Consider the following 72,089-nt stretch of genomic DNA (forward strand, 5'->3'; position numbering starts at 1 on the left):
CTTCATTAATGGGTGCAAAGTATATGATGCAAGAGCTTAAACATGAGCACAACAATTGCCAAGTATCAAATTATTCAAGACATTTTAGAATTACTACATGTAGCATTTCCCGATTCCAACCATATAACAATTTAACGAAGCAGTTCAACCTTCGCCATGAACATTAAAAGCTAAGAACACATGTGTTCATATGAACCAGCGGAGCGTGTCTCTCTCCCACACAAGCATTTATTCAAACAAAAGCAAAAACAAAAACAAACAGACGCTCCAAGTAAAGTACATAAGATGTGACCGAATAAAAATATAGTTTCAAGAGAAGAAACCTGATAAGTTGTCGATGAAGAAGGGGATGCCTTGGGCATCCCCAAGCTTAGATGCTTGAGTCTTCTTGAAATATGCAGGGATGAACCACCGGGGCATCCCCAAGCTTAGACTCTTCACTCTTCTTGATCATAGTATATCATCCTCCTCTCTTGACCCTTGAAAACTTCCTCCACACCAAACTTTAAGCAAACTCATTAGAGGGTTAGTGCACAATCAAAAATTCACATGTTCAGAGGTGACACAATCATTCTTAACACTTCTGGACATTGCACAAAGCTACTGGACATTAATGGATCAAAGAAATTCATCCAACATAGCAAAAGAAGCAATGGGAAATAAAAGGCAGAATCTGTCAAAAACAGAACAGTCCGTAAAGACGAACCTGGAAGGGGCACTTAACTTGCTCAAACGGAAAAACTCAAAACTAATGAAAGTTGCGTACATATCTGAGGATCACACACGTTAATTTGCAGATTTTTTTGATTTTTTTACAGAGACTTCTGCACGAATTCGTGACAGACAGCAATGCTGTTTCTGCGCAGCAATCCAAATCTAGTATTGACTTTACTATCAAAGACTTTACTTGGCACAACAATGCAATAAAATAAAGATAAGGAGAGGTTGCTACAGTAGTAACAACTTCCAAGACTCAAATATAAAACAAAAGTGTTGTAGTAAAATAAACACATGGGTTATCTCCCAAGAAGTTCTTTCTTTATAGCCATTAAGATGGGCTCAGCAATTTTAATGATGCACTCGCAAGAAATAAGAGTTGAAGCAAAAGAGAGCATCAAGAAGCAAATTCAAAACACATTTAAGCCTAACATGCTTCCTATGCATAGGAATCTTGTAAATAAACAAGTTTATGAAGAGCAAAGTAACAAGCATAGGAAGATAAAACCAGTGTAGCTTCAAAAATTTCAGCATATAGAGAGGTGTTTTAGTAACATGAAAATTTCTACAACCATATTTTCCTCTCTCATAATAACTTTCAGAGGCATCATGAACAAACTCAACAATATAAGTATCACATAAAGCATTCTTGTCATGAGCCACATGCATAAAATTATTACTCTCCACATAAGCATAATCAATTTTATTAGTTGTAGTGGGAGCAAATTCAACAAAGTAGCTATCATTATTATTCTCATCATCAAATATAGGAGGCATATTGTAATCATAATTAAACTTATCCTCCATAGTAGGCGGCACCAAAAGACCAATATCATTATAATCATCATAAATAGGAGGCAAAGTATCATCAAAGTAAATTTTCTCCTCAATGCTTGGGGGACTAAAAATATCATGCTCATCAAAGCCAGCTTCCCCAAGCTTAGAATTTTCCATATCATTAGCAACAATGGTGTTCAAAGCGTTCATACTAATATGTTCCATGGGTTTTTTAATTTTTGCATCAAACCATCCATGTCTTAAATCAGGAAATAGAATAAGAAGCTCACTGTTGTCCATTATGCCTAACTAGTGTAAACAAGAAACAAAAAGATGCAATTGCAGGATCTAAAGGAAATAGCTTCGAGCACACACACAACGGCAAATGTAAAAGTACTTATTACCTGGGACCGGAGTATGAGAGCCTTTTACCTTTCCTCCCCGGCAACGGCGCCATAAAATAGCTTGATGTCTACGGGTGCTTCTATTCTTGTAGACAGTGTTGGGCCTCCAAGAGCAGAGGTTTGTAGAACAGCAGCAAGTTTCCCTTAAGTGGATCACCCAAGGTTTATCGAACTCAGGGAGGAAGAGGTCAAAGATATCCCTCTCAAGCAACCCTGCAACCACAAAGCAAGAAGTCTCTTGTGTCCCCAACACACCTAATAGGTGCACTAGTTCGGCGAAGAGATAGTGAGATGCAAGTAATATGGATGAGTATGAGTGGTAATAGCAATCTGAATAAAATATGGCAGTGAGTAAACATGCAACAAAACAAGTAAACAAACGGAGATTCGATGCTTGGAAGCATGGCCCAGGGATCCTGCTTTCACTAGTGGACACTCTCAACAATGATCACATAATAGAACCACTCTACACCCTCTTGTTGGATGATGAACACCACTAATCGTGTAGGATTACACGAACCCTCAATGCCGGAGTTAACAAGCTCCACAATATTCGATATTCATGTTTAAATAACCTTAGAGTGCAAGATAGATCAACACAATTACACCGAGAACTAACATAGCATGCACACTCGTCACCATCACACTATGAAGGAGGCATAGATCACATCAATACTATCATAGTAATAATTAACTCCATAACCTACAAGAGATTATGATCATAGACTACGCCAAGTACTACACGACGCACACACTGTCACCATTACACCGTGGAGGAGGAATAGAGTACTTTAATAACATCACTAGAGTCGCACATAGATGATATTCAACTAGATCACATAAAGAGAGAGATGAACCACATAGCTACAGCAGAGCCCTCAGCCCCGGGGGTGAATTACTCCCTCCTCATCATGGAGACAGCGATGGCGGTGAAGATGGCGGTGGAGACGGCAGTGGAGATGACTCCGGGGGCAATTCCCCGTCCCGGCAGGGCGCCGGAACAGAGACTTCTGTCCCCCGAATTGGAGTTTCGCGATGGCGGCGGCTCTGGATGGTTTTCTCTGGTTTCATCGAACGTGGTAGGGTTTTTGCGACGGAGACTTTAAGTAGGCGGAAGGGCAAGGTCGGTGGAGTCCTGGTGGGGCCACACACTAGGCCGGCACGGCCAGGGCTTGGGCCGCGCCGCCCTACTATGTCCCCACCTCGTGGCCCCACTTCGTTTCCCCTTCGGACTTCTGGAAGTTTCGTGGAAAAATAGGACCCTGGGCGTTGATTTCGTCCAATTCCGAGAATATTTCCTTACTAGGATTTCTGAAACCAAAAACAGCAGAAAACGAGAACCGGCACTTCGGCATCTCGTCAATAGGTTAGTTCCAGAAAACGCATAATAATGACATAAAGTATGCATAAAACATGTAGATATCATCAATAATGTGGCATGGAACATAAGAAATTATCGATATGTCGGAGACGTATCAAGGGAACGCATCCAACACCGGAGAAGGCGGCCCCCACCGGACCAACTGCTTCGACCGTGCCGCCTCCGGCTTCAGAGCCGTCGAGGGAGGAGCCGGCCGGGAAGGAGCCGGCAAGGGAGGAGCCAGCGCGCCCGAAGGACGCCGACTCCCGGGCGCTGGTGAGAAAGGAGGGCCCGTCGGACCCATCTGAAGGCCTCCATGTGGCCAAGGGGGCCCGGCTGCTGCACGTGTCGTCCGCCTCCGACTCCAGCCTTGGCTCGGCTGGCACCATGGAGAAGGCGTGGCATCAGGCGGATGCCTGCGAGGTGACCAGCCGGGAGGGGCGTCCGGGCGTGGCGCCCATGAAGATGTTCTTCTCCGGCTACCATGCTAGCCTTAAAGCCAAAGCCGCCGAGACCCTTGCCCAGCTGGCAACGCTGGAGGATGCTGACAAGGTATGTATCTCATCTTATTTTTTGCAATTTTGTTGTTATCCTGGTAGCCCTCCAAGGCATGGGCCGGCTGCTTGGAGCCGGTCCGGGTTTCGTCTAGATATCTGATTGTTTCTTTCAGGTGGTTGCGGAGCGACGCACCGTCTTGTACAACCAAGTGGTGACCAGCTACCACAAGGCCAAGATTGAGCGAGCCGGCTTGGCTCGCGAGCTGGAGGTTGCCAAGGGTAAGGTTTTTCTTCTTTTTGACTTAGCTTCTTTTTCTTTGGTTTCACTCGGCTAATGACTTTTCTTGTTGACTTGCAGCTGAGGATGCCCGGGTCCCGCAGCTGGAGTCGGACCTTCGGGCCACCCGCGCCCAATGCGCCGTGAGCGAGGAGGCGGGCCGTGCTGCTGCCGCCAAGCTGAAGGTGGCTGATGGGGAGCTGACACGGCTGCGCAAGCTTGAGGCTAATCACCTCAAGGAATTGGCCGCCCTCAAGAAGGACGGGGAGGAGAAGCTGGAGAGCCTGAGCAAGCGGCTGGAGGAGGTGGACCGGCAGCGGCTTGCACTTCGCCAAGAGGGGACTGCTAAGTCTGATGAGCTGTCGGCCACCGCCAAGCGGTGGGTGGAGGAGATTAGCGCGCTCGACCGCGGCTTGGCGGGTGAGTCTTGTATTTTTCTTTCCCTCCCCTTTGCCGGCTTTCGGCCGTCGGCTGCCGGCTTAGGTTGGCAGCCGGCGGCAGAAACTGATTTTTTCGATATCTCCATCTTCAGGCTGGGGGCAGTCGGCTCTTGCCGGCTGCCGCCAGTCTTTTCTTTTACTTCGACAATCTCCATCTTCAGGCTGGGGGCAGTCGGTTCTTGCCGGCTGCCGCCAGTCTTTTAGACTTCGACAATCTCCATCTTCAGGCTGGGGGCAGTCGGTTCTTGCCGGCTGCCGCCAGTCTTACTTTGAAAATTTGCGTTTTTTCTGCCTTTGATAGGCTTCTGACGTGCTTCTTCCTTGCAGCGGCCTTCCCTGAGGCGCAGGAGGCGGCACTAGCGGCCGTTGGCAAGGCGCGGGAGGAGCGCCGGCAGGCTACTGGGGAGCAGAGCTCCGCCTGCTTCACCATGGAGGACTATCTGGCGTCCATGGCCGCCCGCGTGGAGCCAATCACCAAGCTTGGCTGGGAGCTCCGGAAGGCGGCGGAGGTGTAGGATAACGTTGCATAGAAAACAAAAATTTTCCTATCGCGAACACGCAATCCAAGCCAAGATGCAATCTAGAAGACGGTAGCAACGAGGGGATGATCAAGACTAACCCTTGAAGAGATTCCAAAGCCTATAAGAGTAGGCTCTTATTGCTGCGGTAGACGATCACTTGCCGCTTGCAAAAGCGCGTAGAAGATCTTGATCACGATCGGTTCCGGCGCCACGAACGGGCAGCACCTCCGTACTCGATCACACGTTCGGTTGTTGATGAAGACGACGTCCTTCTCCCCGTTCCAGCGGGCAGCGGAAGTAGTAGCTCCTCTTGAATCCGACAGCACGACGGCGTGGTGTCGGTGGTGGTGGAGAAATCCGGCGGAGCTTCGCTTAAGCGTGCGGGATGTGGTGGAGGAGAGAGACCGCTAGGGTTTGGGGAGAGAGGGGGTTGGGCGCCGGCCCTCTAAGGGGTGCGGCCAAGGCTGAGCCAAAGAGTGGCTGCCCCCTTCCTCTCCTCCTCATTATATAGGTGGAAGCCCCAAGAGTTCTAGTCCAAGTCTTCGAATAAGACCCCAACACTAAAACCTCCCATATGTGGGAAACCTACTCAAGGAGGGAGTCCCACTCAAGGTGGGACTCCCACCTTTCCTTGAGGTGGGGTGGCCGGCCACCTCTAGGTGGAGCCCACCCGGGACTCCTCCTTTAGGGTTTGGCTGGTCAAGCTTGTGGAGTCCTTCCGGGACTCCACCTTCCATAGTGCGTTTCTTCCGGACTTTTCTAGAACCTTCTAGAACCTGCCATAAATGCACCGGATCATTTCCAAACTTGGAATATGACTTCCTATATATGAATCTTATTCTCCGGACCATTCCGGAACTCCTCGTGATGTCCGGGATCTCATCCGGGACTCCGAACAAATATTCGAACTCCATTCCATATTCAAGTTCTACCATTTCAACATCCAACTTTAAGTGTGTCACCCTACGGTTCGTGAACTATGTGGACATGGTTGAGTACTCACTCCGACCAATAACCAATAGCGGGATCTGGAGATCCATAATGGCTCCCACATATTCAACGATGACTTTAGTGATCGAATGAACCATTCACATACAATACCAATTCCCTTTGTCACGCGATATTTTACTTGTCCGAGGTTTGATCTTCGGTATCACTCTATACCTTGTTCAACCTCGTCTCCAGACAAGTACTCTTTACTCGTACCGTGGTATGTGGTCTCTTATGAACTCATTCATATGCTTGCAAGACATTAGACGACATTCCACCGAGAGGGCCCGGAGTATATCTATCCGTCATCGGGATGGACAAATCCCACTCGTTGATCCATGTGCCTCAAACCATACTTTCCGGATACTTAATCCCACCTTTATAGCCACCCATTTACGCAGGTGGTGTTTGGTGTAATCAAAGTACCTTTCCGGTACAAGTGATTTACATGATCTCATGGTCATAAGGACTAGGTAACTATGTATCGAAAGCTTATAGCAAATAACTTAATGACGAGATCTTATGCTACGCTTAATTGGGTGTGTCCATTACATCATTCATACAATGACATAACCTTGTTATTAATAACATCCAATGTTCATGATTATGAAACTAATCATCCATTAATCAACAAGCTAGTTAAGAGGCATACTAGGGACTTCTTTGTTTGTCTACATATCACACATGTACTAATGTTTCGGTTAATACAATTATAGCATGATATATAAACATTTATTATAAACATAAAGATATAAATAATAACCATTTTATTATTGCCTCTAGGGCATATCTCCTTCGAGTCTCCCACTTGCACTAGAGTCAATAATCTAGTTTACATTTGTAAAGATATAACACCTTGGCCTTATGGTGCTTTATCATGTATTGCTCACGGGAGAGGTTTTTAGTCAACGGATCTGACACGCTCAGAAACGTATGTATTTTGTAATTCATTTGCGTCTCAACGCATCACTCATTTCCAAATGAGTCGGCATTAAATATGTTTGATCTTATGGTGGAACCTTAATTCCGCGGTCTGAAATAAGTCACTAATATTGTCACATACAATATAGCTTCAAAGTTCTGACACTATCGAAACTACACCAAGTTCTCAAAGAACTTCTTGACTCAACATCCTCAGTCATTTGTCAAAACAAATGACATACTCTGCCTTCGTTTTGTAGAATCCATCACAATATTTAGAACTCTTCTAAATCTAACATAGACAACTTCTAGTTCATTGTGCTACCTTTAAAACAACACTTAGTCTAATTTGAGATTGAAATTCTATTTTGATATGTGACAAAATAAATATCGGTGTAACACCTTACAGCGATTTGTTTGTCATTTCTTCATACAAAAATATATATATGTATATCCTTAGTTCTTCTAAAGTACTCAAGGATATTCTTACTGTCGTCCTATGATCATCTTATGAATCATTCCGGTATATGCTCATAACATTTTAGAGCACAAGATATCTGATTTTGTACATTTTATTTGTGATCTAAAATCACTCATGTATTTTTACTCATCGAGTGTCAGATACACTCAAGTCTTGTAAAACCTTCACATGACAAGAACATTTTCTTAATATTTCTATATTGAACTATTTCAATATCCATTCTATGTACTTCGACTTAAACTTATTATGTGTTTCAATCTATCTTCATAGATCTTGACACTAAATATGTTTTAGTCCATATCCTTTCATTGAAGTTAATTTTCAATGAAACCTTTTAATCAAGTATGTAATTACATTATTTATAACCAACTATATGTCTTCTACATAAGTATTATAAATATGTCTCAGCGCTCCCACTTAATTTCTTGCAAATGCAAGCCTCTTCATCGTCTCTGATGAAATCAAAAACTCTTTGACTATTTCATCCAGTGAAGATTCGAACTCCGCGATACTTACTTCATCCAATTGAAGTTCGTATACCTATCTAGTATTTCACGGACCAGCAAAACTCTTGGTTTGTATCTAGTATACACCTTTAATATACACTTCTGTTAAGTAGTGTATTTTGCCATCCTACTAACATATCTCATAAAAGAAATATGTAGTGATTACTAGAATAATCCACATAGACTATAAGCATTGCTACGGAAGATCTAATCTTATCGTAGTCAACTCTTTGAACTTTGTCGTAAACAACTTTTCAATAAGTTGAGCTTCTTCAAGGATATTTCATCCAAGTCCATCAATTTCATAGATCCATTTACTTTCAAAAAGTATTCATCTATCTTGGATTTTATGGCGTATAGCCATTTTAACGAAGTCAGGGCCCATCATAACTTCTTTGTTTGTAGTTGGTTTATCATTGTTCAAAATCAATCCTTTGTCCACAAATCATTTATTTGATCACAAAGTAAACCATACCTACAAGGTTCAATATGTACTTCGATCTCTATGGCTAAAACACTTTGTAGTCATGAGAGCCATGATCGTCGTGGCCGCTTCCGAAACCAATTCCGATGCTGCGCTACTCTGATCATTATGCTTAGGTTCATAAACCTTATCAAATTATATTGTCCTCCCACTCAAATACTTCACTCGAAACAATTTCTCGGAAATAAGAAACATTGACAAACACTTTTGTCTTTGTCTCGTGGGAAGAATTCCCAATTAAATCTCTGGGATAACCAACAAAGACATTCATCCGATTTTGGTTGATTATTAGGGTTTATACCCATGCCATAACTTGTATGGTGTCATTTCAACGGATCATGATGATGCTCTATTCAGTGTAAAAGCGGTAGTCACTAAAGCATAATCCACAAAAATATAATGGCATCAATATTTTATCTCATCATTGATCCAACAAAATTTGGATATATCTCTTGGATACTTCATCATCACTATGATACTCCAAGAAACGTAAGTTGTAGAACAATTTCATAACTCTCTTAGATGTTCGCTAAAACTCGTAATTCAAATATTTCCACCATGATCCAATCATAGATATTTGATTTCTATTACGATGATTTCCACTTCATACTGAAATTTATTTGAATCCATTCAAATGTTTCAAACTTCTTCCTTATTGAATATATCCACATATATATACTCAATTCATTGTTGAAAGTTTTCATGAAGTAGAAGAATCTCCCGCACACAACTATGCCCAGTGAACCACATACATCATCATGTATTTTTCCACTAAGTTAGTTGTCCGTTCTACTTTTGGCCTATGAACGGTATTTTAATCATTCTCTTTAGAAAAGATTTGCAAGCGCCAAATGATTCAAAAATCAAATGACTCCAAAAATCCATTTGCATGGAGTTCCTTCATGCGTTCCTTTCTAACATGACCTAAATGGCGGTTCCACAAATAAGTGGAATTCAAATCATTTGCCTTATGGCATTTTAGCGTCAGTGTTATGTATGTGTGTTTCACCATTAAGATTTATAATAATTTATCCATCGTATATGGAGTAATGTCATAATTTGAACAACTCATTGTTTTCATTTGACCAGAGCAAAATAACAATTATTAAGTTCTTTATTATAAATTCTAAGGGCTAGATAGAATGCTAACGACGAACATAATAACACTTTATTTTGTTCCGAGCGAACATTCTTATCATATTCCTTGTCAATCACTTAGGCCATTGTATTCTTGTATTGCGTTGTTTTGTATGACACTTCATACCAACCAATATAGTACTAATACCCAAGAATTTCATAGTGTGACTTAACTAGAAATACAACCATAACATGTATATCATTTATATACACCTGAGCTAGACTTTCTAGTCTTTTCTTTTTCTTTTTGCCAAAATATCTTTTGCAGTTTCTCTTTTAGCTTTCCTCATTATTCAGAGAAACATATCAACTTCAATAACTTCTCGGTTTGTTGGTCAAATACCAATAACCTTGAGGTTCTTACTTTGAAGTTGATCATCATATGACAAGTGTTCCAGATTTCACTATTAGTAACTTTGTAATATGATGAACAATTTCACTCATAATTTTATCCATCATATCATGACGACTTTCCGAGACCATGTCTGTACATGCTAGGCTCGTAAAGTTTTAACCTTGGTATTTGCATGAGCAAATCTAGCTTGCACCCATTGTATGCACTCGTAGAATCTATCACACCCGATCATCACGTGATGCTTCGAAACGACGAGTCTTAATAACGGTGCATATTAAGGATGGTCACTTCATGGATATGCGAATATTGTTAGTGCCCCAATAGTTGGAGGATTGTGACGCCTGACGTCTTCAACCTTCATACATTCCCATAAAACTTATGAGTTTATGTAGTCTCACCAAATTATATTCTATTATCTTGTAATAAGGTCTTAGATATCACATATATCTCATACCTTGATTATTTACGAAAACTAAATTTTCAGCTCCTTACTTTTCAAACAAATTTGAACTTCAAGTTTGACGGAGACAAGATAACTTTAGGTACTAATTGAAAACATAGCTCTTTGAATCAACAATGTGAGGTTTACTAAAAGTTTGCAATAGGACTTAATCAATTCTTGATTCTTTAACAATACGGTACCAATCCGTAAAGTTTCTGTCAGATTTTAACAGTATTTCTATCTCAATAACAAGACTAGCGCATGGTAGAAAACGGATGCCAATGCTACAAAATTAATTCAAAATACTACTCAGACTATGTTTATGATAATTAGTTCATGTTTTAATCTAATTACTAATGAACTCCCACTTAATACAACATCCCTCATAGTTGTTAAGTGGTACACGATCCAAATCCACTACACCAAAACCGATCATCACGTGAGATGATGTAGCTTCAATGGTGAACATCAACATGTTGATCATATCATCCATATGACTCGTGTTCAACCTTTCGGTTTCCGTTGTCCCGAGGCCATGTCTGTACATGCTAGGCTCGTCAAGCAAACCCAAGTATTCCGCGTGTGCAACATGGCTTACACCCGTTGTATGTGAATCGTTGAATCTATCACATCCGATCATCACGAGATGCTTTGAAACGACGAACTATTACAACGGTGCATACGAGGGGAGAACACTTTATTATCTTGATATTAATGTGAGGGATCATCTTATAATGCTACCGTCGCGATCTAAGCAAAATAAGATGCATAAAGGATTAACATCACATGCAGTTCATATGTGATATGATATGGCCCTTTTGTCTTTGCGCCTTTGATCTTCATCTCCAAAGCACGGACATGATCTCCATCATCAACGGGCATGATCTCCATCATTGTCGGCGTAGCGTCAAGGTTCATGGCGCCGTCTTCATGGTTGTTCACCTCATGTAGCAACTATTACAACTACTTTGAAATACTACTCAACATGAAAATAAAAGACAACCATAAGGCTCCTGCCGGTTGCCACAATACAATAATGATCATCTCATACATATTCATCATCATATCATGGCCATATCACATCACCAAACCCTGCAAAAACAAGTTAGACGTCTCTAATTTGGTTTGCATATTTTACGTGGTTTAGGGTTTTCGTGTAAGATCTAATCTACCTACGAACATGAACCACAACGGTGATACTAGTGTTGTCAATAGAAGAGTAAGTTGAATCTTCACTATAGTAGGAGAGACAGACACCCGCAAAGCCTCTTATGCAATACAAGTTGCATGTCGAACGAGGAACAAGTCTCATGAACGCGGTCATGTAAAGTTAGTCCGAGCCGCTTCATCCCACTATGCCACAAAGATGCAAAGTACTCAAACTAAAGACAACAAGAGCATCAACGCCCACAAAACCATTGTGTTCTACTCGTGCAACCATCTATGCATAGACACGGCTCGATACCACTCGTAGGATAACGTTGCATAGAAAACAAAAATTTTCCTATCGCGAACACGCAATCCAAGCCAAGATGCAATCTAGAAGACGGTAGCAACGAGGGGATGATCAAGACTAACCCTTGAAGAGATTCCAAAGCCTATAAGAGTAGGCTCTTATTGCTGCGGTAGACGATCACTTGCCGCTTGCAAAAGCGCGTAGAAGATCTTGATCACGATCGGTTCCGGCGCCACGAACGGGCAGCACCTCCGTACTCGGTCACACGTTCGGTTGTTGATGAAGACGACGTCCTTCTCCCCGTTCCAGCGGGCAGCGGAAGTAGTAGCTCCTCTTGAATCCGACAGCACGACGGCGTGGTGTCGGTGGTGGTGGAGAAATCCGGCGGAGCTTCGCTTAAGCGTGCGGGATGTGGTGGAGGAGAGAGACCGCTAGGGTTTGGGGAGAGAGGGGGTTGGGCGCCGGCCCTCTAAGGGGTGCGGCCAAGGCTGAGCCAAAGAGTGGCTGCCCCTTCCTCTCCTCCTCATTATATAGGTGGAAGCCCCAAGAGTTCTAGTCCAAGTCTTCGAATAAGACCCCAACACTAAAACCTCCCATATGTGGGAAACCTACTCAAGGAGGGAGTCCCACTCAAGGTGGGACTCCCACCTTTCCTTGAGGTGGGGTGGCCGGCCACCTCTAGGTGGAGCCCACCCGGGACTCCTCCTTTAGGGTTTGGCTGGTCAAGCTTGTGGAGTCCTTCCGGGACTCCACCTTCCATAGTGCGTTTCTTCCGGACTTTTCTAGAACCTTCTAGAACCTGCCATAAATGCACCGGATCATTTCCAAACTTGGAATATGACTTCCTATATATGAATCTTATTCTCCGGACCATTCCGGAACTCCTCGTGATGTCCGGGATCTCATCCGGGACTCCGAACAAATATTCGAACTCCATTCCATATTCAAGTTCTACCATTTCAACATCCAACTTTAAGTGTGTCACCCTACGGTTCGTGAACTATGTGGACATGGTTGAGTACTCACTCCGACCAATAACCAATAGCGGGATCCGGAGATCCATAATGGCTCCCACATATTCAACGATGACTTTAGTGATCGAATGAACCATTCACATACAATACCAATTCCCTTTGTCACGCGATATTTTACTTGTCCGAGGTTTGATCTTCGGTATCACTCTATACCTTGTTCAACCTCGTCTCTGACAAGTACTCTTTACTCCGTACCGTGGTATGTGGTCTCTTATGAACTCATTCATATGCTTGCAAGACATTAGACGACATTCCACCGAGAGGGCCCAGAGTATATCTATCCGTCATCGGGATGGACAAATCCCACTGTTGATCCATGTGCCTCAAACCATACTTTCCGGATACTTAATCCCACCTTTATAGCCACCCATTTACGCAGTGGTGTTTGGTGTAATCAAAGTACCTTTCCGGTACAAGTGATTTACATGATCTCATGGTCATAAGGACTAGGTAACTATGTATCGAAAGCTTATAGCAAATAACTTAATGACGAGATCTTATGCTACGCTTAATTGGGTGTGTCCATTACATCATTCATACAATGACATAACCTTGTTATTAATAACATCCAATGTTCATGATTATGAAACTAATCATCCATTAATCAACAAGCTAGTTAAGAGGCATACTAGGGACTTCTTTGTTTGTCTACATATCACACATGTACTAATGTTTCGGTTAATACAATTATAGCATGATATATAAACATTTATTATAAACATAAAGATATAAATAATAACCATTTTATTATTGCCTCTAGGGCATATCTCCTTCAGGAGGAACTGATCCGGCTGCTGTGGCCGACAGAGACGCTGCCGCAGGACCTCACCAACCTCATTAAGTGGCTGGAGACGGCGCCTGACCGCTTCCTCGACTGGAAGGAGTCGGCTGCGCGTGCTGGAGCCGATATGGCCCTCTCCTTCGTGCTCTCCTGGTATGACGAGGTCAATCTTGACCAGCTGGAGTGCTGGAGGGCTGATGTGGAGGAAGGCCTTTCGGCGGAGAACAAGACCGCCCGGCTTGCCTGCGCCTGCGCCATCGCCGACTTCGTCGACAAGCGCATCTTCATCGAGGATCCGAACCCGCCTTCTGACGACGAGGAGGAGGAGGAGGCGGAGGACGATGCGGACGCGCCTGAGGCGGACCCGGCAGCCGGCAATGCTGATGCTCCCCCGGCTGGTCCTGATCCAGCCGGTGCTTAAATGTATCTGTTTAATCGTGTTGCTTTTGACAAGACAAATTCGTTAAATCCCCGGGATGCCGGGTGCATATGTAAGACAATGTTATTATCCTTTCATTATGGCACACTTTAATGTGTTTGTTAATCATTTGTGTGCCGGCTTGCTTTCTTTCAACTTGTTCGCTTTTTCCCATCCGCCCCACTCTTTGGCTTTGCCCTTGCCGATCGTACGTCCGACTTGCGGTCCGTCATCGGATCAAGAGCGGGCCGCTGGGTGAAGCCGACAGTATTTCAGTCGAACGAGCCGAATTCGGCAATCCGGCACTTTTATGAAGAGTTGTGCAAGAATCAATTCGCTTTCACTCTTTCCCTTAGCCATCTTTCGCGTGCCGGCTCCCTAGGCACTTACTCCCGCCAGCCGGACAGCCGGGTTGCGGTCTGTAGCTGGTCGGAAGACGGCTGTCGGAAACCGGATCATGTTACTGAGCCGGCCGCGTGAGAGGGTGTTAGCCAATTGGCGAAAACAATAGAGTACGCGAAAAACTTGTCGAAATCGGCGCTCTTAGCGCTTGCTTTTTCATAGCTTACAAAAGGGAGTACAAGGGATACATACATTCCTGCTCTCAAGTGTAAAATGGTCAAAGCAACCTGACATTCCAGGGACGTTTAGTCTCCTCGTCAGTTTTGTTCGCCTTGTTTTTCTTAGCCTCTTGGGCATCTATGAGATAGTAAGAATCATTGCCTACTGCCTTGCTCACGATGAAGGGACCCTCCCATGGGGATGACAGTTTATGCTGTCCGGCTGTCCGTTGGATCAGCCGGAGCACTAGGTCTCCTTCTCGAAATGCTAAGGACCGGACCTTCCGGCTGTGATAGCGACGGAGGCTTTGCTGGTATACAGTGGACCTGGATTCGGCCATCAGCCGGACCTCTTCAACTAGGTCGACTCCATCTTCACGAGCTTCTTTGGCTTCAGCTTCTGTGTACAGCTTGATCCTTGGCGCGTCGTGCTCGATGTCAGTCGGCAGGACGGCTTCGGCCCCGTATACGAGGAAGAAGGGCGTGAAGCCGACTGAACGGTTCGGCGTCGTGCGCAGGCTCCATAGTACGCTGGGCAGCTCTTCAATCCAGCAGCCGGCTGAGCGCTCAAGCGGCTCCACCAGCCGGGGCCGGATGCCGGCTAGGATCAGGCCGTTTGCCTTCTCCACTTGGCCATTTGACTCCGGATGCGCCACGGACGATAGGTCCATTCGGATCCCCATCTCCCCGCAATAGCGTTTGAAAATGCCTTCGGCGAAGTTGCTGCCGTTGTCGGTGATGATGCTATGGGGGTAGCCGTATCTCACGATTATCTCCTTGAGGAATGTGACGGCTGTGGAGCCGTCCAGCTTCTTGATCAGCTTGGCCTCGATCCACTTAGTGAATTTAGCAATCATCACCAAGAGATGTGTCATGCCGCCTCGGGCTGTCTTGAATGGGCCTACCATATCCAAGCCCCATACGGCAAACGGCCAGGTAATGGGGATGGTCTTCAAGGCGGAAGCCGGCGTGTGCTTTTGCTTGGCAAAGCGTTGGCAGTCCTTGCACTTCTTCACCAGTTCTTCTGCGTCTCTGAGCGCAGTCGGCTAGTAAAAACCGTGCCGGAAGGCTTTGGCCACTATGGCTCTGGAGGAGGCGTGATGGCCGCACTCTCCCTGGTGGATTTCCCGTAGGAGTTCAATCCCTTCAGCCGGCTCGACGCACCGCTGGAGCACCCCACTTACGCTGCGTTTGTACAGCTCGTGGTTGATGATTGTATAGGCATTGGCCCTTCTCTCAATCTGCCTGGCTTGAACCCTGTCATTGGGCAGCACACCATCGGTGAGGTAGGAGAGGAATTCTTGTGCCCATGATGGTACGCATTTTGTTTGAAACACGCTAACCACCAAGGCCTCCATCTTCGGAGCTTCCGGATTCGACTGCATGGTCGCCGGGTTCGACTGTGGAGCCGGCGGGTTCGGCTGAGAAGCCCCCGAGTTTGGCTGAGAAGCCCCCGGGTTGGACTGAGAAGCCCCCGTGTTCGGCTGTGGAGCCGGCGGATTTGGCCGATGAGCCCCCGACTTGGGCGATGAAGCCCCCGGGTTCGGCTGAGAAGCCCCCGGGTCAGCCGGCACGAATATGGAATCCGAGTCCGGTGACGGTATGATGGACGGCTTCCGCAGATGCGCCAAGGCAACCCCCGGCGGGATTGCTTGCCGGGTTGAGCCTATCTTGGACAGTGCGTCAGCCGCCTCGTTGTTTGCCCGCGGCACATGATGGAACTCGCAGCCATCGAAGAAGCCGGACAGTTGCTGGACGTGGAAGCGGTACGAGGCCATGTTGGCGTCCTTCGCGTCCCAGTCGCCAGATGCTTGTTGTATGACCAAGTCTGAGTCGCCGAAGCAGAGAATGCGACGCACGCCTATCTCCTTGGCCAGCTTCAGCCCATGGATGAGCGCCTCGTACTCCGCTACATTGTTGGATGCAGCGAAGTGGATCTGCAGGACGTAGTCCAGCCGATCTCCCTTGGGAGAGGTGACGACGATGCCGGCTCCCAAGCCGTTTCGCATCTTTGAGCCGTCGAAGTGCAGCTTCCAGTGTGTGGAATCAGGCACCGGCGGCAGGTATTGCATCTCGGCCCAGTCGACGAAGAAGTCCGCGAGGATCTGCGACTTGATGGCCGTGCGTGGCTCGTAGATGATGGTGTGGGCGGCTAGCTCCAGGGCCCACTTGGCAACCCGGCCATTGGCGTCCTTGCTGCCGATGATTTCCGCCAGGGGCGCTGTGGCCACCACCTTGATGGGGTGTTCCTGGAAGTAGTGCTTGAGCTTCTTGGCCGCCATGTATACGCCGTAGGTGACCTTCTGGTAGTGGGGGTAGTTTTGCTTCGACTGGGACAGCACTTCGCTGAGATAGTAGACTGGGCGCTGGACCGACTGCTCCTTGCCGGCTTCCTTGCCGGCCTCCTTGCGCTCCACCACCAGGACGACGCTAACCACACGATTGGTGGCAGCGATGTATAACAGCATCGGCTCCATTGAAGCCGGCGATGCGAGGATGGGCGCGGTCGAGAGCACGCGCTTCAAGTCACGGAAAGCTTCATCCGCATGTGGTGACCAGACGAATTTGTCCGATTTCTTCAGCAGCTGGTACAGGGGCAGTGCCTTCTCCCCCAGCCGGCTGACGAAGCGGCTCAAGGAGGCCAGGCATCCGGTGAACTTCTGGACGTCCTTGAGGCACTACGGCAGCTCCATCTTCTCAATGGCACTGATCTTCTCCGGGTTGGCTTCAATTCCTCGCTGAGAGACGAGGTAGCCCAGGAGTTGGCCGGCTGGCACGCCGAACGTGCACTTGGCCGGGTTGAGCTTCATCCGGAATCTTCGCAGATTGGTGAAGGTTTCTCTCAGGTCATCAAGGAGGGTAGGCATCTCCTTGGTTTTTACAACGACATCATCCACATATGCGTGAACATTTCTGCCGATTTGATCCTGCAAACACTTTTGCATGCACCTTTGGTAGGTGGCGCCTGCGTTTTTCAAGCCGAATGGCATAGTCGTGTAGCAATAAGCCCCGTACGGGGTAATGAACAAAGTCTTTATTTGATCAGCCGGATTCAAAGGAATCTGGTGGTAGCCTGAATAGGCATCTAGAAAAGACAACAGTTCACAGCCGGCAGTTGAGTCTATGACTTGATCTATGCGTGGCAAGGGGAAGGGGTCCTTCGGGCACGCCTTGTTGAGGCTGGTGTAGTCAATACACATGCGCCAGGAGCCGTTCTTCTTCAAAACCAGGACCGGGTTCGCCAACCAGTCCGGGTGCAGCACTTCCATGATGAAGCCGGCAGCTAGGAGCCGGGCGATTTCTTCACCGATGGCCTTCCTTCGTTCCTCGGCGAAGCGCCTGAGAGGCTGCTTCACCGGCTTGGCTTCAGGCCTAACGTGGAGGTGGTGCTCAGCCAACTCCCTCGGCACACCCGGCATGTCCCTTGGAGACCATGCGAAGATGTCCCGATTCTCACGGAGGAAGCTGGTGAGCTCGCCTTCCTATTTGCTGCTCAAGCCGGCACCGATGGTGACGTACTTGTCGGCTGCGCCGGGTCGAGCCAGGATCTTCTTGGTGTTGTCGGCCGGCTGGAAGTGAGTCGTCCCAGCCGGGTTGCCTACGGCCGGCATGTCCGCCTGCGCGGCCTTAGCCAGGGCGACGGCGTCGTGGATGAGCTGCTTCTCGGTGGCGATGACCAGCGTCTGGGCCATCTTGGAGCTCTGTGTGGCGCAGTCCATGGAGCGGCGGTAGTCGCCGGCTACGGTGATGACCCCCTTTGGGCCGGGTAGCTTCATCTTCAGGTACCCATAGTGGGGCACCGCCATGAACTTGGTCAGGGCCGGCCTGCCCAGGAGCGCGTGGTAGGGACTCACGAGGTCCACCACCTCGAACTCGATCCTTTCGGTGCGGAAGTGATCCGGCTTCCCAAATATCACCTCCAGCGTGATCCGGCCGATCGGCTGGCAGCAGTGGCCTGGCACGATGCCATGGAAGACGGTGGGGGTGGGGCGCAACTCGGCCTCCTGGATACCCAGCTTGCGGGCGGTGTCGCGGTAGAGGATGTTGATGCTGCTGCCCCCGTCGATGAGGACGCGCGAGAAGCGCACGCTGCGCCAGGTTGTGCCGATGGTGGGGTCGAGGACCATGGTGTAGCTGCCCGGCTTCGGCAGGACAGCCGGTGTGTCGCGGCGATCAAATGTGATGGCCTGCTCTGACCAGTTTAGGTACTGGGAGACCGGCGGTATGACCGCGTTGACCTCGAGGGAACGGCTCTGCTGGCTCGTCTTGTCCTCGGGCTCGGAGGTGAAGATGATGTAGGTAGCATCCTCGGCCAAGTAGCGGCCATGGTCCATGTGGTTAGCCTCGTGGTGCTCGAGGTTGGCGTTCTCTGCGCCGGCTTGGCCACCCGGCCCGCCGGCTGGTGGAGGCGGGGGTGGAGGCGGGAGAGGTTCACCGCTTGTCAGCCGCTTCATGAAGTGGCAGTCGCGGGTGGTGTGGTTGGAGGGGTTCTTGCCGCTGTGGTACTTGCACGGCGAGTCGAGCATTTGCTCGAAGGTGTACTTCGACTTCCGGGGCCGGTCTTGCTTATGGCGCCGGCTTCCGCCAGCCGCCGCATGGTCCGACACGGCTGCCACTTGGGTGGAACCGTACCGGCGGTCCGGCTGGTCGCTGTGCCGCTTGCCGCGGTAGTTGTCCCGCCGGCTGCCATGCGAGCCGCCCTCGGCCGGCTTGCTGTTGTTGTCCCGCCTGGCGGGGGCCGGCGAAATTTCAGCCGGAGGCTTGCCGGCTTCCTCAGCCAGCGCGTATTTATCGGCGATGGCCATCAAGGCGGCCATCGACTGGGGGTCGCTGCGGCGTAGCTTGTGCCACAGCATGGTGTTGGGCCGACAGCCTCCCATGAAGAAGCTGATGGCTTGGATCTCGTGCACGCCCTCGCAGGAGTTGCGCATCTCGCACCAGCGCGTTAGGTACGCGCGATCCGTCTCGTCCGGGCCCTGCTTGCACATCTCCAGCTGTTGGGGCCGACCCGGCCGGCGGTAAGTGCTGGTGAAGTTGCTGATGAAGGCATCTTCAAAGTCCAGCCAGCCGTTTATGCTGCCGGCTGGCAGGTTGTTGAGCCATGTGCGGGCGGAGCCGAGCAGCATGAGGGGGGAGTAGCGCACAGCCCAGCGCTTGTTGCCTTTGGCGATGCCGACTGCGGTGGAGTAGTCCAGCAGCCAGTCCTCCGGCTTGGCAGTGTCGTCGTACTTGGGGGTGTCGCGCGGGAGTTGGAAGCCGTCAATCATGGGCTCGTTGATGATGCGCGGCCCGAAGCACTTTGGGCCGGCTGGCGCTTCTTCTTCCGCGATGCGGGATTCGACCAGCCGATCGAGGCGTTCTCGGGCGTCAGTTGGCTCGATGCGCGGGCCCAGCCGGGATCGTGCCGGCTGGCGTGCGCCGCTTGCTTCTGGAGCCGGCCGGTGCTTGCGGCGGGGCTCGGAGTCTTGCTCCTGGTTCCGGCTTGGAGGAGGCCGGCTACGGCTGCTGCCGCTCGGCTGGTGGCTCGGCCGGCTCGAGCTTGCGTGCGTGGCTCGGGAGTCACGGTGCCGACTTGGTGGTGGGGAGGAGGACTCGGCCGTGTCCCTGGCGCCTTCCCTGTCGTTGCCTGCAGCGCCACGAGCGTGAGAAGCTCTGGGGGCATTGACATACCTGGGGTCGGCCGCCTGCTTGGTGGCTGCGTTGAGCAGCTCAGTCACCCGCTTGGTCTGGCGGCGTAACTCTTCGCCCTCAAGGCGGTTCAGCTCTTCTGCGGCGGCTTGTGCCGCGCGCATGTTCTTGTCGGGGGTGTTGTAGACGGGTTGCTCCTCTGACGGAGCCGGCAAGGGGGCGCCGTCGCGGGCGATCTCGGCGCCTAGGTCACGGCCCCTGCGGCGGATCTGACCGGCTCGGCTGGGACCATCGCCGCCTGGAGTGAGGCCGTGGGCGCGGTTGTACTCGCGCTGGGTGATCTCCATCTGGCGCTTAGCAGCGGCCAGTTCTTCGGTTTGCTTGAGGAGGAGCTGGCGGTGCGCCTCCAACTCCGCCTCGATGGTGGTGGGGTCGCCGCCAGGCGTGAGCGGGGTGCTCAGCTTCGTCCGGACTTCCTCTAGCCGGGACGGTGGTGGCGGTGCCTTTGCGCCCGAGCCGGACGCGCCGGCCGTGAGGTGACGCTCCAGCTCCGGGCCACGGATGCGCGCGGACTTGGTGGGCAGCTCGTCGCCGGTTGCCATGACCTCGTGCATGATGCAGGGGCTGGCGGTGGTGAAGCTGGCGCCGGCTCCGGGAGCAGGGCTTGCGCAGCGCAGGATCTGGCGCGGGTAGCGCGGTGGTGCGACGGTGGCGACGTAGACGTCGAAGCCGCCGAAGCTGATGATGTTGCCGCCGGCAGGGAATGGCCGGTCGGCGAAGCAGCCTGCGTTGTCGCTGATGCAGTCGAGGGAGCCGAATCTCCAGATCCAGCCTGAAGCGACCCGCTCGCCGGTGGTGATGGTGAGGCCCGTCCGGATGAAGACACCGGCCGCGGACGCTGAAGGCCCCATGGTGGGCGCCAAATGTCGTGGTATCGTCACGGCATATGCCATAGGGTGGCTAATCGAAGTGGTTCCTAGTGGACTCACGGCGGTATCCGGATGCGGGTATGGGCACGAGCGACACGGCGACGTACCCAGGTTCGAGGCCCTCCGATGAAGGTAACACCTCTACTCCTGCTATGTGTGTATATGATGATATCACAGTACAATGGTGCTCCTAGAGCTGTGTCCGGCTGCTCCTGGGAGGCTAAGATAGACGAAGGTCTCTCTCACAGGGCAGCGCTAAGACTAGAATGAATGAGAAGTGATCGATCCCCCCCCCCCGCACGAGGGGGTAGCCCAGCTTATATAGGCGCTGGCATTTTACATAGAAGTCCCTATGGTCTAGTGGCCGGCTTGGCCGGCTCCGGCTCCGCTCCTTCCCGAGGCGTTGACGTCATGGAGCCGTTGAGGCCTCATGGCCTGTCCCATCCGCCTGCCGGAGTCAGCGGTATGGCGAGGAGGTGTCCCTGTCGCCATCATGCCCTGTAGCTGGTACGGACCGACGTACGCCATGATGGCCTGTCCGCCGCGTGACACTGTTGCTCCACAGTGCCATGCGCTTTACGGGAGATGAGGTCAGCGTGGACCTTTGAACCCGGACCACCTACCTAGTTCCTTCTCGTGCAAGACTCGCCAGCCTCGAGTCGGTCTAGGGTGTAAACCCCAGTCGGATATGGCTTGTAGAAGCCGGCCTAGCCACAACGTTGAAGGCCGTAGCCAGGCCGACTAGGACTTAGAGCCAGCCGGCTCCTGGGTCAGCCGGCCACGGCTCCAGCCGGCTGCTCCTCAGCCGGCCTTTGCCGCGAGCCGGCCGACCTCAAGCCGGCTGCTCCGCGTCCATTGCCCTACCCGGGGTCTTCCCCCGACAATGGACGAGATTGTCGGCGCGCCCGTTCGGCAGCTCCCGCGAAGGGGCCGACACGGGGTTGTCGGCGATTGTATTGGGCTCCAAAACTGACGGCTACTTTTGATGCATGCCGCTGTGGCCTAAAAAGCGTCAGATCTCAAAATCGCTATTGTGGTCTCTATGGGGCGTGCCGGTGGAGATGATCTTACATCCTTTAACTAGGGGTGGGTAAAAAACGGTTTTACAGTTTAACAGGTTTTAGCTTAGTTTATTTCCATGGTTCCAAAACTGTCCTAAAACAGAAAGAACGCTCCACTAGCTAATTACCGCGGCCGTGAGTCACCCTATCATGAAAACAAGGGCTCACACCCAGTCTAGTAGATCCTTGGCGAGCAATTCATGTCCTTGCTTCAGAAGTCGTCGCCACCATCAAGGTCCATATTCAAGGCAGAGATCCACATAGTCCGTGCCAGGCCTATTGTCGTTGCCACAATGGAAGATATGGCGTGCGTGGCACATACCAACATGCATGACTCAGCTTACCACCGGTCGGCTAGACATGACTTGACATCTCCTCCTCCTCCCTTTAACATCCAGCGTTGCTCCACAAGCAATGCTCCCAAGAGAGAAACAACACCACAGTGTCGCCATTGTTCGATCGGTAAGACCAGATCATAGGGTTTCCCCGGAAACAGCATGAGTGGTCGCTCATCGTTGCACGATGACGCCTTCATCAACGTAGCAGCGTAGAACGCCGCCATCGCCCACTAAAAATGACTCTTTTTTTAGAATTTCTTGCTCATAAGCTCAAGAGTGGAGGAATGGATGTCCTAGGAATTTCAACCAACTATACGGGATAGTGACAAAAACAACCTCAATGTTAATAATACTATATTAGAGAGATACATGGCGGTGCTTCTAAAAGAGACCCATCTTCAGAATTGATGGTTCACATGGGGGATATCATATGGGAGAATCCAAATCTGAGAAAATCGAGGGTTTATTTGTTTTGCAACGGAGGTAGAAGTTTTATCTTATCCTTTAATTTAGAAGAAGGTGTCGAGTTAATTGGCGAAAAACCGATCAAAACCATACAATAACACCAATTTTACGGGACCACGCCCACTCTCGCCGAAGGACCAAACCCACTCAAGGTCCAAAAAACAACCATGACCAAGCTCAAGACATCACTCCATGACCAACTCCTGGTCGGCAAACGCTCGGAACTAGCAAGTGTGCCTCGCGGGTCAAGATTTAGTCACTTTAGCTTACTTTGAGAAATGTGTTGTGCAGAGAATGTTTTTTAAGGATAATCATATATGTAAGAAAATTAGGGTTACGGGAGCTATTCGGCCTACCCTCTATTCCTCTGCCTTATCGGTGGTGCCGCTCACAATGCATATTGAGGCTAGAGGGTGGGACTTTTATATAGACTCCAAATTCCAGATATTACAATCTGTTTCCAGTTAGGACTTGTGACATGTTAAACCAACCACTATCATTAACAGCCAGTTACCGAGCCTAATACTGTTAATTAATTAGGTCCCAAACACGCACGTGTGAGTCGTGCGCCGAGTTTGAATTCAGATTCAAACTCGCAGGCTTTAACAATCTATAGAGCCAATCCTATAGACAACCTGGCATTCCACTCTATAATGTTCCCGGGTATAATTCCAGCATATTCGTATACACTGTGTTCCATTATAGATGTACCGGCTTCCTTAAGTATATTTCCTTAAGTACAATTCCACATCAATTGTTCCCTGTTGTTTCCATGAATATACTTCCACATTGAGGTTTTGATTCCGGGAGTATAACAATGTAGTTAACATGTAAAATATTAAAGCCACAAATTCCTACATCTCCCACTTGGCTGAAAATATTTATCCAACAAGATGAATTCCCATGCTATTAACATGGTAAACAAATTCCCTCAATGCATTCATGTTGCATACAAACTCTGTGACGTTTGGAGTCATATTATCACAAAGTAACAGGTAATGATGCACATTCCACAACCATAGTTATATAAAATAATTCCTTAGCTACACGCCTTCCTCTGATGCTTTAAGCATATCAAAGTTTTCATCATTTATAATGAAAGAACATTCAAATCTTATTTTCTTTCTTCACCATAAATACCTACAACAATAAATATTAAAACATAACATAAAAATAATATTACCTTGTATGGAGATTGTCTTGCCAAATAATAACATCAATATATCCATGTAATGCAGATTGTGACAATCAGCCACTGATAAATAATCCTTGATTCCTTGAAATTACGCCATAAGAATTTCCTTTTATTCCAGGATCCTTTCAGGATTCACCTTCCACTTGCTAACAATTCCAACAAGTGTGAGTTAACATGCTAATCAAAATAGCAATAATTCCAGCAGCATGGCTAAGATTAGGTCGCACGAATAATGTCCCAAAATAACTATGGGATACCAATTATATGTCCCTTTTCTTCGAGAGTTCAAACTTAATTCCTCACAGAGTATCATTCCCTTTATCAAAGGTACTTGACAGGTTTGCAATTTTCCATAGAAAAATATCTCAAAACATTCTCTATGTATTTCCACTCCCACAATAATGGAAGATTCGACATACCTTTCATACGAAAGTTAGAACCAAACCAAGCTTTCACTTCCATCAATGTGATATTTATAAAAAATGAAAACATTGTTAGCACATATAGTAATAACTAAAATAATTCACACTAACCTTTGCATATGATCATCTACCATCATTCAGAAAACCATATGATATGAAATACCATTGACGTGAAGCTTGTTCCAAGAACATGTAATAATAATAGCTAGCAAACCCTGTCTTTATTCCCACTTTCTCTAAATTCCAGAGAAGCAAAAATATTCCATAGGAGAAAAGAGTTTCCACAAAGTATAAATATTTCCTTTGTGTGAAGCATTAAGCAACAAGTCTAGAATTGTGATTTCCACTAAGCATGTTGCATTAAACATTCTTGTAAATAAATTCATTTAGAACCTATAGGCATGCGGATGTTTGGTTAGATAAAAAATTACCAAACTTCTATTCTTCCTCATAGAGTTTATTCCTTCCTGCAATGCTTCCACCCATAGTTGACATTAGTAACAACTTTAAGTCGTTTATATGAGTCTACTTGTTCCTCTAAAACGTAGAGTGCGCCTCCCTCAAAGAACATACACCAATAGCCAAGATATGATAGACCATGTTAATTCCTCCCACTTTTCTAACCATGTTAGTGTTGGGAGTTTAACATGTGTTTTCCTTTGGGTATAAACTATAATCCTCACAAGATTCCATGCGGTATGATTGCTAGTAATTTCAACCTTGATAAAAGGTAGTGTATTCCTACTTTCCACCATGTTTTATAGACCAAAAGTGGTACCATTGCATCACTAGATTCACCAAAAATAACAAGAATAATAGGCGTGATTTTTTGTAGTAATATAGCATATCATATCGATAATGTCAAAACATAAAGAAAAATACTTTCCAGCCACTAAACATTACCCGTGACCATGAGAGATAATGAAATGTTGAACAAATAGTTGTATTTAATTCCTTTTCCAAATAATCAAGGGAAGAGCAAGGTGTTATATTCCTCCATTCAACCATGGAGTATACGCATCATACAATGGTGAATAATTCCATGCTCACATATTTCCATTAATTCCTGAAGTTTACTTCCCCTCCAATCAGTTCACAAACCTTTGAATCCTTTGATGAACTGATTTTCCACTTCAGTATGAGATATTCGTAATAACACAATAAAGGCCTTCCGACTTGTATGTAAAGCATATAAATAACCATATCAAGTGCAAATATAAATGAATGAAATAAAATAAAGTGTTTGACCTTTAGTGGGAGTATCAGAAATAGCATAAAACCATGATGAAAAGTATTATAATCCTCCCACTAAAGTTTAGAATTCCAGAATTAACATGTTATTTAATTATGTTCCTTGATATGCTACCAAGTCGTATGATACAATAATTGAACTTCTAGTGGGAGTGTGAAAACAAAATACCTCAGATGTCGCAATTGAAAGAATAGAATCCATAACTGATAGTCCTCCCACTTAAGTATATAATTCCACAATGAATTAGTCACTTATTGTTTTCCTTGGTTTGCAACCAAGTCATAAATATCTTCAATAATAAATTTCCAAGCATGTGTCTTAGTATTCCTCCATATGGAGTTATCTTCACCAAGAAATTAACTTGTCCAAGTTGCAAACGTTGAGTAAAGAGTTGAATTTCCTTTCCTTCAGAGTAATATGATCTTCCTCTAGAAGTAAATGATGCCCGGTAATAAATATCCTCAAAACCTTTCCAGGTTAAGCATAAATTATACACAATCTGTTTATTCTCATATTCAATCTTTGTGAGCATGTTTATTCCCCCTTTCTTCAAGAGTGGGAACTTCGTGGAAAAATAATAATTCGACTGCGACGTGTGTCTGGACATATATATGTCGGCTCGACAAATAGAAAACCGGGAGGATCAAATCACAATCCATGTCTTCAAGTATGCAAATTAATTGCCTGTTTCCCGGTGATGTCCGTGATGGCACGAAAACCAAGCAGATGGCAGTCCTTTCCGTACTTGTGCTAGCAAGAAAGTACCAGTAAAGCAATGTTCTCAGCAGAAAATAAATAAATGTGACTGATCTGTTGAACGGCCCAAGCGGAGAGGTGATCCTCAGACGTGAACGGATTAAGTAATTCCTTGCAGTTCCATGACCATGTGCGTAAGAATTACAGCCCGTGATTCCTCCGTCACGCGAGTTTCTTTCCAGATCGTCTATGGTAGATATTCTGACCCATGAACCAAATAACTAGTACTAGCAGCATTTCCTCCATCCGTGCGTGCAAAAGAGTCAAACAGCAATCACCAGCTTTTCCTAGTATGAACCAGAGATAACATGAACGTGGCTGGCTTGCTGCTTGAGTTCCTTCCTCAGCCCACGCGCGTAAACAAAAAATTCTCCGGCGGCTGGCGAGATTGAATCCACGTAGCCAGTAGCAAAATCAGAATTCACATGCACGCACAGCACCGTACCCTTGCGTGCTTGAAGAGGCGGAGCGAAGGTCGACTTGTCCGAGCGGGAGTTGCGGCCGGGACGGCGAGCCCCTCCGTACTACTGCGTCAGGTACCCAGATTGCCGGCACAAAAAAGTGCCGGTAAAGACACCAAAAGTGCCGGCAAAGATTTTTTAAGGCACAAAAAAAAGTGCTGCGTTTATTCCAGTCGAGGTAGGTCTTTGCCGGCATTTTTAAAAAGTGCCGCTAATTGTATATTAAGGCACTTCCAAAAATGCCGCTAGTTAGTATTGCCGGCACTTTTGAAAGATGCCATGGAATCTTTTTGATGGCACTTTCCGAAAATGTCATAGAATCTTTTTGCCGGCATTTTTCCAAAAATGTCACGAAATCTTTTTACTGGCATTTTTAAAAATGCCATTGAATCTTTTTGGTGGCACTTTTCAAGATGCCATAAAAAAAATTGACTACACTTTTCAATGATGCCTTATATTACATTTGAAGGCTGTTTTCAACAATGCCTTTGATTATGTTTACATGCACTATTCAAAACAAAGCAATAATCATAGTGCTTGCACAAATATATGCAGTTATCATATTGCACTGGTATTTTAATCAAACACAGTAACCTGATCATGCATTAAAATTGTAGCCAGACATCTAAATTATAGGATATGGAACCAACATTTGCAAGTAGCGTCTAAATTACAAAATCATTACATGATCTTTAACCAGCAGCTCGTCCCCAACCTCGCCGGCAAGGTCTCCTCTCCCAGCAGAGCATCTCGCCGTGATCTCCGGCAAGCACCACCACGGCAACCTCTGGTCTCTCCAACGGCATTCTTCGACCTCAACTGCATTCCCTCCTCACTAGAGATGTGCGATCTAATCCCAGTCCAATGAAAAATAATTCAACGCCCAATACGGGTTCCCTTGGCTTGCCTCCTCCGTGGTCTTGCATCCGCATCGGAACTCATTCGGCATTTTTAATCACTACAATTCAGTTTACAGTTTCTACGCAAGCAGACAACACAACATCCCATGGAATAAGTCCAAGGTATAAGAACTTTAGGCCACTTCCAAAATTATGAATAAACCAAAGTTGCAATATTGTGTATAGTAACACATAGGAAAACTCCACATTTTTAGCCAAACACAAATACAACTCAGTCTGCTGGTATCACACTAAATCGCGACCAAGAGTAAATTGATGTCCCAGCGGGAGTAAACAATACCACATGTAGAGCCCGTACACCTTTTTAGCATGAACTTCTCACTGGCTATATTGAATTCAACATCTGCCACCTATATAAAAGAAACACAAAGGAAATCCAGGGCCACGAGGACAGATTTTGATAGCAAAATCCACAGAAAAAGATGTGCGAGAAGTAGAACTCTGGTATCAAGTATTCAAGGACTAACCTTCCCTCCGGCCCATCTTAGACAGAAGCCTGTGCCCAATATTGTCAGCCTGAATCTTAGCCTTCTCGCAGTTTCTTTGGTAGCCTTTTGTGCTGCAGGATCAGTACAACGTGCCATGAACTTCTCAAGTTCTTCCTGAGGAACAAAGTCACCCATGTGGTGTCCCCTCTAGGAGGACCTAGAAACACACAAAAGATTGTACTACAATAAACATCGAAGTCTCTACAGCCTACCAATAGAGCACTGGATAATAATAAATGTAAAACGGTACTCTGAACAAGGCAAGAAGGTGGTGACATTTCCAACCCTTTCAATCAACACCCTTTCCGGCAATATCGATATAGTTAATCTACAAGTGGCAGCCATAAGAAAAACCAAAACCCAGCATGTACAGGAGCACTGTCAATATTAAAGAAAGCAGGTTACTTGAAGCCAGTAACAAAAAATATTGACACAGTGAAATTGTGTACAGAAGCCCAGCATGTCTATTTGTATATTTCCTATGGTTGCAGCATTGTCTATGCATTTTAAACTTTGCAGTACAGGAAATCAAGAATTATTAAGTGATAGAGTTGCGCAAACTACAAGCTCTTTTTTAAATGTTCCCATGCCAATTATAGATCAGCAACAGTTGCATTTAAATAATCACCATGAGCATGGAAATTGATCAAACATAAGTTGAAAGTAGCAAGAGAAAATTCAGACTCCCAATAAAACATAAGTTACATATAAATAATCATGATGAGCATGTAAGTTGACTGTAAGTGTATTGGAGAAACAAAATTCAGTTATATGAGGGATTTTGAAGAAATAAGAACCTGTACAGATATGCCATGCCTTGATTGTCAGTGTACCTACCCATAGTACTCCATGTGCCCGATTGCACTCAGAAGTATGAACAAGACAATGTCTCATCGACCGCTGCTGATGAACCCACGTTGCTTCCCTTTCACTTGGAAGAATGCTAGCAAAGGAGACAACGCAACTACTATTACCCTGTTGAGCGGAGTGGCAGATAGTTATACTGCTGCCTTCGAAGTCACTACACAATACTTCAATGTGATGCTCAAGCAATGAAGAATACACAAGCAATGAAAATGTATCTTACTCTGCAATGCTGATCAAAGCCATCAGCACGCTCTGCAATGCTTACTGTTCTTCAAAACCTACATATTGCATATACAGTTTGTAACAACTAGAGATTGTGCCTCATATCAACTAATAATGAATCATGTTCATGGCAACTATAAATTCGATAACAAGATCACACCATTTGAACATAAATACATATCAATGGTGGGTATGGGCATTTTAACGAACAAATCAATGGTGGGTGTAGGCATTTTAACGAATACATCGTGGGCAACAATTATCCCCAAATCAGAGTTGAATGGATCAACTAATGAACTGCACGATAGGGGCTAGATTTGAAGACTAATCCATGTATGCAACTGAACATCAAATCCCAAACACATTAGTGGACTCACCAGATGATGCGTGCCCCTCATCGTCGATGGGAATGGACGATGCTCGTGGCTGCGGCCTGGTGCCGTCTCCATGCTTGCAGAAAGCAAAGCAACAAAAAAAGTAGAATCAGCCAAAGAAATTTACACAGACCTCGACTTGATGTAGTATTTGCAAATTGCTGCACATTGGACATGGCATTGACTTTATATGCAAGGAAACGCAGTAATCTAGCAGCAAGAGCGTGTGTGTTTTTTTTGGGATTAGAGACGAAGTGTAGAACTATCCAACTGGACAAGCTGGTTAAAGTTTTTTTAGTTGAGAAATTAAAGCATGTATCGTCATCGAAACTAAACCTGCACTCTCTTCTACTGTGTACGAATGTTCAGTGCTTGGAGCAGGACAGAGTGGCAGTTTCAGGAATAACCGAAGTACAATACAGTAAAAACTTTTTTTTTTTTTTTGAAGAATCGAGGTTCAACTCACATCGAACCGTGTGGTAATCTCGGCACCACAGACCACAATATCCTCTAGAAAAACATTGCATCGAACATTCGGCTAAGAAGTAGAGTACGACACTGCTAATTTCACCAACAGAAGCAGTAGGAAAAGATATAGCTGCGCAGCAAATCGCGCAGTAACCACGCCGGGGACTCAGTTAATTTCACCAATAGTAGCAGTAGAAGCAGTAAGCAAAGCAGGAGTTAATTTCAGCAAATCGCGCAGTAACCACGCCGGGGACTGCCCTGATTTACGACCTCCCACGCGCGCGATTCTCGCGACCAGTCCGCCAAAAATTACTACTAGTACTACCGCTAGCGCTAGAAACGTCCCGGCGATGACCTGCAGCTCGCCGCAGCGCAAACCCATCCAAACCCCAACCAAAACGAGGCCAGGAAATCTCAAAGCCACAGCATAGCAGGGGGAGTGAATCCATCAGGCAACGGGAGGAGCTAGCGCCCCGATGGAGGTAGCGAGGGATCTACGCTTACCAGCCTCCTCCGCCTTCCGCGACGCGAGGCGGCCGTCCCGGAACGAGACCCTCCGCGGCTCCGCCATGCCCTCCGCTCCCGGCGCGGGTCGCCGCCGCGTGCGTGGGGTCTGGAAGCTTCGATTACGTCGATGGGAGCGGCGGCGCGGTACCGCGGCGGCGACCGTGCCGAACCCCACACCTAGGGTTAGCCGCCACGCCGCACTCGGGGGCAGAAAGGCGGGGCGCTGGTAGGTATCCGGTGGAGGGGCCTACGAAGAAGCTTGCTCAGTGCGTGGAGGCGGAGGATGCGGCGGCGTTGGACAACATATGCCAGTAATTAGGTGATAATTTGAGGCACTCATCAAAAAAGTGCCTCTAATCACTAGCATCATCAGCGGCATATTTTAAAGTGCCGGCAAGAAATGTGCCGGCAATACCGGCACGTGAGGTAGTGTACACTGGGATGGCGATTTCATGGACTTGGATCGGCAATCGAACTAGAGGCCAGGCGCGGCCTTGATTTGACGTTCTTCCTTGATCCGCGGCTCGCGGATTGCAGGCTGGAGGCCATACTTTTCCATCCGTGCGTGCAGAGCAACGAGGGAACCTGATCCACTTTCCAGATCGAACGAGGCCTTCAGGCTAGGTCGCACTCGTTGGAGGCCGGAACGCGCAGCGCCGGGCAATCTTGATCGGCGGCCAACTGATTCGACGGGGGGAGCGGAGGCGACATGGCGCAACGGATATCGGTAACCAATCGGCAATAATTCACAGTAGAAAACGGAGACGACCGGCGGCAGAGCTCGGACTGGCGGAACACGAGTAGGCAGCAGATCTTATCTGAATTCCGTCCCCGACAATGCAATCTGGCGCAGCAAGGCGTAGACGTGATACGTAGCGGCAAATCAGAAGCGGCGGCAGATTGCAGAGGCGATCACCACGGCAGAGTAGGACGATGGACGGCGACGGGATCACCTTCGGCTCTGATACCAATGTAAGAAAATTAGAGTTACGGGAGCTATTCGGCCTACCCTCTATTCCTTTGCCTTATCGGTGGTGCCGCTCACAATGCATATTGAGGCTAGAGGGTGGGACCTAATTTAGATATACTCCAAATTCCAGATATTACAATCTGTTTCCAGTTAGGACTCGTGACATGTTAAACCAACCACTATCATTAACAGCCAGTTACCGAGCCTAATACTGTTAATTAATTAGGCCCCAAACACGCACGTGTGAGTCGTGCGCCGAGTTTGAATTCAGATTCAAACTCGCAGGCTTTAACAATCTATAGAGCCAATCCTATAGACAACCTGGCATTTCACTCTATAATGTTCCCGGGTATAATTCCAGCATATTCGTGTACACTGTGTTCCATTATAGATGTACCGGCTTCCTTAAGTATATTTCCTTAAGTACAATTCCACATCAATTGTTCCATGTTGTTTCCATGAATATACTTCCACATTGAGGTTTTGATTCCGGGAGTATAACAATGTAGTTAACATGTAAAATATTAAAGCCACAAATTCCTACAATATACACAATTTTTTGGTCCGATGGATACGAGAAATGAGTTGGCGAGCATCCAAACTGGCCCTATATATGTGTATGTTGATTAGGGCACCATTAAGCACTAAACGACCACCTCCCTTAATCAACTCCAGAAACCAATCATTAGCTTTCCCTCCGGCTCCTACCCATCGGATGGTGCATGCGCATGACAATGATGCAAGATAAGATAAACATGATTACATGACAAATATGAAATGTGTAGACAAGACAAGCTAGCACGCATGCATGCATCAGACATTGTCCAATTCTCACAGCGGGTTTACAGGCGTGCCACAATGTTATCGACCAAACAATATAATTCATACACCACGACAGATTCCAAACTAGCACCAGTAACTAATAAGTAAATCGGCAACATTAACAGCGACGAGAAATAATTGAAGGGTGAAAACGACGATCCACGAATAATGCAGCAGCTGGCCTGTGTCCCCGCTCCCTGGGAGCTTTCTCTCACTCACATGCACAAACACTGACATGGTCCAACAACAGGACGGACCCTAGGCCTACCCGATGGTCCAACAACACTACGCTAGCTGCTGTAGCGCGGTGAGTACTGGTAGGTGACCGTTGCAATAATTTACCGGCCGGCCGGCCGTATCAGTTGCTCCGGCTGCTCCGGAAGGAGCCGAGCGCCTTGATGGCCGCCGCCCGGAGGATGTACTGGTGGTACGCCGCCGCCGCCAGCGCTCCGGCGAACGGCCCCGCCCAGAAGATCCACTGCGTACGTGGTTGTGTATGCATGCGCGCGAAAACTAGTTAGCTTCTTGCAAGAGCAAAGAAAAAAGAAAACAGGGACGGAGGTAGCTAGCTAGCTTACGTGGTTGTCCCACGCCGCCTTCTTGTTGTAGATGACTGCGGCGCCGAGGCTCCTGGCGGGGTTGATGCCGGTGCCGGTGATGGGGATGGTGGCGAGGTGCACCATGAAGACGGCGAACCCGATGGGGAGCGGCGCGAGCACGGGGACATGCGAGTCCCTGGCACTGCGCTTGGGGTCGGTGGCGGAGAACACGGTGTAGACCAGCACGAAGGTGCCGACGATCTCCGCGCCCACGGCGGTCCCGCGGGAGTACCCGGTGGCCACCATGTTGGCGCCGCCGCCGTTGGCCTCGTACGCGTCCTTCATGATGCCCTTGACGATGCCCACGCCCACGATGGCACCGGCGCTCTGCGCCACGATGTAGAGGACGGCACGGGGCAGGGAGACCTTCCTCGCGAGCAGCAGCCCGAAGGTGACGGCCGGGTTGATGTGCCCCCCGGAGATGCCGGCCGTGCAGTAGACGAGGACGAAGATCATGCCGCCGAAGGCCCAGGCAATGCCGAGCACCCCCACGCCGCCGCACTGGTCGGTGGCGGACTGCACCTTGTACCCGATGACGGTGGCCACGGTGATGTAGAGGAAGAGCAGCGTGGCCACGAACTCGGCGATGAGCGCGCGGTAGAAGGACCACATCCGGAGCTCGCCCAGGTCCAGGAGGGGAGCCGGCGGCGGGTCCGAGTAGTCCTTCCTCGCCGGCGCGTGCTCCGGCTCCTCGCTCACCTCCTTCGACATGGCTGACGCTTTCCCTCGAACCTCTACTCCTCCAAGCTACTGTGTTTTCAGCTCAGCTCAAGCTCTGCTCTCTTCTCTGGTGGATGGAGGGAGGACAGGACAGGACAGGGGGGGTTTTATTGAGCTGCGGCGCTGTCTTTAATGGCGAAAGGACACAGTAATGAAAGGTAAAAGGAAATGGTGGTGTGCATCGGTGGCACGAGCCCACGCAAGGACAGCCATGCTTTGCTTCCAGTGCCAGCTTTGCCCTACCTCTTATCTGTGTTGCTTAACTTCTCTACGATGGATGGATAATGCGGGTTACCGATAAGCTTGTTTACTTGTTGAGTTCTCAGTTTCGTGCTACAATACACAGACAATATTCTAGGGAATTCTCTGTTCCTATTGAGCATTAGATAATGCTTGCTTTGTGCTGTGGGTTGGTAAATCATTGGGGTTTTAGTTCGGGGCAGGTCATTTATTTCCAGCCTTGCAAAGTCGCTGTCGGGATCGGTGTTTCTGCATGTCAGTGTTATCCAATATGCTTACCTGGCAAGTGCCAAATATAACTAAGGGCAGCTTAACAAATAAGCAAAGGGTAGCCACCCATACTGAGTACTATGTCATAACCTTTTTGCTAGTTCTAGGTCGACCGAGAAATAAATTAGTTTCAGATGGATAATATAATAGTTAGATTTCCTTTGTGATTCATGCACATGAGAATAACATATATAGGCGTGCACTTACATCTGCGCGTGCAATTTCAAATATTTTTTCCCACTAGCACATAAATTACACTTGAAATTGGTGACCGAGAATTAAGCTAATTTCAGATTGATTGAGAACTATCCGCGCATCCATGTTATAATCCTTCAATTTTGATTTTTTTAAAGGCTTCAAGTATAAAAAAAATACTTTTGTTGGCCGGCACAAAGTGTACGTGGCTCATCCTACATCACGACAACCAAAGAAACTATTTTCATATGGAGGCAAATGGTTTGTTGTATTCCATTAATTAAGATAGAGTGAAGCACAAACCAAACCAACCAAAATGAAGTCAAGCACAAAATCCCTACTCTCTTTGCATGCTATTTCTTAAGATGCTTGGCGTGGCTTCTTGCCCAAGTTTTTGCTTCGCCATTGATCTTTCACATAGTTCATATCAGCATGCAAGTAGACGTAACAATCCCAACATTTATCGTTTTTCAAATCATCGCAGAAACTAACATTATAGGAATTGGGATACATTTATGTCAAAGTTCCCAATATATAGGCTCTCTCTTGTTCGGAAACTCCAAATGGAGGCCGAGCTACATTTAATGAGTGGAGAAGACCACATCCTTTCCGGAGAAGAAAAAGGAATAACCGTCGATGATGAAGCTCCTTGACTATCCGGAAATCCCCATAGACAGAATAAGTTCTCGAGAACGACACCACTCCCCCAAGCTACTTGATACCGCCATCGAGATGCGGTTGAAGCGGGGGGACTTTATTGGACAAGGCCCCACCACCACCACCTGAGCGACGCCTCGCAAAACTAGGAAAACAAAGCTCTATTTCCGACGGGGGCTGAGATCCAACCCGTCCTACAAAACCAGGAAAACATAGCCCTATTTTCGACGGGGCCCGAGATCAACCTGCCTCCATGTTTCGAAGGCCAAAAGAAGCAAGGAAGATCGACGCACTACAAGGAATAAGCTTATAGCCAGACCTATTACCGCCGGCGAACTCGGGCCAAAGTGGCTGGCGGTAAGGCTTCCAGGGTCGCCTCGCGTTACCGTCGGCGGTTTGTTTTGAATGCGCCAGGGCTAGCCAACTTATCGCTGGCGAAGAGAGAAAAAAGGCGCCGACGATGTGTTGGGCCGCGAGGCCACGGATGGGCCTCACACTACCACCGGCAAAAAGGGTTTGAATGCATCTGGGATAAGGGTAGTTACCACCGGCGAAAAGGGTTTGAATGCGCCGAGGGTAAAGTGGTCCTGCGTGGGCCATCCGTGCTGAATTTACCGCCGGCGCCCACAAATTTTTTTTGCCGGCGATAAACTTTTTCCTCCCATTCCTACCCCCCCCCCCCCTCCCCGCAGAAAATATGTCTAAAAAATAAACAAAAATGATAAAACTTCAAATTTAAAAATACTTTGACATGCATGTACTTGACGCAACCAACTTAGAGGGAAATTTTGAAATTTTGAATTTCGATATTTTTGCAAAAAAAGGTTGTTGCAAATGAAAAAGGCTTTATCTTTTGTTTACATGTAGTGAATACACTTACTCTTTGTCCATATCACACAAAAGAAAAGTCGTTTGGGACCTGTCTTTTGAAATTTGACATTACAAATTATTCTGAATATTTATACCGAGAAGTGTCGTGGGAACAAAACAGGTAAATTTCGTAGTATATGTAGTCCGGACGATGCGGGCGTGGATTTGCTCAGCGATGGTCCTGGCACCGCACTCACTCACTCGTTGTGGCTTGTCGTCATGACGGAGTGATTCCTTCGGGAGGCAGGCAGGCCCGGTGGGTGGTACTGGCCGGCCGGTAACATGATTGATTCATAGGAGGAGCGAGGAGACGAGAAGGGTGGCCAGCGATGGAGCGGGGAACAGCGTGGGTCACGCGCACAGCGAGGCCATGTGAGGATGAGCGAGCGGCGGAAGTTGGAGCGGTTGCGTGGATATGATCCCATTCCGATCGTCGCCGGGGCCGGCCGGGCTGGACCCCCAGCGTCTGCGTGTACGTACGTGAACCCGGAGAGGCGGCCGGTACATGCGTGGAGTGAGCGAGGTAGGCTTCAGGGTCACTGCATATCTTTTACCTACTGCCTGCGTCCATGGCCCGTACGTGCGAGAGTCCAAGGTGAAGACCTGGACGGATCTATCCCCTATCGAGCTATGTCACGTACGGTTGGTTTGCTTTGGGTAGATCTCTATCTCGCGCGCGCGAATCCATGATGCGTGGCAGCAGGCTTTTGCGTGTTTGTGCGTAAAGGCTGCGGAGGAGGAAGGAGGCGTGGAGTGGAGGGGCAGGGCAGGATAAGTACAACCTACGAAGACGCAGAGCAGCCAGGCTCCAGGGATAGTCCAGGGAGAGGTGGTGGGCCAAGAAAAAACGAGGGAGATTGGGAGAAACTGTAATGGTCGTCGTCCGGCCACCCTTTGCAACCGTTGCGATGCCCAGCTCCCCGTGGAGCGTGCAACGGCTACTGCTGGAGAGCGTCGTGCGCTCCGGCCACTCCGATCCCGTGCACGGACGGCAACGGGAATCCGGCCGCGGAGTGTCGCTGGCTGCATTCAAGGCCTTGTTGCCGTGTCGGAGAGAGATGATCGATCTATCGACGTCCCGCGCACATCGTTCGAGCCATTCCAAAGTCCGGCCGGCCCGCCACCGCAAAACTTCCCGTTCAATTTGCACGCATATGCAGGCAGCTCCTTCTTTCGAAAGCTCTTCCCGCGCGCGTACGCTCCGGTCCACAGTTTTCAACTACTCCTGTGTGCTACCTGCCTTGCTATTCATGCATGCATGCATGCGTGAACAGGAAAAAACAAATGTTACCATGACCCATCCGTGTAAACTTTGAACACTATGTAATATGCGCAAACAAAACTCCAACACTTAGACAAACCAAAGTTCCAAGTTGCCGATTCATCGGAAAGGTTACCCTTCTCTCCCACCCCTCTCTCTCCCACCCCTCTCTCTCCCTCTCTCTCTCTCTCTCTCCCTCCCTCCCTCCCTCCCTCCCTCTCTCTCTCTCTCTCTCTCTCTCTCTCTCTCTCTCTCTCTCTCTCTCTCTCTCCACCCCTTCTTCTGCCTGTTGACCATGGAAGACCGGACCGAACCCGACCCTTCTCCGGCGGCTCTGCCGACCGGAGATGGGGAGGGGGACGCGCCGGAGTAGTAGGTAGGTGTAGATATAGGTTTCTCGGTGAGATGCCGTGGTTTTGGAGTAGCGCACCAACTTTTATGGGCAAGATCTGGTGCGGTTGGTGGTGGTGGCGGCACGGCAAGATGCTCCGGCGGTCGGAGACGGTGGCTCCTGGTTCTGCTCCTGGGATCTCCAACAATAAGCCCAACATCTGCTCCCTCCCTCTGTTTTACACCATCACTTTTTTCGTCCTTCTCCCGCCAGCCGGGCGAGGTGGTGAGGGGTGGGGAAGGATGAACTCGGGGGGCTCTAATTCAGAGAGGAGCAGGGGCCGGCCTCTTCCTCCCGGTGATTAGGTGTGGCACCGATGAGCGGTCGATGAGCGGCAATGTCAAGCCCCTCAGGTGGGGGTGGATATCGGCTGCTCCTCCTACCGAGGCCCTCGGTAATAAGCACCTTTGGGCGCAGAGCAGCGTCCTCGACATGGACCCGGCCAGCTGTGGTGGCGACGCGGGAGATGAAGACGGCGGTGACAGCGTTGGCTTCTGCGTCAATCGGAGGCCTTCTTCTAGGTCAACGGCCGTGCTCAACGCCGACACTGAAGCAAGTGGTTCCGTCCCCGCGGTGGTGCTCGATGGCGGTGTAGTTGACCTCTAGCTCGGCAGAGGAGATAGGGAGGGACCTGATTGCTTCTCAGATCTTTCAGAGAGGTCTCCTCCACATAAATCGGGGACCTATGTATTATTTTCTCAATCTTTTGGGGTCATCTGTAATATTGTACAACTCCACTGTTTGTGTATTAATATTTAATATAAACTTCCAGGCCCTTCGGGGCTCTCCTTGTTCAAAAAAAAATACTCCAACACTTCATGAAACAAAGTAATGAAGAGGGTAGAAAAAGTCAGCCAAGCCACCAGACTTCTAACGACTACCGCCACAGACCAACCCATTTCCAGCCAAACTTTGGAACAGAAATGCGTGGCACAGGCACGTCGCGGGCAGCGCACAGATCCTGCACATCTGATCCAAGATCGTAGGTCATTGACTTTGGAAAAAAGTTAGGGAGTTTCCTCTAAAATTTAGCCAAAATAAACCATTTTTTATAGGAGGATCAACCTAAACAACGAGAGCTGTATCTACTCATGTCGCACGCGTACTACCATTGTTGGGACTGCTCTCAATCGCACGCCTTACTAGCCGCCGTCCTTGCCCCCCTCCCTCCCCACCCAAGTGAGGACGGACACCACTGGAGCCTGTATGGGGCCATGAACTCCACCCTCTCGAGCTCACAACGGGAACCCTGTCCACCAGCCATAAGCTCGCCGACGATCGCCTCACGCTGAACGGTCTGGAATGACGTGACCAGAGCGCGTCATCCTCGAAGTCATCGAGCTCATTGACGCTATTGGGTTCTACGTCCATCCATGCCTCGGTCGTGGAATGTTGCGCCACCGACATTGCTGCACGTGTGTAACATCCCAAGTTTCAACAATAATAAATCAAGAAAGAAAATTTCCCAAACTCAAAATTTGCAACAAACAAAAACTTTTTCTATGCATATAGTGCCACATATAGTTTCATGCACAAGAGTGCTTTTCTTTTGTGCAATTGCCATGATGAGTGTTAATATGTTGATCACTTGCTATTAAACCCTAAACTAAGATCACCTAACCCTAATTTGAGAATAATAGAAGAAATAGAGAAAAACCCAATTCTCACTCACATACACATAAGGCCAAATTGCAAATCTTCACCAAAGGCCACCATTGCTTGATCTCTTGCTTGTAGAATGTTTATATATGATAAACAAACACAAATGCATCAAAGAAACAAGAATCAAACCAAAGCAAATCTCAAAACCTACATACATGTGATAATGGTCAAAAGTGACTTTTATAAAATGTTCCCTACTTTACCCCTCTGGTTTTATCTTTTCATAAAATAAACTTGGTCAACCATTGCCATGTCATCCAAGACCTTGTCAAGGTGAACAACTTTCATGTTGACCACCATGGCTAACTTTGACCAGGTTGACCATAATGGATTTGACATGTGGTGATGTTGAAACAAAGTGAAGATGACCCCAAATTTGAAACTTTGCAATTCAACTCCAAAATGAATACCACCACCACCAATCCTTCACATTAATTATATAATTGAGTTGTACCAAAAAGATTTCCAAAATTCCACCAAAAAGTTCTTGCGGCCATTTCTCCGAACACCTTGCAGGCATTATTCCAGAATCTGGTTACACCCTATTACACGATGGATTCTTGCCTAAACCAACTTTATTTCTTGATGATGACCCTCCTCTGCATCCCCTGCATCGAGCCTAGCCTTTGCCATCGTCGTTTAAAGTGGAAAATGGAGGAGAGAAGCACCACACCGTACCATGCCGGCCACCTTTGGCCAACATCTCTCTGGCCTCCCTCTCAACCCATCTCCTTGTCCTGGAGCATCTCTGCTGCACGAGGAACCCCGCCATGCACGGCCCGAGCTCGCCAAGGCACGACATTGGCCAGAACGCGCGCGTCCAAAACCTTGCCAGTGCACGCCTGTGCACGCGGTGAGCGCGCTCTGGCCGCGCCAGTACGTCGAGCGCTCGAGCATCGTCGTCCTCCCCTGCACCAGCTAGCACTGCGTCGAGCATCTACACGCCACCCTCTACATGCTAGACAAGCTCCATAGCCTGCCCCTGCACCGTCTCCGTCGTCCTCGTCGAAATCATCCCGCACGTACTTGCCGCACTCCATTCAAGCTCTCGATCGATCCCGTCGTCTTTTCTCTGCGCCCGCTGCACGTTGAGCATCGCCAGGACGACGCCTACGCATAGCCGTCCTCGCCTTGCCCTTTCGACCACCGTAGACGCCGCGCCATAGACGCCCCTTCGCAGCACCCGTGGCACTCCTCCCTCCGCTATAAATAGAGGAGCTCTGAGCTCCATTTCTTCACACAACCTGCTCCCCTCTCATCTCTGCCTCTTCTCCACCCATCAATTCCACTCCACCTCGCCGGAGCAGCTCCAATTGCGAGCTCGTAGCCGCCGGAGCGCACGGAACATCGACATCGACTGGAGCCTCGCCGAGCTCCGCCGCTGTACCAGGGACTTCCTCATCTACTTCCACTTCACCGAGCAGCTTGCCCTCCCTCGCCGGCGGCCTGGTACTCCCTCCGACCCCCTGGTCACGCCGCCAGCGCGTCGGGATCTCGTCGGAGACGACGACGATCACCGACCGCTCGATCTCTCTCTAATCCAACGGTGCACATCACGCGTACCGTTTCGCTGGCTTAAAAGCCACTGACGGGTGGCCCCCACCTCGTAAGGGCGGCCCAAGTGCACCAGTTGCTTGTTGGGCTGCGCTGTGTGATTTAAATCTGTTTCGGCCCGTTTACGTTTCCCGCCTAGCCCAAACATTCAAATCCGAATTTAATAATTATTCAAATACCCTGCGGATGCTTTAGTAAATTTTGAATGGTTTGAAATCCACAATTCCAAATTTAGCAAACTTTATACCGTTGGAAAGCTAATGAAATTATCTAACTAATGCCACTGGTCCCATCTCCAAATTCAAAGTAGAATTAAACTGATAAAAATAACAAGACAGGGACTTTTGCAAATTGAAACTTTATTTAAAATTCAACCATAATTGATTTTGAATTGATTCCAATTCTAATAAATCACAATTGATGTCCCCTAATTGATTATGCAATAATATAGACAGGTTGTTTGAATGATCATGGACTAGATCAAAATAATGGCTATGTAGTCATTACTAGTGCATTTAAATCTTGAAATTCAAATTCTATAAATAGTATGAGAGCTACTCTCTCATTTAAATCTTGATCCTAAGCAATACAACCAGAGGAAATGACCTTAGGCTAATGAACCTCTGATTGTTATTACTTAGAGATTTTAAATCATTTAAATGTTAGTCTTAAATTGTGTGAAGTGTAGCACTTCACTTAAATTATACTCCCATATAATAGATATGGAATGTTGACCTTGGTCAACTTATATTTCATACCTGATTATTATTTGAGGAGATTAAATCTTAATAAGATTTAATGAGAGGAAATTATTTTCTCTAAAGATCTAAATAGCAAATTAAAGAAATAATTATAATGAGAGGAAATTATTTTTCTCTTAAATAAGAACCAACCAATTAATTTACCATGCCATGAATGATATGATGCTAGGATTAGTTGTGTGAACTCTTTGGTGTGTTTTAGTTTAGTATGTGGGTTTGGTTTGGTGTTTATACCTCGTATTCGTATATAGACGCTAGTACCGAGGAATATCAAGAGGAGGAAGCCTACTCCCAGGAGGAGGAGGAGAACTTTGACAACTACCCTGCTCAAGGCAAGCTAACCCTTGCTAATCACCTAGTGCATAGCTCTACAAGAGCAAGGCACCATCACACTTTATTTAATGTCTTACCTATCCAATGTTTTTACCTTGCAATTATTCTGCTTATTTACTTTCAAAGTACTTTTTGATTTATGATTCACTTGGTCTAGAGTAGAACAATATTTAAAGTTAGCTTAGAACAAATCAAAGCTAGATAGCACCCCTCATGAAATAGCGGCTAGTGCTAATCAAATAAAATTTGACTACTCTAGATGGGAACATGGTGAAATGAAATGACTTTGAAAGAATGTGACTTTGAAGGTGACATGGTTGACTTGGTGAATTTAAATGAAAACTGATGATTGGGTTTGAATGCGACACCCTTCCAATTATACAAGTACCCCCACAATACCTGATTATGGGTAGGGCTTAACTAGAAACTTGTGTATTTTAGTATGGGTTCCCTCTAAACAAGCATCATAGGGGTTACGCCGAGGCTGCCTCCGTTAAGTGTGAAATGATGTGAATATGAGGTGAATGTACGACCCAAGCCATGTGCAGTTCCCGGGTTAACAGTTGGTTTTCACCACGAGGCCAAGCTCATGGGGAGAGGTGCCTATACTAGTATATATAAGTGAAAGGTTATGGTTGATGATCCGCGTACTGAGTTACGATGATTCGGGGTTATCCTCGACGGATGTAATCAAAAGTTGTGGCACAAGAGTACAACCTCTGCAGAGTGTTAAACCTATTCGAATAGCCGTGTCCACGGTTACGGACGATTGGAAAGGCCATACTGTCTCCGTTATCAGAATTTTGATCTTAAAAAGAAATGATGAATTGAAAGGTGATATGGAAGTGAATCACAATGATTCGTGGGAATGACACTAATGTTCCCACTTGAGTTAGTCTAGCACATGATAAGGCTTTACTAAATATTTATCAAACTAAAACTTGGCTTTATGCAAATAAACCTAGAGCTTAGCACCCCCTACTACACTCAATAAGTAATTACTTTAGTATTAGTTTGCGAGTACTTTAAAGTACTCATGGCTTTGCCCCGGCTATTCAAATGCCGGACTTTGAAGGAGAGCAACGAGTATCAGGATGACGGACAGCAGGACGTCTATGATAACTAGGATCGTCTTCTAACGTCAAGCGTTGCCTGTGGAATAGATAGTCCACTACTACTTCGCTTCCGCTACTATTTGTGTTGTTGAACAATATATTTGTGTAATATTGGATCATGTGATCTATGGTTGTAAGACGATTATGTGTTGTAATAAATGATGAGTCTATGCTACTTAACTATTATGTCTCGCAAAAACATTATTCCTGGGATTGCGATGTACGGCATAATAGGCATCTGGAATTAAAAATCCGGGTGTTGACAAGTTGGTATCAGAGCCATTGTTTGTCCTTAGGAGACCCTAGTTAGAATGGACGTTCAAAAACTTAGTTTCAAATTTAAGGAATTGACTAATTATGAAAACTTTATTTTCCCCCTTATCTTGAAAGAATCTTTTACAAACTTTAATTCATGCTCTTTCTTATGAATGAAGTAAAATTTCGAACACTTGCACTTCTCTAACTTACTCATCTAATCCCTCTACAGATGGAGCCCATCATCCCAGCGGAGCCTTTCATTCAGACTGAGTTCTACCAGCTGGAAAATGGTGGCGAGATCATTTTCGAGAGGGACCTCTTCGCCCTTTCGGAATTCCTCGAACGCCAACCTCCGGAGGTCTTCGGTGGACAGGTGAATGACCAGCCCGGAGGTCAGCTCCAATGGGTCATCATGGTTGACCTCCGCGGAAGGTTCACGCTTCCCATGAGCCAGAGGATCCAGTTCTCCTTCCGGGAGAACAACTGGGCAGACGGGCTCGCCCGTGGACTACAGGAGGGGCTCGCACGTCTGTGCGGGCAGAATGCCATGGACCTCGAGGGGAATCGCTTTGCTCACTATGCAAGGCAAAACTCTCTTGGGGTGCCCATGAACCTGCCGTCGCACCCTCAACTGCGCCACCATGTGGATCATCTCGACTTTATGTTGAATGAGACCCGCATCGACTTGGACAACCCCCGCGAGTATGCCAACCACACCCACCTTCAGCTGGCCCAGCAGGCGGAGACCATCAAGGTCATCGCCGGGGAGCGCCGGGCTCCCCGCCGCCTCAACCTGAAGAAGGACTACTCCATCAACCGCCTCAAGGCCAGGATCGCCACACTGAAGGCGACCATCGAGACCCAAGCCGAGCAGATCAAGGAACTGGAGGGCAAAGGTGAGGGGGAGAACATCCAGGGGGACGGCTACTCCTACGTGAGCAACGACGATGACTACGAGGAGGAAGACGATGACCTGGACTTCCACCCCTACGAAGATGGCCACGAGCACCTTGCAGCCGGGATAGACAACGTCTACCCGATCAACGTCGATGGAGAGTAGTCCCGTCTGAGCACCTGCGTCCTGTAATATGTATCGGTCCTTTGTATCCGCCCCATGTATCGTAGATTGTTGAAAGGGTTCTTCAAACCCTCCGGATTGTTGGCTTGTAATATTTGCTACCTTCATGACTATGTTTGTGTGTGTAATATTATATTTATTTTATGAATCAAGTTTTAAACTTTGTGAAATTTTATCCAAAATGAGCCATAGAAATTTCCCTCTCGTCTCATGATCCATATCCCTGTTCAGATGGCACCTCTAACTCGCAACATGACTCAGGAGGCGATGATGCAGATGTTGCAACAGATGTTGGCTGATAGAGAGGTTGAGAGAGCTGAACGGCAAGCCAACTTAGCTGCACTTCAACAGATTGCTCAGGGAAATCAAGGCCACGGAAACCACGACCACCCAGGGTCGAAGCTGAAGAACTTCCAGAACACCAACCCACCGGTGTTTAGCAAGACAGAGGAACCCCTCGATGCTGATGATTGGCTCCAAACCATGGAGAACAATCTCGAGGTTGCCGGAGTTGAGGACAACGAGAAGGTGTTGTTTGCCACTCACTATCTGGCAGGACCTGCACGTGCCTGGTGGACAAGTGCCCGCGCACTGAATGCGGGGCAAATGATGACTTGGGAAGATTTCAAGCTCAAGTTTAGCAAGTATCATGTGCCCCCGGGCCTGATCAAGAAGATGAGGGATGAGTTCCGGGAACTCAAGCAAGGCCGAATGACCGTGGTAGAATACCGCGACAAATTCCTCACTCTGTCAAGGTACGCCCCGGATGAGGCAGATACCACCGAGAAGAGGAAGGAGAGGTTTCTGAATGGACTGCATGATGAGATGCAAACTGTGCTGATCAACATCCCTTTTGCTGACCTGGAAGCCCTCGTTGACTCCGCCATTCAGATGGAGGGGAAGATACACCAAGCCAATGAGAACCGCAAGCGCCGCATGATGAATCAAAGTGGGCCCAGCAACAACCACAAGTATCGCCCCAGCTCAAGTGGAGGGTTTGCCCCAAGAAACAACAAGCCCCCGATGCAAAATTCACGTCCGGGTTATTAGAACCGGAGTGGAGGAAACCCCAGGCCAGGAGGCCACAACAACAACAACAATTACAACAACAACAACTTCAACCGCGCTCCGCCCCGAGCCCCCAACCACCACAACAACAACTCCAACACCGCTCCAAGGACTGGGAGCAACGCCGTTCCCATCACCCCCAAGGACAAGTCCACCTTCAACTGTTATGAGTGCGGAGTGGCGGGGCACTTCCCCTACGAATGCCCCAAGAAGCTCGCCAAGACTGCCGCCAACACCTCTGGCCCTGCTCAGCAGCAACGCCGTGTCACCAACAATAAGAAGTTCGCCCCCAACAACCCGAACAACCGCAATGGCCGCCTCTATCACATGAATGCGGAAGAAGCTCAGGAAGCCCCAGATGTTGTGCTGGGTATGTTCTCTGTTAACTCAATACCTGCAAGATTGCTGTTTGATTCTGGAGCATCGCATTCGTTTGTTACTGAAGATTTTGCATGCACTAGTAAGATTCAACCCATCAGTTTGAAGCATGTCATGATAGTTCAAATACCTGGGTCAACCACTAAAGCTAGAAAAATTTGCAAAGATGTGCCTATCAGAATTCATGAAATAGAATTTTATGCAAATTTGATTGTTCTGGGAGCCAAAGGTTTGGAAGTAGTCCTGGGTATGGACTCGGATGGCGAAACATCATGGACTCGATTGATTGTGCCAAGAAGGCCATCACCATGACTAGTAGCACCGGAATAATAGTCGAGCACATATCTGAAAGAATGCCCAGAAAGTTTACCTGCAACCAAAGTCTAGCCAAACCCACCTTGGATCAGATCAGGGTCGTTTGTCGATACCCTGATGTGTTTCCTGATGATCTACCCGGTATGCCCCCAGATCGGGATATCGAGTTTATCATCGAGTTAATCCCTGAAACAGGACCTATAGCCCAGAGAGCCTATAGCATGAACCCGGCAGAGTTAGTGGAACTGAAGAAGCAACTGGATGATATGCTATTCAAAGGTCTGATTCGACCAAGTGCGTCGCCTTGGAGTTCACCAGTTTTGTTTGTGGATAAGAAGGATGGTGCCACTCGTTTGGTTACGGACTATCGTAAGCTTAACGATGTCACCATCAAGAACAAGTATCCGTTACCCAAGATAGAAGATCTGTTTGACCAACTGACCGGTGCCAAAGTATTCTCGAAGATTGATCTGAGGACAGGATACCATCAACTGAAGATTCGTGCCACCGATATCCCCAAAACTGCCTTTACCACCAGATATGGATTGTATGAGTACAATTTCATGTCATTTGGATTGACCAATGCCCCCGCTTATTTCATGAATCTCATGAATAAGATCTTTATGAACTTCCTGGACAAGTTTGTCGTTGTGTTCATCGACGACATCCTCATCTACTCCAAATCCGAAGAAGAACATGAGCAACATTTGGAAGTGGTCCTAGATACCCTTCGGGAGCATCAGTTGTATGCCAAGTTCAACAAGTGTGAGGTCTGGTTGAAGGAAGTAGGATTCCTGGGTCATATCTTGTCTGCCGGAGGAATTGCCGTTGACCCCTCAAAAATCAAGACCGTTGAAGAATGGAAAGCCCCAACCACTCAGACCGAAGTCCGTGCATTCCTCGGATTGGCGGGATATTACCGCCGGTTCATTGAAGGATTCTCGAGCATAGCAAGACCGATGACTCAGTTATTGAAGAAGGACAAGAAGTTCGAATGGACTGACAAGTGTGAAGAGAGCTTTCAACAGCTCAAGAGCAGATTGACATCAGCCCCAATACTGGTTATGCCGGACATTACCAAGCCTTTTGACGTGTACTGTGACGCCTCCAAGATTGGTCTTGGATGTGTGCTGATGCAAGAAGGCAAAGTTATATCTTACCTGTCAAGACAAATGAAGCAACATGAGCGAGAACTATCCAACCCATGACTTAGAGCTAGCAGCCGTGGTTTTAGCACTGAAAGTATGGCGTCATTACCTCATGGGTAATCGATGCGAGGTTTACTCGGATCACAAGAGCCTGAAGTATATCTTCACCCAGAAGGAGCTGAATATGAGGCAGCGCAGATGGATAGAGTTAATCAAGGATTACGACATGGAAATCCACTATCACCCCGGCAAGGCCAATGTGGTAGCGGATGCTCTGAGTAGACTGCCGTGTCAGTTGAACTCCATGTTAGCAAGTGAGCAACCAAGCCTGTTTCAAGAGTTTGAACAGTTTAGACTTGAACTGGTTAGTGAAGGATATCTAGCCAGCATCGAACTCCAACCCACCCTGATTAGTCAGATCAAGGAAGCTCAGAAAGGAAATGCTAGCATTGACGGGATAAAGAGCCAAATAGCTGCGGGAAAAGCACCAGGATTCACCGCAGATGAAGAAGGAGTGCTATGGTACAACGGACGCCTTTGCGTGCCGTCAGACTCAGAGTTGAAGCAAGTTATTCTGAAAGAAGCCCATGTCACCCTTTACTCCATTCATCCCGGAGGAACCAAGATGTACCAAGATTTGAAGGAACAATTTTGGTTGCATGGAATGAAGAGAGAAATTGGAAGCTACATCGCCAAATGCGACATCTGTCAAAGAGTCAAAGCAGAACATCAAGGCCCCGCAGGACTGTTGCAACCCCTACAGATTCCCGAATGGAAGTGGGATTCCGTTGGAATGGACTTCATCACCGGACTGCCCAAATCTAGTAAAGGAAATGATTCCATCTGGGTAGTGGTCGACAGACTGACCAAAGTCGCCCACTCCATCCCCGTCAAGACCACCTATCAAGGACCGAGACTCGCAGAGTTATATATCTCAAGGATAGTCAGCTTGCACGGAACCACGAAGTCAATAGTATCTGATAGAGGATCCCAATTCACCTCCCGATTCTGGCAGAAAGTACATGAAGGACTAGGAACTCGTCTAAATTTCAGCACCGCCTATCACCCGCAGACAGATGGACAGACTGAACGAGTCAACCAGATATTAGAAGATATGTTGAGAGCATGTGTGCTAGAGTATGGATCTAAGTGGGAAGACTGTCTGCCGTACGCAGAATTCTCGTACAACAATAGCTATCAAGCCAGCTTGCAGATGGCCCCCTTTGAAGCACTGTACGGAAGGAAGTGTCGTACCCCTCTGAATTGGTCGGAAGTCGGAGAGAGTCAAGTCTTTGGACCAGATATTCTCCGAGAAGCTGAAGAGAAGGTTCACAAGATCCGCGAGTACCTCAAGACAGCCCAATCCAGACAGAAGAGCTACGCCGACAAGAGACGCCGAGAGATGACCTTCGAGATCGGAGATTTCGTATATCTCAAAGTGTCCCCCCTTAAAGGAATGCAAAGATTCCAGCTTAGAGGAAAGCTTGCACCCCGATATGTTGGACCCTTCAAAGTCCTGAGTCGCCGAGGAGAAGTGTCTTATCAACTGGAGTTACCGGAAGAAATGTCAGCGGTACACAATGTGTTTCACATCTCGTTACTCCGGAAGTGCTTAGAAGTACCTGAGAAGACCGAAGTTTTCAAGAACATCGATCATCGAGCTGTGGATATCAACTCAGATCTGACATACCGCGAAGTACCTATTCGCATCTTGGAAGAAGCTTTCAGAACCACCGTACCCAGAGTATCAAGTTTCTGAAGATCCAATGGAGTAATCACACCGAAGAAGAAGCCACTTGGGAGAGAGAAGACTTCATGAGGACTGAGTACCCAGATCTCTTTAGTACCTAGTTTTCTCTCAGATCTCGGGACGAGATCTTTTGTAAGGGGGAAGGGTTTGTAACATCCCAAGTTTCAACAAAAATAAATCAAGAAAGAAAATTTCCCAAACTCAAAATTTGCAACAAACAAAAACTTTTTCTATGCATATAGTGCCACATATAGTTTCATGCATAAGAGTGCTTTTCTTTTGTGCAATTGCCATGATGAGTGTTAGTATGTTGATCACTTGCTATTAAACCCTAAACTAAGATCACCTAACCCTAATTTGAGAAGAATAGAAGAAATAGAGAAAAACCCAATTCTCACTCACATACACATAAGGCCAAATTGCAAATCTTCACCAAAGGCCACCATTGCTTGATCTCTTGCTTGTAGAATGTTTATATATGATAAACAAACACAAATGCATCAAAGAAACAAGAATCAAACCAAATAAAATCTCAAAACCTACATACATGTGATAATGGTCAAAAGTGACTTTTATAAAATGTTCCCTACTTTACCCCTCTGGTTTTATCTTTTCTTAAAGTAAACTTGGTCAACCATTGCCATGTCATCCAAGACCTTGTCAAGGTGAACAACTTTCATGTTGACCACCATGGCTAACTTTGACCAGGTTGACCAGAATGGATTTGACATGTGGTGTTGTTTAAACAAAGTGAAGATGACCCCAAATTTGAAACTTTGCAATTCAACTCCAAAATGAATACCACCACCACCAATCCTTCACATCAATTATATAATTGAGTTGTACCAAAAAGATTTACAAAATTCCACCAAAAAGTTCTTGCGGCCATTTCTCCGAACACCTTGCAGGCATTATTCCAGAATCTGGTTACACCCTATTACACGATGGATTCTTGCCTAAACCAACTTTATTTCTTGATGATGACCCTCCTCTCGCATCCCCCGCATCGAGCCTAGCCTTTGCCATCGTCGTTTAAAGTGGAAAATGGAGGAGAGAAGCACCACACCGTACCATGCCGGCCACCTTTGGCCAACATCTCTCTGGCCTCCCTCTCAACCCATCTCCTTGTCCCGGAGCATCTCTGCTGCACGAGGAACCCCACCATGCACGGCCCGAGCTCGCCAAGGCACGGCATTGGCCAGAACGCGCGCGTCCAAAACCTTGCCAGTGCACGCCTGTGCACGTGGTGAGCGCGCTCTAGCCGCGCCAGTACGTCGAGCGCTCGAGCATCGTCGTCCTCCCCTGCACCAGCTAGCACTGCGTCGAGCATCTACACGCCACCCTCTACACGCTAGACAAGCTCCATAGCCTGCCCCTGCACCGTCTCCGTCGTCCTCGTCGAAATCATCCCGCACGTACTGCCGCACTCCATTCAAGCTCTCGATCGATCCCGTCGTCTTTTCTCTGCGCCCGCTGCACGTTGAGCATCGCCAGGACGACGCCTACGCATAGCCGTCCTCGCCTTGCCCTTTCGACCACCGTAGACGCCGCGCCATGGACGCCCCTTCACAGCACCCGCGCCACTCCTCCCTCCGCTATAAATAGAGGAGCTCTGAGCTCCATTTCTTCACACAAACTGCTCCCCTCTCATCTCTGCCTCTTCTCCACCCATCAATTCCACTCCACCTCGCCGGAGCAGCTCCAATTGCGAGCTCGTAGCCGCCGGAGCGCACGGAACATCGACATCGACTGGAGCCTCGCCGAGCTCCGCCGCTGTACCAGGTACTTCCTCATCTACTTCCACTTCACCGAGTAGCTTGCCCTCCCTCGCCGGCGGCCTGGTACTCCCTCCGACCCCCTGGTCACGCCGCCAGCGCGTCGGGATCTCGTCGGAGACGACAACGATCACCGACCGCTCGATCTCTCTCTAATCCAACGGTGCACATCACGCGTACCGTTTCGCTGGCTTAAAAGCCACTGACGGGTGGGCCCCACCTCGTCAGGGTGGCCCAAGTGCACCAGTTGCTTGTTGGGCTGCGCCGTGTGATTTAAATCTGTTTCGGCCCGTTTACGTTTCCCGCCTAGCCCAAACATTCAAATCCGAATTTAATAATTATTCAAATACCCTGCTGATGCTTTAGTAAATTTTGAATAGTTTGAAATCCACAATTCCAAATTTAGCAAACTTTATACCGTTGGAAAGCTAATGAAATTATCTAACTAATGCCACTGGTCCCATCTTCAAATTCAAAGTAGAATTAAACTGATAAAAATAACAAGACAAGGACTTTTGCAAATTGAAACTTTATTTAAAATTCAACCATAATTGATTTTGAATTGATTCCAATTCTAATAAATCACAATTGATGTCCCCTAATTGATTATGCAATAATATAGATAGGTTGTTTGAATGATCATGGACTAGATCAAAATAATGGCTATGTAGTCATTACTAGTGCATTTAAATCTTGAAATTCAAATTCTATAAATAGTATGAGAGCTACTCTCTCATTTAAATCTTGATCCTAAGCAATACAACCAGAGGAAATGACCGTAGGCTAATGAACCTCTGATTGTTATTACTTAGAGATTTTAAATCATTTAAATGTTAGTCTTAAATTGTGTGAAGTGTAGCACTTCACTTAAATTATACTTCCATATAATAGATATGGAATGTTGACCTTGGTCAACTTATATTTCATACCTGATTATTATTTGAGGAGAATAAGATTTAATGAGAGGAAATTATTTTCTCTAAAGATCTAAATAGCAAATTAAAGAAATAATTATAATGAGACGAAATTATTTTTCTCTTAAATAAGAACCAACCAATTAATTTACCATGCCATGAATGATATGATGCTAGGATTAGTTGTGTGAACTCTTTGGTGTGTTTTAGTTTAGTATGTGAGTTTGGTTTGGTGTTTATACCTCGTATTCGTATATAGACGCTAGTACCAAGGAGTATCAAGAGGAGGAAGCCTACTCCCAGGAGGAGGAGGAGAACTTTGACAACTACCCTGCTCAAGGCAAGCTAACCCTTGCTAATCACCTAGTGCATAGCTCTACAAGAGCAAGGCACCATCACACTTTATTTAATATCTTACCTATCCCATGTTTTTACCTTGCAATTATTCTGCTTATTTACTATCAAAGTACTTTTTGATTTATGATTCATTTGGTCTAGAGTAGAACAATATTTAAAGTTAGCTTAGAACAAATCAAAGCTAGATAGCACCCCTCATGAAATAGTGGCTAGTGCTAATCAAATAAAATTTGACTACTCTAGATGGGAACATGGTGAAATGAAATGACTTTGAAAGAATGTGACTTTGAAGGTGACATGGTTGACTTGGTGAATTTAAATGAAAACTGATGATTGGGTTTGAATGCGATACCCTTCCAATTATACAAGTACCCCCACAATACCTGATTATGGGTAGGGCTTAACTAGAAACTTGTGTATTTTAGTATGGGTTCCCTCTAAACAAGCATCATAGGGGTTACGCCGAGGCTGCCTCCGTTAAGTGTGAAATGGTGTGAATATGAGGTGAATGTACGACCCAAGCCCTGTGCAGTTCCCGGGTTAACAGTTGGTTTTCACCGGGAGGCCAAGCTCATGGGGAGAGGTGCCTATACTAGTATATATAAGTGAAAGGTTATGGTTGATGATCCGCGTACTGAGTTACGATGATTCAGGGTTATCCTCGACGGATGTAATCAAAAGTTGTGGCACAAGAGTACAACCTCTGCAGAGTGTTAAACCTATTCGAATAGCCGTGTCCACGGTTACGAACGATTGGAAAGGCCATACTGTCTCCGTTATCAGAATTTTGATCTTAAAAAGGAATGATGAATTGAAAGGTGATATGGAAGTGAATCACAATGATTTGTGGGAATGACACTAATGTTCCCACTTGAGTTAGTCTAGCACATGATAAGGCTTTACTAAATATTTATCAAACTAAAACTTGGCTTTATGCAAATAAACCTAGAGCTTAGCACCCCCTTACTACACTTAATAAGTAATTACTTTAGTATTAGTTTGCGAGTACTTTAAAGTACTCATGGCTTTGCCCTGGCTATTCAAATGCCAGACTTTGAAGGAGAGCAACAGTATCAGGATGACGGACAGCAGGACGTCTACGATAACTAGGATCGTCTTCTAACGTCAAGCGTTGCCTGTGGAATAGATAGTCCACTACTACTTCGCTTCCGCTACTATTTGTGTTGTTGAACAATATATTTGTGTAATATTGGATCATGTGATCTATGGTTGTAAGACGATTATGTGTTGTAATAAATGATGACTCTATGCTACTTAACTATTATGTCTCGCAAAAACATTATTCCTGGGATTGCGATGTACGGCATAATAGGCATCTGGACTTAAAAATCCGGGTGTTGACAACGTGCCATCGCCAGCTCACTCAGGTGGATCTAGGTGTCGATGTGATCTGCCACTGGTGCTTGCTAGGGTTTGCTCATCCAGCGTGGCGGCGGCGTCCCCTTATAGCCATGTCCAATATGCATCAAATAGAAGGGTGCAAAGGTAGGAAAAAACAGTGGGCGCGCGAGGGAATCGAGTTGCGGTGCCATCCCTTATAGCCATGGTCAGGGTGGAAACCAGAACGGTGCGCACGCATGCAGGAGGCCAGTGGGGTGGGTAAGCGGAGGGACATGCCGGCATCATCGTCGTGACTTCCATAACGGTGGAAAAAAAAATACGTATGCCCACTGGGTTTACCCCCGATCCAAACAGAAAACAGGAGAACCCAACCGTCATTTTTGTTCACGAGTCAGCCTAAATGAACTAAAACAAATATATTGTGTGTTCAAAATGGGCTGACCTGCTGAAGATGCTTTAGTAACACCGGTCTCATCATTTGGGAATCTTCATACAACCTTGCTATTTACAGGCTTCCTCTTTCGGTGGATAAATCAAAAACATTTTTGAAAGCGAGATAGATAATGCAGTCCTATCATACCTTCTTAATCATGCGAGCAATGATCACAAAAAAAGAATAGAGCGATTGTTATTCTTCATATCGATTATTGTGGGGATGGACTTGTTGATGGATCGCGAAGGACAGGTAAAGCAGGCAGCTTCTTGTGTCAACTTTTACTCAATGCTGAATTTTTCAATTTTCAAGGTCTTTCTGAAACGTATAGATTTCGTACTACTGGCATTGCACACCGACAAGTTTAACTTGAGAGAAAAGAAAAGTATTAATACTGTGGGTCTTTTTTTCGATAAAGGAAATATAATAATATCAAAAGATAGCAATTACACCCAGTCTCTACAACCCCACCCTAGTGGCAGAACGAATGCACATAGGTAAAAAAGAGTAAATAAAACTAAGAAATAAAGGTCCTGCTACAACATTCCAGACCTAGCAACAGCAATACAACCACCACCGTGACAACACCTGAAATGCAAACTCTTCAAAAGCGACGCCTCGCAGTCCACCAGTGCCGCCGTCGCCAGGCCAAAGGTTTTAGATTATCATCTTGAAGATAGTCCATACTCTCAAAACAATGTCTCCAACAAGGTCATTGCCAAGCACAACCAGTTAAGGTCATACCTTGGGTTTTCATCCTGAGAGGTAAGACTCTGAACTTCACATGTGTTGTCGCCCCCCAAAATGCATACCACTACTGCGGAGTCCGGAACGCCAAGCAAATCCCTCAGCATCCAGAGACTCGAATCTCCTTTAGCCGGTCCACCAATCCAGGCTTCATGATATTTCTTCTTCTGATTTCACCATGGACAAAAAAGTCACCTGATGTACACACAAAATAAAGTTTCGCGCCGCTCCCTCCGGAACCAGACGGTCGGAATAAAAACATAGGTGCGCGCGACCGAATACCACCCGATCCAGCAAACTCCAGGCAAAATATGCACAGTTACATTCATCGGCGGAGCTTTCCGGAACTCATCTCTCCAGCCAGATCAAGACAAAGTGACCTCCGGAAGATCTTCATCTTCGCTTGGGAGAAACCCGAGGACCGCCACCAAAACCAAAGCAAAACCAGCAGCCCCCACGCCGCAGTCCCTCCAGCCGGATCACCAGGGAATAGGACGGTGGCATGGATCATGCGTACCACCGCCGAACCGTCATCGGGGGCGGAGGCCGTCACCGCTCCACCAAATTCCCCGTGGCTACCGACGGAGAGCCTTGGGCCCCGGCCAAGTAGCCGTGCCACCTGGCTTCCTCCACCGACGCTTCATCACCTTCCATGGAACGCCATCGCGAAAACCCCCTCCGCCCCCTCGTCGTTCGATGGAGGGGGTGCCGCCACCGCCGCCAGGACCATGGCCGTGGCCGGAGCCGGGGCCGGAGCCATTGCCGGAGCCGAGGCCGACCGAGGCCGGGGCCGAGACCCGGGCCGAGGCTGGCAGCAGCGGCCGCTGGGAGGCGGCTGAGGGGGCGGCTGAGGGGCGGGGCGAGCGGAGCCGCCGGATATACAGCAGATACACCGCGGGGCGCGGGCCCGTGACAGCATAGATTGATACAATCTGAAGATACGGACTGATACGTTCGTAGCATAAACACGCCACCCGAGTGAGAGCGAAGCAGAATCAGGCCATGATTTCCAGTGTCACATCGATCAGTCGATGCACGGATAAGCCCCATCTTTTTTAGTTCTGGAAACCACGAGTGGCCTCAAGTTCGTAGCCGGTCGGTCGCCTTTCTTTGTCTTGCAAAAACGTCAAGAAAACTCAGTGGACGTCGTCATCATACGCAAATCAAAATCAAAGATAAGATCATGACTGCAGTTTGCGCCAAACTGATAGAGGGAGGCAGTGGCTTCCCGTTTTCAGCTTTGCGCTTAACATAGGTTACCCGGTAACTCTGTGTTTCCGGCGTTTCAAAGGGGTTGATGGGGATCATGGGATTCTCAAAAGACCAGATAGGCTCCCGAGATTTCATCTTGCATCCGGTTTGAGAGAAATATGTGCAACGGCTATTGTGTTCAGCTTTGTGTCATTTATTTGGCGTTTTGCTGTAGTGTTCTGGACGAGTGGGTACGGTGACTTCGTTCTTGACGGTACACTTTGAGCTTAATTTATGTCTCAGCTTCTGATCTAAAAGCTTTAGATCTGTTTTTTGGTGGTTGTACTTAACAATGGTGTCTCCCCTAGTATGCATTATCAGGAGATTGAACCTTCTTGAGTGTGAAAACCCAGGATAATGATATTGTTTATGTACTGTTACCTTGTTTTGGAGAAGGTTTTTTTGAAGTCAAGGTATCGTCAACACTTGTGGTGTTTTTGCTGATGCGGGCCTCCGATTGCTTTGGCGTGTCATTATTACTTTTTGTTTTGTTTTTTTGGTTGGTTGCATCTTTGAAGTCTAAACTTATTCTATCATTATGTCATTGCAGAGGCTAAATGGTCAAAAAAGTGTCTTTTGCACATGAGCACCAGTGCTCCTAATTTTAAAAAACATATTTCTATGATTCTAAAAATCTGAAAATAAATATGCACATACATATAAACATTCTGAAGGTACGGTATAAATTTCGGATGAAAATATATTATAATTTGAGCTATACTAAAAAGATAAATTTTGGACAAAAATCGAAATTTTCCATCCCTATACACAACCACAAATTTGTTATTTTTATGTAGGTAAAATAGAACATAATTTTTACCGAAACTTTGCATGTGTATGTATTCATGGAATTAAATCTATGATCTTTTAAAACACATAAGTATAAATTTTAAATATTACCAAAACCAGGAGCACCACCAAATCTCTGTCCCTAAATGATCTTCATATTATCTTGATTTCAGTGTCTCCCTTCATTGAAAAAAGGTATGTTGTACTCATTTGGTTCTTTTGACCTTTAGAGAACTAGATGAAAATAGCAGGCTTCCAATTCTTACTACTCCCTCCGTCTAAAAATAGGTGTTTTACTTTTGTCTAGATAGGGATGTATCAAGATGAATTTTAGCTATATATCTAGATAAAGTTGAGACACCTATTTTCAGATAGAGGGAGTAATATAGATTGAGTACTCGTAGTATAGATTATTAGCAGGGCCTGTTTCAATCTTAGTTAGAGTGGACTTCGTTATGCGTTACTATTGATGCTCCCAAGTTTCATCAGATTAGTGGAAGCCCTCTCACTTGGCAGACCATCTTCTACTAGGATGCAACTGGGTAAAACCTGCTCCTGCATACAGCATTATCTGAACCCCTGTATCACTGACTACAACATTACACTCGCAACTGTGCTTTTCATTGGCTACATGTAAAGCACTCCCAGGCAATTGTTTGTCTGTTCCTCTTTCTCGATAGTGGCTGAACTTTTACAGTTAGTCCAGCAAGGGATGGCTGGACCATTGTAATTGTACAGGCTAGCAACGGGACCCGATTCATTAGAGACCAGATTCAGGTTGGACCATGGAATAGGCCAATTGGCCAAACAGCTAGGCAGCTCGGCATCGCGATCTGCACCTCATTTTGTTCCGGACGTGCTTATCTGATATGCTCGTCGATGATGTCCCACTGACTGACTGGACTCCAGAACTCTTGATGCGTCTTGGGACTCTGAAACATTCTACTGCCAGAGCCTGACATAACCAGCATTTTTAGTTCACTCATCCAGGGAGCCGGGATACAGGATGAGATTATACTCGGCACCTAGACACCAACGGGCGAACCGCATGTTTGGCTCGACGGCGAGCGCTTGCAAAGATGCAAAGGTTCGCTTCTTCAAAGCGTAAATCAGTTCTCATGCCGTCAGTACTCTCTTGTCTCGCAAGACACTGTCAGAAGACACACGACGCTACGACGCTAATTAGGCACACTTAGTTCAGCCGCTTTCTTTTTATGAATTAGAAGCACAGATCTCCTGGTATACTTGATCAAGCCGTTGATTTTTTTGCTTGCACAAGATCAGCAGCGTATAGCTGAAAGGAAAAAAAAAACTGTTTTGCTAATTCCCGAGATGTTCGTTGAAGCTTAAGCCTGACGACAGTCGCCGTTAACTGAAGAATTTCAACACTTGTTCGACAACGGCTAGTTCTTCAGTTAGCAGTGTTAGGATAGTTTCAGTTAGTTATTTAATTAGCTGATAATAACGCTAGGCTCTGGAGACTTGTTCCGAGCTAGTGTAGTTAGTGGCCGTGATCGTAGCGCCGTGGGATGGCATGGATCAAACGCACGCCGCACGGCAGCGTCAGGAAGTGGTGAGGTGTTCGTGGGATGGCACGAGCGAGATACCTGGTCATGCCCTTGTTTCTAGGATCGTTAGTTGTTCAGTTGTAACGGCTACAAATAAGAGAAAGAAAAATGAAAAGCAGTAGTTGTTGAACGCTGCACAAAATCCTCGTGTTCATCCTCTTCTATCTGTGGAGTTCTCGAGCTGAGCTTTCAGACTTAGCGTCTACAATATTGTCATTTCAAAATAAAAGTTGAGATTCCACGAAGTAACAACCATCTCACTGTACTGGTCCCCATCTAGGAAGCGTCCATAGACGAGTCGATTTAGATGAAAATTTCTCAATCGACCTTAATAGCAATCCAATCAAGATTTGCTTCTGATTTTTGGTTGTTGTATTATCCTTAGAGGTGACTTAGAAATAATTATTTGCCACTCAGCATGACGAATTGAAGAACAAATTGTAACTATTAGAATCAAACATAAGAAACTATTTTACGGATGTTTTACACGAAGACCAAAGTAAAGTAGGCAATACTTATATTTCGGATATCTTTGCATGATCGAGGGCCCTCTTGCCATCTAGTTTGTTTGACATGTAAAGTCTTGCATACTCTTCGACGTTTGTTTTCTTGTATAACACATTCTCTTCCATAATGCTCGCAATCGGCATAATTATTGCATCTAACTTTGGGACGTGAAATGATGATATGGATAGCCGTTCCTTATAGGCATTCACAGTAACCCTGTGCTCAATGCTCTTGTACTTTCCATTCGTCATAATCTAAAAACATGAAGTAAAAGACATAAGACAAACATCATATTTAGACATGGAACAAGTTTGATTAGTACATATATTATACGGCATTGTATTTTTATTTTTTTCGATCAAGGAGCATAGCCCCAGTCTCTGCATCCAAAAGATGCACACAGCTTTCTTCTTTATTAAATTATTCGCAATGCCTTACAAGGGGAATACAAAGATCAACTCAAAACCTCCTTCCTAGCGACAACTCGTTATACCTACGATGAAGGGGGGACCATGAACAAGGCCATACTCCCTGACGGTACACCAACACACATCATCCAAAAAGTAAAACCCTGAGGGTGTGCCATTGCACACGTCGCAGAATTCGCAACCGCCATCTATCTCGAACCTATGAGAACATATCTAGTGCTCCCACCCCTTCGTATGCTACGGTTGCTACCGTATAAAAAAATTATTTTATACAAGTCAAAAAATTATACGAAAAATCGTGAGTGCTCATGAAGTATGTCCCTACAACATCCCAAAATTTCATGTCCAAATTCGAAATGGACACTGAGAAACAAAAAAGAGAAAATCCGCATGAATAGTGCTACCTAGTGTCACAAAAAGACAAAATCAAAAAATGACACTATTCATGCTGATTTCTCTTTTTTGTTTCTCAGTGTCCATGTTGAATTTGAACATGAAATTTTAGAATGTTATAGGAACATACTTCATGAACACTCACAATTTTTCGTATAATTTTTTGACACATATAAAATACTTTTTTTATACGGTAGCAACCGTAGCATACGAAGGGGTGGGAGCACTAGATATTCCCTCTCGAACCTATCTCCAAGCAAGATCAACGCATTGACCGTGCCAGGCCTACCGTCGATGTTACCATAACACCAAACTGCTCCACCATCCTGCCCGCGTCCAGCAGTCCTCGCCCGTGAAAGATCGAGATGTCGCCTAGAGGGGGGGGTGAATAGGCAATTACAAACTCTTGCGGATTTGTCTTGTAAGAATGCGGAATTAAACTATCGTTTAGTTTACAAGCACAAACCCTAAATATGCTAAGCTCAACTAAGTGTAACAATAGCAACTAGAGCTAAGCAAGATAGGCACAAGATATATGTAGCACAAGTGATAGCAAGATATATGTACTTCAAGCACGATGGCTATCACAAGGAAAGAGAGCTCGGGTATAGAAATAACCGAGGCACGCGGAGACGAGGATGTATTCCCGTGTTCCCTTGCTTTGCAACAAGGTACGTCACGTTTGGAGGAGTGGAGGTCCCACGAAGGATTCCCCGCGCCACGAAGGCTCACCCTATTCTCCGAACCACACCCACGAAGGATTATGGCCCTTTCCTTATGGTTAGCTTTTCCTCCGCTCCGGAGATGGCAAGCTCCACAACCACTTCACAAGCTCCACGAAGGAGAAGCCCGGGCCCCTTCACAATCTTCCACGAAGAGATCACCGGGACACCAACCAAGCCAACTAGGAGGTCACCCTCCAAGAGTAACAAGCTCACGGTCTCTCACTCGAACAAATCGTGGTGGAGAGCTCAACACTATGCAATGATGCAAAGCAAGAACACCGGAGGTGTTCAAGTCCTTCACACTCAAATCCCACCAAAGCAACGAATGCTAGGATGAGATTGGAGAGGAAGAACAAGGGGGAAAGTCAACCAAAGACTCCAAGATCTAGATCCCAAGAGATTCCCTCACTTAGAGAAGAATTGGTTTGGTGGAAGTGTAGATCTAGATCTCCTCTCTCAAATCCTCAAATATGAGCAAGAATCATGGGGGGGAACAAGAGAGAGAGCAACTTCTTCAAATGCAACAATGGAGGTGAGAGAAAGGGAAGAAGTACTTGGGCTCAAGGTGGAAGAAAGGTATTTATAGCCCAAGTGGAAAAATAACCGTTGGGGGAAAAAGACGAGAAAAACGGGCAGCAAATTGGGCGAGAAAACGGCCCAGCCGGTGACCGAGGCCGGCCGACCGGAGCAGCGAGCCGGCCGGGCCGGTCGGCAGCCCGGTCGGACCGGCCCAAGAACCGGGCAGGGCGGCGAGCGCGCCGAGCGGCGGATAGAGCCGGGGCGCGCGGGGCGAGCGGCCCGGTGGCGCGCCGGGTCGGCGGGAAGGCCACGAGCCGCGCGGGAGAGCGGCCCGGGCCGCGTGGGCGGCGGCGGCCCGGCGGCCGCCGGGCGGCGCGGACTGCAGGCCGCGCGGGGGCGCGACGGGGGCGCGGGCCGGACGGAGTGGCGGCCCGGTTAGATTCCCGGTTGGACCGGAGGATGCGCCGGGCAGGCCGGTCACGGACCGGGCCTGCAGCCGGACTTGGGCCAAAAGGCCCCTGGAGGCGGCCCGGATGGCACCAGCGCCGGACCCGGTCGCGGACCGGGTGGGCCGGTTGCTGGGCCGGTCGGCCGGCCGGCACCCTCCCCTTTTTCTCTTTTTCTTTTTATACTTTTCTCCTCTTTCCTTTTTCTTTAATAACTATTGCTCCCGAACTCCGAATCGCATGAAACCAATTTTGTTTGGAAGATAACAACAAATGCTATCTTATAGAAAGTGAAAACCCAAGAATCTGTAGGAGGGGATTTTATCATGAATATAAAAGGTAGAACCTTATATCATGAATAACCGGTAAAATCACCCAACCTCGAAAACGCAATAGAAGATGCATGTGAACTCCGTTTTCGATGAACTTGGGCTTGTTGTAAAGCTAGCAACAAGCTCAAGAACCTCACACCGAGAAATACCAAGAAGCAATAAGAATATGCAACGCATGCAAGGATTGAGCTCCCTAAGACGATGTGATCAAGTTAACCAACCGAAAGCCCCTCTTAATAGTGCGGCTATCTATCCTATAATCCGGTCTCCCATCAACCACCTCGAGACCGGCAAAAGGAAAACCTATCAAGGTCATACCTTTGCCTTGCGCATCCCATCACTTGATCATTGTCGCTTCGTGAATACTCACAAATGCTCCCCCATACACTATGATGGGAAAGGTTCATTGATGCACATCTTCACTATCACCAAATGGACGGCAAGCTTCAAGCATGTGATCCACACAAGATGCTCATCTTGAACTTGCCCAACTCAACCTTGTATCTTCTCATACTCACTTAAGATAGAGCATGGATAATATTGAGTTCCACATAAGAACTCCATCTTCATTTCTTCTTCTTGATCATATCACATATATATCTTCATACCGATGATCTTGATGCCAATACACAAGGTATATCTTTATCTTCATGGCATCCATACTTGAATCCAACACATGGAGAGCAAGTAGTACCTATGGAATATTCCTTCATATAAACTCAATGAAAACATTAGTCCATAGGGGTTGTCATTAATTACCAAAACCACACATAGGGGCAATGTACCCTTACAATCTCCCCCATTTTGGTAATTGATGACAACCACAATAAGAGGGTTTATATAATGAATATTAGTGACAAGTACGCAACTTATCCGAGAATAAGTTGTATACAAGAGGTTGTATTTGATATGGTCAAGTAACACAAAGCAACTAGTCCATATCAAAACCGACTCTACTCACACAACTACAACAAATGCAATGGATGTGAGTAGAACCAATATATATAGAGAAAACTCCCCCACAATGTATGCACGTGTGATGAACATGAATTCATTGCATACATTGTCAAGATTAACCTTTGGGATAGTTTCCACTATATATATACAACCATGCAAGACATATAAATATGGAATGCATGAGAGGCAAAACACTTAAGCACAAACCAAGCTTAAGTATAAAACCATTCCCTTAAACCCTCTAAACTTCTCCCCCATTGGCATCGATTGTCAAAATGGGTGAAAAATTTAGAAGGCCAATATAATGTGAGTTCCTCCCCAAAGTGTGCACTTCTCATAATTTGAGTGGAATCAAGTGCACATATCCAATGATGAATACTTGAAGGAAGTCAAACTATATTGAGGATCAAAGATTGCATAAAGATAATATGGTGAAGTGAGCTTCAACAAATAAAGGCAAGCAATCAAGGATCCAATTGGACAAACAAAGATATCATGATAAGAGAGATATGGTGCTCTAAAAATAAGAAAGCTCCCCAAGGTTCGTGCACAATTTATAATGTTTGCATTTGAATACAATATGCACAAACATGGAATCCTCACTCCCTATATATCATTTAGAACACAACTAAGATAAAGAGAGTATGCTTATCAAGAACAACTTTAGTCCAACAATTACGAGATATGAGTGCAAGAAGGAAAACAAATAAACTAAGCACTCATAAATCTTCTTTACCAACAACACTAAAATCAAAAGGATAAGAAGATGGTTGGCAAAGAACAAGGATATCAAGGTGATGGATTAGCGCTCTTATGTATATGAGTTTCTAAAGTGGACAAAGTGATCCATAAAGAAACATGCACACACAAGAGGTTAACAAAATAGATAAGACAAGGTATCCAAGATGAAGTCATAAAATATACCAAAGGATGTTTGCTTAATAAAGCATATATATAGCCTATGGCTCCAATTTTCACTTATGGTATATGAATGAGCTTCAACCAAGTAAAATCTCAAAAACATCACAACCAACAATAAGGGAAGTAAAGCTAGTTGGAATGTTTTGAGAGAGGCAACAAGTATCACAAATGCGGATTTATTTCGCAATTTCATCAATATTGCACATAAGAGTTCTTTGAGGAATTGATATGCAATAAATTGCTAGAGGGCATATTTGGGATAGGTGAATCATAAACATGATATATATATATCCCCATCATATGCATCTTCTCAAATTACTCAAGTGTACAATAAGAAGTTTTCTTTAAAAGGATTTTTCAAGAACCTCAATATTTTCGAAATAAAGAATTTCATGCCAAGATGCAACCTACAAGAGGTTGGATGCTATATGAGTATGCATGAATAAGATACTTGTTACCGAGATAGCAATGGCATGATGTAGTAGATAGGAGTTCATCGATCATCCTAGTCTTGACTCCAATTCTCATATGGTGATAACACCTTCCTTATAGATGAGACAAGCCTCCATTGCATCTCCAATGTACCTAAAACATCATTCAAGTACATCTTGGCCCCCAAACTTATTGGGTCCAACATGGTTAGACAAACCACAATATATAGGACACACTCCATATAAATATGTGCATATTTAGATGAAATTTGAATTTCATGCACATCTTAGCCATTTAGGATTTGATGGAGTATACCCTATATAATGGATCAAACAAAGCAAGCATGCTACAAATATAAACAAATTACATATAAGCACACATAAAGACTTTAAAGATCCAAGAAAGATATACTTTGGACAAAACACCAAAAGAATCGAATAAGGCATAAAGGTGTCACCAAACAAATTTGTTGTCCAAAATATATCAAAGACGCAAATCACAAAAGATTTGTTCAACAAAGTTCAACAAATGAACTAAGAAGAAACCATTGAGCATAAAGGATGAAATAAAGCAAACATGCTCAAGGATTTATCTCATTCAAGCAAATAAATCATGTAAGAAAGAATGAGATAGCAAACTCCCCCAAAGAGCAAGGTTCAAACAAAATAAACCAAACCCTATACACTTTTCACAATGGCACAATGTACCGTAAGGAAAAGGTTTGTCTTCCAAAACAAACACTTGATATGAATCAAGAGAATTTATCAAAAGATTTTTCAAAGGGACAAGGAAGACACATGGGAGCAACAAAGATTTGTTGGAAATAAAATAAGGCAATAAGAAACAATCCAAGGTGAAGATGATCCATAAATTCAACCACATATAAGGTTATCAATTGTCAAAGACAATGAGTATATTGGAAATAATTTCCGGTGGAGTATTGACAATGATAGTAAGGATCAACTTCACAATAAAAGGCATAGGATAAGTATATAGAATTAAGCACTATGCACGGATGAAGATTCTTGATAACTTCAACTAGTCACACAATCACGCACGGCAATGATTAGAATAACTTGAAGCAAACGGTGTCCCAAATAAGATATAGAGATATGTATTTGAGGAAAAACCGCACCAAGAATTTCATATTCAAACAAGAAGCCCACAAGATGAGTAATAAAATATTTTTATTAGGAATGGAGCTTGTTTGAGCAAACATGCCACCTAGGAACAAGATAATTAAGAGCATCAACTCTAAGTGGCATAACCTCATATGTTCACATTTTCTAGGCTTGTGATATGTACAAAACATATTACTCCCCCATAATGTGATAAAACATTTCTTCTAAATAAGAGGCAACTAAAATTCAACTAGAGATGATTAATGGATATTTAGAATTTGAATTTCTCATGAGTATGGCACACCACATAGTGACTAGATAATCTTGCAATATCAATACTAAGTGGTGGTACCCATGTACACACATTTTAAAGAAAGAGAGATGCACAAAGCATATCACTCCCCCAAAATGGGATGTTCCATTAATCACTTCAAAGAGAGCCAAATAAGATATCATCAAGATGCATTAGGCTCAAAACAATACACAAGTATATGGTGAGTCAAACAAACATACTTGAATACACAAGATAAGCAAGTAAGACACAACACATACATACACATATTTGGTACAAAACCAAACATGCAAAGGGGCAAGTAACTTACAATAAACATGAAGAGTTGAAGTATAAGTTACCGCAAAGAGGAACATTGGATTATGAGATATAGATGATAATCCATACGACTTGGCTTGGTCAAAATATAATATATGAAGATCCCTTAATTCTTCATGAAGTAGCCAAGTCTCCAATGCCCTCCACATGCACCTATTGATCAAGTTTGAGATTGTTGGTCCCCAACCAAGTTGGGTCCTAAGAGATTAGTCACAATAGGCTTGGCAACCCAAATGGTTCTTTTCTTGAAACCACTTTGAGTTCCAACAAACTTGGCAAACACATTGCCATCCTTATCCTTCCCTAGAGAATAATCATTATCAACAATTATAGGGTTAGATAAGGTACCACCTAAGCAAGAAGAAGCAAAGTGCCCCTTCTCACGACATAAGTAGCAAGTGTTCCCCTTTCTCTTCTTTATTGATTTCTTCTCTTGGGGAACAATATCTTGATTCTTCTTGGGAAGTGCCCTATCTTCAACTTGAGGTCGAGCATGAGCTTGACCTTGACCTTGTGGCCGTTTCCCTTGTTGTTTCTCACTCAAGTGCTTCTTCTTCTTCAATGGGCATGATCTAACATGATGCCCTTCAACCTTGCACTTGAAGCAAACCAACTTGGCCGGATCCTTGACTTTGTCTTGGCCCTTCTTCTTGTTGCTCTTGCTCTTGGACTTGTTCTTGTTATTGGAGTTGAATCCAAGTCCACTTTTGTCATTGGGGGATTGTTGCACACTTAGCATCTTGTCAAGTGCGGATTTCCCTTCATGACGCTTTTCCAAGTCTTTCTTCAAAGAAAGGACTTGAGCCTCGAGCTCTTTTATTTCCTCTACATGGTTAGTAGAAATACAAGTACTAGAGGAAGTAGAAGCTTCATTGTTAGAGCAACAAGGCAAAGTGAGTAATCCAACACAAGGTGTATCACTAGTTTGACTAGATGGATTACAAGGACTAGCACATGGCAATATAACATTTGTAGTATAGATTGTGCTAACATCCATATGAGGCTCACAAGATGTTACCTTAGTGATACTTGCCTCATGAGCTAACTTTAGCCCATCATAGGAAATTAGAAGATCATCATGAGAGCTTGAGAGCTTTTTATGACTTTCTTCCAATTCCCTATAATTGCTAGTTAGCAACTCAAGTTGAGCCCTTAGCTCAACATTCTCCTTTAAGGTCGATGCTTCACAAGAATTAGAGTTAGTAGCACAAGCATCAACAATAGTTTTCTCATTTTCATGCATATAGGATTCAATTTTTTGTGTAAGCATGAAATTAGCATGCTTCTCATCTTTTAGCTCATGCTTGAGGAGAGTGAATCTCATTTCCCCATTTTCAACATGGGACTCCAACTCCACTATGGTTTCCCTATATTTATTCAAGGTATCCATAGAGTGTTCGAGATAAGCACGAGCTTCTTTATTACCACGAAGAGAAGCATATACCATTGCCATATCATGCACCAAGATATTATGTTCTTCATCATTATCATCATCATCACTCTCATCATTAGAGGATGTGTTAGGAGTCAAAGTAGGAGATACCTTTGGTCCATTTGCCATAAGGCACATGTGCATACCGGAGGATGAAGATGAAGATATTCTTGAATCCTCATTTGAAATCATGTCTTGATCCATAGAGTGTTTGGTTTCCTCTACAATGTTAGTCAACAAGCAACTAGAGGAAATAGAAACATTTTGATTATGGGAGCAAGACAAGGCAAGCATATCCTCATGAGATCTATGTAAGCAATTTACACATGATATGCAAGGACTATCAACACAAGCATGTAGATTATTTTCAATGCAAGATGTGTTTAAGTCCAAAGAGGAAACATTGCAATGAGATAGAGATGAAGAGTCATCACTATTGAGCATAATATCAACATTGCAATTTCCCTCACCACTCACCATATCATTACCTTGTGTCTTGCAACACGTTGGTGAAGTGGAAGAAGATGATGACTCATCACGGCCGGAGGTGGAAGCAACTTGGAGCTCTTCATGATGTGAAGAAGAAGAGAGCTCCTCGGAGTCACCACCGACCAAATGAGAAGTGGATCCACCAAACATTTCCTTAAGCTTGATCCACATCTCATGAGACGACTTTCGCTTTATATATATCAAGAACCTACGAAAATCGGGTCTCAAGGAGAATAAAAGCTCATTAGATACTTGAGCTTCAAGATGTAAGTTTTTCTCATCCTCTAAAGATAGATTTTGAGGATCCATCGGAGGAGAAAAACCTACATCTAGAAATTGCTCAATGTTTGGACACAAGGTCCGAAGTTTACAAAGCAAGCAATTTCGCCACAAATGATAATTTGTGCCAACAAAGATAATTGTGTCATTGTGCACTAAATTACTAGCCGACATCTTTACTCTCAAGGTGGTGAAGCCTAAAACAAGGAGAGACCTTGCTCTGATACCAATTGAAAGATCGAGATGTCGCCTAGAGGGGGGGGTGAATAGGCAATTACAAACTCTTGCGGATTTGTCTTGTAAGAATGCGGAATTAAACTATCGTTTAGTTTACAAGCACAAACCCTAAATATGCTAAGCTCAACTAAGTGTAACAATAGCAACTAGAGCTAAGCAAGATAGGCACAAGATATATGTAGCACAAGTGATAGCAAGATATATGTACTTCAAGCACGATGGCTATCACAAGGAAAGAGAGCTCGGGTATAGAAATAACCGAGGCACGCGGAGACGAGGATGTATTCCCGTGTTCCCTTGCTTTGCAACAAGGTACGTCACGTTTGGAGGAGTGGAGGTCCCACGAAGGATTCCCCGCGCCACGAAGGCTCACCCTATTCTCCGAACCACACCCACGAAGGATTATGGCCCTTTCCTTATGGTTAGCTTTTCCTCCGCTCCGGAGATGGCAAGCTCCACAACCACTTCACAAGCTCCACGAAGGAGAAGCCCGGGCCCCTTCACAATCTTCCACGAAGAGATCACCGGGACACCAACCAAGCCAACTAGGAGGTCACCCTCCAAGAGTAACAAGCTCACGGTCTCTCACTCGAACAAATCGTGGTGGAGAGCTCAACACTATGCAATGATGCAAAGCAAGAACACCGGAGGTGTTCAAGTCCTTCACACTCAAATCCCACCAAAGCAACGAATGCTAGGATGAGATTGGAGAGGAAGAACAAGGGGGAAAGTCAACCAAAGACTCCAAGATCTAGATCCCAAGAGATTCCCTCACTTAGAGAAGAATTGGTTTGGTGGAAGTGTAGATCTAGATCTCCTCTCTCAAATCCTCAAATATGAGCAAGAATCATGGGGGGAACAAGAGAGAGAGCAACTTCTTCAAATAGCAACAATGGAGGTGAGAGAAAGGGAAGAAGTACTTGGGCTCAAGGTGGAAGAAAGGTATTTATAGCCCAAGTGGAAAAATAACTGTTGGGGGAAAAAGACAGAAAAACGGGCAGCAAATTGGGCAGGAAAAATGGCCCAGCCGGTGACCAGGCCGGCCGACCGGAGCAGCAGCCGGCCAGGCCGGTCAGCAGCCCGGTCGGACCGGCCCAGTAACCGGGCAGGGCGGCGAGCGCGCTGAGCGGCAGATAGAGCCAGGGGCGCGCGGGGCGAGCGGCCTGGTGGCGCGCTGGGCGGCGGGATGGCCACAGGCCGCGCGGGAGAGCGGCCCAGGCCGCGTGGGCGGCGGCGGCCCAGCAGCGCCGGGCGGCGCGGACTGCAGGCCGCGCGGGGGCGCGACGGGGGCGCGGGCCGGACGGAGTGGCGGCCCGGTTAAATTCCCGGTTGGACCGGAGGATGCGCCGGGCAGGCCGGTCACGGACCGGGCCTGCAGCCGGACTTGGGCCAAAAGGCCCCTGGAGGCGGCCCGGATGGCACCAGCGCCGGACCCGGTCGCGGACCGGGTGGGCCGGTTGCTGGGCCGGTCGGCCGGCCGGCACCCTCCCCTTTTTCTCTTTTTCTTTTTATACGTTTCTCCTCTTTCCTTTTTCTTTAATAACTATTGCTCCCGAACTCCGAATCGCATGAAACCAATTTTGTTTGGAAGATAACAACAAATGCTATCTTATAGAAAGTGAAAACCCAAGAATCTGTAGGAGGGGATTTTATCATGAATATAAAAGGTAGAACCTTATATCATGAATAACCGGTAAAATCACCCAACCTCGAAAACGCAATAGAAGATGCATGTGAACTCCGTTTTCGATGAACTTGGGCTTGTTGTAAAGCTAGCATCAAGCTCAAGAACCTCACACCGAGAAATACCAAGAAGCAATAAGAATATGCAACGCATGCAAGGATTGAGCTCCCTAAGACGATGTGATCAAGTTAACCAACCGAAAGCCCCTCTTAATAGTGCGGCTATCTATCCTATAATCCGGTCTCCCATCAACCACCTCGAGACCGGCAAAAGGAAAACCTATCAAGGTCATACCTTTGCCTTGCGCATCCCATCACTTGATCATTGTCGCTTCGTGAATACTCACAAATGCTCCCCCATACACTATGATGGGAAAGGTTCATTGATGCACATCTTCACTATCACCAAATGGACGGCAAGCTTCAAGCATGTGATCCACACAAGATGCTCATCTTGAACTTGCCCAACTCAACCTTGTATCTTCTCATACTCACTTAAGATAGAGCATGGCTAATATTGAGTTCCACATAAGAACTCCATCTTCATTTCTTCTTCTTGATCATATCACATATATATCTTCATACCGATGATCTTGATGCCAATACACAAGGTATATCTTTATCTTCATGGCATCCATACTTGAATCCAACACATGGAGAGCAAGTAGTACCTATGGAATATTCCTTCATATAAACTCAATGAAAACATTAGTCCATAGGGGTTGTTATTAATTACCAAAACCACACATAGGGGCAATGTACCCTTACAGCCCGTCTTCGAAACCCCGCAGCTCCACGCCGCTAAGAATCATCGACGACAGCGTGGTAGATGAACACCACTCCACAAAAAACCACCTCCATCCAGCCGCTGCTCCAAAAACGATACCTCAAGAGGTATCACGACGCAAGGAGCGCCGTCATCGTCTAATCCTGGCTGGATCTAGAGTTTCCTCCGGAGCAGCACGAGTGAGTTCCCGCGGACTGCGACGACGATGCCTTCAAGAAGGAAACGACCCATAACACCTCCATCGCCCGCCAATCTTGACACGGTTTTCACCGACAGCCGCAAGTCCCCAACTCGGCTAGAACAAACGGAACATGCACAGGTTCAAAAATGTAACCAGACGTTTTTCAGTGAAATGTTGAGATATGTCCAGCTATACTTGAAAAATATTGTGTACGACTTGGAGAGATACAACATTATTGGAGCAATCGGCAATTTACACCCTATGCTGCATGTAGGAAATCAGCAGCATATCTAGCAGAAAGAAAAAAAATTGTATTGCTAAATCTATGTTGACACGGAAGTTCCTATCTGCAACTGAGGTTTTAAAGTTCAATCTTATTTTAATGAAAATTATAATTTATGCTTAGAAAAATCTCAGGTATAAACGGACCCAAAGAAGCACCGTCAGACATGTTGCATATAGGAGTAGAATTTCAGAATATTGGTGTAACCACTGGTGGAAAAAGGGCCTTTGGTCGCGGTTCGCAACTGCCATTAGTCGCGGTTGCGCAACCGCGACCAAAGTAGCGCGACTAAAGGCCCCCCCCTTTAGTCGCGGTTCCTTACGAACCGCGACTAAAGGCCCGTCCACGTGGGCGCCAGGCGGCCGTCCGGGCGGAGGACCTTTAGTCGCGGTTCTTCTGGCCAACCGCGACTAAAGGCCGCCGCAGGTTTAGGGTTTTAGGCCCCCCTAAACCTGCCCCCCCCTAAACATATTTTCTCGTTTAATTTGTATATTGTTTTATTTCTTTTGTGCTTTATTGTAATTTTGAAGGAGTTTCACATATTCTACGGTACTACATATATACATGCATATGAATGTACAATTTCAAACAAATTTGAAATTAAAACCAAAAAGAATTCAAGAGGAATATACAATATATATTCAATATCATCGGATGACCATATACAAGTTTGAACAAGTTTCCATACATAATTTAATGCATGTATAGTTCTACGTCGTCGCAATGGTGTTCTCCTTTAGGATGGAGGACTTCCCTCCTGAACCATCCAGCTAGTTCCTCTTGAAGTGGTCGGAAGCGAGCTTCT

At 46.4% G+C, this 72,089-nt stretch overlaps 1 protein-coding gene and 1 long non-coding RNA gene across 3 annotated transcripts; both read right to left on the minus strand.

The window, feature by feature from the left end:
* Positions 1-29,130: 29,130 nt before the first annotated feature.
* LOC124678826 lies at positions 29,131-30,996 on the minus strand. 2 transcript variants are annotated; one of them, XR_006994654.1, is made up of 4 exons: positions 30,909-30,996; positions 29,940-30,012; positions 29,561-29,618; positions 29,131-29,416 (listed from the first exon to the last, which is right to left on the minus strand). It is a non-coding gene; the product is annotated as an uncharacterized LOC124678826 (long non-coding RNA). The 2 variants fall into 2 exon arrangements; XR_006994653.1 differs by lacking the exon at positions 30,909-30,996 and having other exon boundaries at positions 29,940-30,358.
* A 1,996-nt stretch (positions 30,997-32,992) lies between these two features.
* On the minus strand, positions 32,993-34,168 carry LOC124676693 (probable aquaporin PIP2-6). Its single transcript, XM_047212737.1, has 2 exons — positions 33,282-34,168; positions 32,993-33,181 (listed from the first exon to the last, which is right to left on the minus strand). Exons 1-2 carry the CDS (start codon positions 34,011-34,013, stop codon positions 33,062-33,064), a joined length of 852 nt encoding a protein of 283 aa, XP_047068693.1. The 5' UTR covers positions 34,014-34,168; the 3' UTR covers positions 32,993-33,061.
* Positions 34,169-72,089: the final 37,921 nt, after the last annotated feature.

Source organism: Lolium rigidum, chromosome 7, assembly GCF_022539505.1.
Source record: "Lolium rigidum isolate FL_2022 chromosome 7, APGP_CSIRO_Lrig_0.1, whole genome shotgun sequence".
In the NCBI taxonomy this organism is placed as follows: domain Eukaryota; kingdom Viridiplantae; phylum Streptophyta; class Magnoliopsida; order Poales; family Poaceae; genus Lolium; species Lolium rigidum.

What these genes read in the sequence shown, in the direction of transcription:
- LOC124676693 (XM_047212737.1), bottom strand. Translation starts at nt 34,013, where the DNA reads ATGTCGAAGGAGGTGAGCGAGGAGCCGGAGCACGCGCCGGCGAGGAAG. An exon ending in AGGCGGCGTGGGACAACCAC is followed by an intron (nt 33,182 to 33,281) that starts GTAAGCTAGCTA and finishes CCACGTACGCAG; the next exon opens with TGGATCTTCTGGGCGGGGCC.